The sequence below is a fragment of the Cricetulus griseus genome, chromosome 2 (genome assembly GCF_003668045.3).
Source record: "Cricetulus griseus strain 17A/GY chromosome 2, alternate assembly CriGri-PICRH-1.0, whole genome shotgun sequence".
Lineage (NCBI taxonomy): Eukaryota > Metazoa > Chordata > Mammalia > Rodentia > Cricetidae > Cricetulus > Cricetulus griseus.
In genome coordinates, this window is record NC_048595.1 from 444,047,958 (window position 1) to 444,114,559 (window position 66,602).

At 44.7% G+C, this 66,602-nt stretch overlaps 4 protein-coding genes and 1 pseudogene across 4 annotated transcripts; all 5 read left to right on the top strand.

The window, feature by feature from the left end:
* The first annotated feature begins 3,044 nt into the window (after positions 1 to 3,044).
* On the top strand, positions 3,045 to 4,016 carry LOC100768611 (olfactory receptor 12). Its single transcript, XM_027396091.1, has one exon. The coding sequence runs from the start codon at positions 3,045 to 3,047 to the stop codon at positions 4,014 to 4,016; it is 972 nt and encodes a 323-aa protein (XP_027251892.1).
* Positions 4,017 to 6,600: 2,584 nt separating this feature from the next.
* Positions 6,601 to 7,372, top strand: LOC100768905 (annotated as a pseudogene).
* A 23,478-nt stretch (positions 7,373 to 30,850) lies between these two features.
* Positions 30,851 to 31,801, top strand: LOC100769183 (olfactory receptor 12). The gene has a single exon (XM_027396092.1). It carries the CDS (start codon positions 30,851 to 30,853, stop codon positions 31,799 to 31,801), a length of 951 nt encoding a protein of 316 aa, XP_027251893.1.
* A 6,919-nt stretch (positions 31,802 to 38,720) lies between these two features.
* LOC100769467 (olfactory receptor 12) lies at positions 38,721 to 39,692 on the top strand. The gene has a single exon (XM_027396093.1). It carries the CDS (start codon positions 38,721 to 38,723, stop codon positions 39,690 to 39,692), a length of 972 nt encoding a protein of 323 aa, XP_027251894.1.
* Positions 39,693 to 47,467: 7,775 nt separating this feature from the next.
* LOC100750553 (olfactory receptor 12) lies at positions 47,468 to 48,460 on the top strand. Its single transcript, XM_027395992.1, has one exon. It carries the CDS (start codon positions 47,468 to 47,470, stop codon positions 48,458 to 48,460), a length of 993 nt encoding a protein of 330 aa, XP_027251793.1.
* Positions 48,461 to 66,602: the final 18,142 nt, after the last annotated feature.

Consider the following 66,602-nt stretch of genomic DNA (forward strand, 5'->3'; position numbering starts at 1 on the left):
AACACAGTTTACACATGACACTGTCAATGGTTGTCTGCAGGCATAGCAACATTGCTGACCATTATCTGAGATGTTAGTGGAGGCACAGGTGTGCCCTGGTGACGCACTATAGCAGGATGGGGAAGGATATACAAAGCATGTCTTAGAACTCAGGTGGGCAGTTTCTGACCTTGCCACCTGCAGGTGGAAATGTGGCTGCTGCCTCAAACTCAGAGATCTTAAGAGCAAAACTGAAGAGGGTTGTGATCTGTGACATAAGGTCATAATGCAATCCAGAGAGCATCAGATGTACACTGGGAACACAGCTAACTGCTGCTGGAAGGAAGGGGTTACTCTGGCCCCTGTGAGGAGACTTGTCTTTTCCATCTCTTTGGTTGGATCATTGCTTACTGACTCAAACTCCTCCAAGCAACAAGCTGTTAGATTTTCAAACCTGAAACATTCAGAGAGGAACAGAAAGGGGATGAGAGTCATCTATCTACCCAGGCTTCTAGTGACATCAAGGGTTCTGTATTTGCAGAGTTAGCAGACTATGTAGACCTACTTGCCATCTAGAGTGTGGTGAGCTGGCCATCTCCCCTAGGGAGGGTTCCCTATGCCATTCTTCCCACACTAACAAAGTGAGTTAGAGGGAGCAACAAGGGAATGAATGGGCTGTGACCAGGAGGTCACATTGCCCCATAGGAATGACTGCTCTAGTGAGGGACACAGGATACGGGTGGTCCTGAGTTGCCTCTGCTGTGATTCTGGTAGTTCCTTCAAGGTTTCCAGAGGACTGCAGGCTTCCTGCCAGCCCATAGAGCAGCGGTTCTCTACCTATGGGGTTGTGACCCCTTTGGGCTCACATAGCAGATATTTACATTATGATTCATAACTGTAGCAAAATTGCAGTTGTGAAGTAGCAATGAAAATAATGTCATGGCTGGAGGTCACCACATCATGAGGAACTGTGTTAAAGGGCCACAGCGTTAGGAAGTTGAGAACCACTGCCATAAAGAGTGAATGTCAAAGCAGAGATTGGCTGTAGCCGCTCTTCTGCCTCTGGAGCCCAGGGCATTAGAGTCCCAGCTGCCAGTGGCCGGAACCTCCTTAATTGGCCACTGGAGGCCAAGAGTCACAACAATAGGTACAGAGCATCCTATCCAGCAGAGTGACCCCAAGGGCAGGCCCTCCACACCCTGTTAGCGGTGACAGGAGAGCAGCTGAAGTGAGGAAACCCTGCCTTTTCTCTTACAAGACCCAGAACCTACCACAACCATCTCCCACACAGCCAGTCTCTTACAGGGACCCGGGTGCCCAGCTCTGCTCATGTGGCCCACCTCACTCCATGGCTCAGGTGTCCACAGCTGATATGAAGAAGGTCTAGAACCAACTGACGCCTGCCTCTCCGTACCCATCACAGACCAGGCTCATCAGCATGGGGCACTGGGCACATGGGTGTTAGCCGTGCGACCCTGGGGGTACACCTGACTCTTACCTAAGAAAGGTAAGTTCATTGTGTCACCTGTCAGGAGTGGGGACCATCCATGTGGATGTAGAGTGTACTCTCAGGGCCTGCCTCATTAAAGTGACTCATGCAGCTCATCCCTGGCTTTGGCACACATTAGGGCGTGTAGTTTAGGGGACTTATTAAACAGCAGCTCTACTTGTACAAGGGTTTCAATCCAGTCATCTCACAGAACACTGTGATGGTGCTGCCTCATGAGGGACAAGGCAAGGGGAGCGCAGGCTGGCCCTTCACACAGTGCCTGCCAGTTCTCCCACAACAGAACTGAGTTCGCAGCCCGTGCCTTGCACAAACATCCTTGGATAATATTTTCCTTCAGTAACCTGGGAAGATGAAGTTTGCCCTTGTTGCAACTGGAAACAAAAGACCAACTTTCATTTACATATCACACGTATCGCCATGGAGAGATCTCTGTGGCCAGTACTGTGACCACTTACTGGTGTGTCAAGAGTGTGAGCACAAAGCCATCCCATGCCCACCTTTGAGCTCACAGTGAGAAAAATCACCCATGTAGGGCAAGATGGGCTGGGATGTGTACTCCAGCCTCCACATCACTCCACATGTGTGAGGGGGAACTGGGAGGGAGGAGTGTAGAGAGCACAGCAAATGAACTCACTCAGACCAGACAAGTCCCCAAGCCTCCAGTATAATGGGGTACAGATACCCTCTTCTCTCTATCCAAAATACTCAGTTTGGCACCTCCCTGCACTGATTTATTGGCCAATAGCATGGCCATCATAACCATTCACTTTGAGGACACCCCTAATCTGTAGATGCTATGATCACTATGAATTAGAAAAGGTGACTATGAATGGCCCGGAGGCCGGACACCAGCTCTTGCTGGTTTTAAGTGGCAAAGGACATGACTTTACAAACCTCCAAAGATGGAGTGGAGCAGGGAGTAGAACTGGCAGTGAGATCCAGTGGGAGACTCCAAGCATGCCCCAAATATATCTGGAGCCCACTTCAGCTGTTTCCCAGGACATGGGTCTCAGCTGCCCCTTCACCAATATCCAACATCTAGTTGTTATCTGGAGACCCTCACATTCTCTAGCAAGCAGAGGATGTGTGCACTGATTGTTATTGTGGACCAGACTTGGAAGTACAGCTGTTGAGCATCCTGCAGGGTATACAGAGGCAAGCCTCAGCATGGCGAGGGCTGTTTCCTACAGTTTCCTACAGTTAACCTCCACTGCTGTAACCAGTGGAGGAGGACAAGTGACTAAGAGGCAGGCCTGGGGACCTTGAAAGGCTGTCTATACTCAGTCACTCAGCTCTGGAAGTCTCTCTATGTCCTCAAAGCATTGTCCAGTTTTCCTGCAGAGGGAGGGCTCAGTAAACCCCTGAGAACCGAGTAAGTCAGAGGAAATGTTCCCCTTTCAGGCCGCTCAAGACCATCTGGTAGATCACAGTAGCTGGCGGACTTTTGGACGTTGGAGAATGGGTTACTGCAGTCTGTGGAACATCCACTGTGCCCAGTGAGATCTGCTCCCTCTCACTGCCTCCATCTACCGAGTCTCTGCACCTGTCCCCACTCATGGCCACACCCATCCACAGAAATGGAAGTCTCTCAGCAGTGTCCTTGCAGGGATTTGTGCTGGTGGGATTTGGGGGAGGTGCAGAGACCCAGGCCCTGCTCTTCGCTGTCTTCCTGGCCCTGTACGTGGTGACTGTCCTGGGCAACCTCACCATGATCGTGGTCATCACCCTGGATGCCCGCCTGCACTCCCCCATGTACTTCTTCCTTAAGAACCTGTCCTTTGTCGACCTCTGCTATTCCTCTGTCATTGCCCCTAAAGCCATGGCCATATTCCTTTCCTCCTCTAAGGTCATCAGCTTTGCGGGATGTGCCACTCAGTTCTTCTTTTTTTCCCTTCTGGTTACTACCGAAGGCTTCCTCTTAGCAGTAATGGCTTATGACCGTTTCATGGCCATCTGCAGTCCCCTGAGGTACCCTGTGACCATGTGCCCCATGACCTGTGCCCGTCTGGTTCTGGGTACCTACTGTGGAGGCTGCCTGAACTCCATTGTACAGACCAGCCTCACATTCCAGCTGCCCTTCTGCAGCTCCAACCGTATTGACCACTTCTACTGTGACGTGCCCCCGCTGCTCCAGCTGGCCTGTGCTAACACAACCCTCAATGAGCTTGTCATGTTTGGCATCTGTGGGCTCATCATTGTGTCTACCACTCTCGTGGTCCTCATCTCCTATGGCTACATCACAGCAACCATTCTCCGAATGCGCTCAGGGTCAGGGCGGCACAAAGTCTTCTCAACCTGTGGTTCACACATGACAGCTGTGTCCTTGTTTTACGGAACTGTATTTGTCATGTATGCACAGCCAGGAGCAGTAGCCTCCATGGAGCAGGGGAAAGTAGTCTCTGTCTTCTACACCCTGGTCATCCCCATGCTCAACCCCCTCATCTACAGTCTGCGCAACAAAGATGTGAAGGATGCCCTGAGGAGGTTGGGACAGAGACACAGCCTTATGAAGGAGGGTGGGCAGTGAGGGGCTGTCCTAGGGCTGGAGGGAAGATTTCCAATGAAACACTGTGTGGTCTTTTCCTTTCATCCACTCTGCAATGGTTCTTGACAGCACGTTACAGACCAGGTACTGGCTAAGCGGGAAGCAGAGCGCCACTCTGCTGAGAAGCAGAGCAAGTTCCAAGCCACTTTCTACTTTCCAAGCAATGAACATGATTTACTTGTGTTGGGATTGAAAGAGTTTTTTTTTTCTTTTCTATGAGAGAAGATAGATATTTGGACTTATGCAAAAAACTGGATAAATGGGTAAGGCCAAATCCCTCTTCCTGATCCCACAGATGCAGTGCTGGCATGTCTGGGTGACCCCTTGTGAGCATGTACACATGCGTGCAAAGCTTCTGCTCCCCTTTAGTTTCTTTCGGCTCTCTCCACACCACTGAGATGAAAAATGTCTAAAATAGCTCCAGTGGCTGGAGAGGTGGCTCAACAGTTAAGAGTGCTTGGTGTTCTTGCAGAAGACCAGAGTTCACTTCTCAGCACCCATATCAAGAGGCTCAAGCCAGACGTTGGTGGCTCACACCTTTAATCCCAGCACTCACGAGGCAGAGGCAGGTGGATCTCTGTGAGTTCGAGGCCAGCCTGGCCTACAGAGTGAGTACCAGGATAGGCTTCAAAGCCACAGAGAGACCCTGTTTCAAAAAAACCAAAAAAAAATGGCCTATAACTCTATCTCCATGGACCCCACCCCAGCTTTTTGCCTCCATGGGCAACTGCATACACTTGCCCATATTAACAGACAAACACACATACACATAAATAAAAATATTATAAGTCACATCACATAATTTTAAATGTGTTGCCAAGTGTTCTTCATAATGAGTTCCATGGTCCCAGTGAACCATGTCTAGCATAGAGTCTCTCTCACAAAGAGCCATAGTGTAAAGTTAATGCAGTAGTGTGAATATATACATATTATATATGTACATATATGCATATATTAAAAATGAATGCATTTAAACCCACACTGCACAATCCCATAATATCCTCCATACAACCCCAGGCATTCTGCCCCAACTCCAATGCTTGACTAGATTTTGACCACAGTTCCCATTGCCTTCTGAAAGCAGTCTGTAAGAAAAGTCCACCTATGTGTCTTTGTTCTTGATTTCTGTTGCTCATCATTATCTTCCTAAGATAAATGCACGTGTTTGTGTACAGTGAAAGTTGCATGGTTGGTGTTGCTGTGTGTGATTGCAGCTTGAGGACATCATGTGCTCTGCTTCTCGGGAAATGGGTATGGTTTGTCGTTACTGTCTGCCAAGGTGTGCTGCCATGGTCTTGTCTTTCTCCTGCATGAGAGGATTTCTGTTGGAGATTGTTGTAAGTGCAGTTGCTTAGTAATAGGGTACGCAAAAATTAGTCTTTTGTAAAAGCTACTAATTTTAATTTGCTTGGACTCTCCAAGTCCTTAGTTTGTATGTCTCTGTTGGCTAACAATTGGGAACTTCTCATTCATGTATCTAGTGACCACTTGGTTGTTTTGTTTGTAACTTCACTGTTCAGATGTTTTTACCATGTCCACTCCACATATAAGATTGTTTGGTTTTACAATATCATTTCCACTTTGGGGCTATACTTCACCATGTGTCTTTTGCTCCACACAAGTTCTTATACTCAGTGTTTTGAGTTCAGTCATTTGTTTCTGTGTCATGTTCAGAGAGCCTTACTCTAATCACTTTAGGTCTTTCATCCTTCGGGATTGAGCTGATACCCACTATGAGTCTCTGAAACTCTTTTATCATTTGTTTATTTATTCACTCATATAAATTTATTTTTCATGTTTGACTTGATATAATGTCAACTTCTATTTTTCTCAATATGACTACTGACCTCCTAGAAAATAAAGCATGGTTTTCACCAGCAACCCCGCAGTGCCGATCCTCTGCAATCCAGTGCTCATGCTTGCACGCTCTGCTCAACTCCAGCATCCCACTGAATTTCCTGCTCCTGCAGTATCTACTTGTATGTGTGCCTTGACTCCGTTATTCCCACTGAGCACTTTGCCTGTCCTAAAGTCATGTTACGATACAGTGCTAACATATAATATTATATACACATTATATATAATAATGTAATGAAATATAAGTAAAATCTAAAACCCAGAAAAGGTAAGTTCATTCTCCAAAACTTATCATTAATAACTAGGCAACATTTAGGAGTGAATCTTACAATTTAATTCTCTAAACAACTTAGGAAGAAGGGAAAAGTCCAGTGTTGTGGATGTGGATGAGTGATGCCTGAGTAAAGAGAACCCACCATGTCCACGGGGGAGAAAGGTCAGCATTCAACCCAACTTATAACCTCAATAAATCACATTTGACCTTGTTGTTTTTTAAAGAAAAACCTGAACAAATTAATCTACAACATGATAATCCACCTCAAAAAGTAATCCCAGGGACTTTTGGAAATGAGAGCAAAAAAGAGGAATTTGTCTTGCAAAAAATCAAAATGTGTTCAGAAGGTATATCAAATGCTGGTATTCTGGTATGTCCATAGAAATATTACAAAGATGTCTCAAATAGCTGAGGTCAAGAACCCTTTGAGGGAAAATGGCAGCTTCAGGAGAGAGCAGGGTTTCGGGCGGCAGAGGCAGCACAGAGGAGGCATTTCTGACCTTCACATTTGCAGCGAGGTGAAGCAAATAGAGAAGAGAAATCCAGTTCTAACGTCCGAAACTCAGATCGAAAGATTGACTCGTTCTGGTTCTTCTGACTTTAGTCTGAACCCATTTGGGGTTCTTCAGATAGATCCTGAAGTGACAGTGAAGAAATAAAAGAGAGGTTTTGCCAGTTGTCTATATTGGTGCGTCCTGACAAGAATCGAGACGATATTTACAGGGCACAGGAGGCTTTTGAAGCTGTGGACAAAGCTTACAAGTTGCTACCAGACCAGGAACAAAAGAAGAGGGCCCTGGATGTAATTCAGGCGGGAAACGAATACATGGGACACACTGTTAAAGGGCGGGGCGGAGGGAGGGGGGACAACTAAAGAAGGAAGGCAAGCCTACAAATGTAGAGGAAGATGATCCCGAACTGTTCAAACAGGCGGTCTACAAACAGACCATGAAACTGTTTGCTGAGCTGGGAATTAAAAGGAAAGAGAGAGAAGAAAAAGGAATGCATGAAAGGAAGCGACAAAGAGAAGAGGCTATCGAAGCTCAAGAAAAAGCCAAGCGAGAAGGAGAAGGTGGTAGCAGAGGAAAGCCGGGATGGGTGAGTGGACAGTTGGCAAAATTTCCAGGCAAATACAAAGGGGAAGAAGGAGAAGAAGAATCGGACCTTCCTTCAGCCACTAAAAGTAAAGACAGAACAGCGAGAGTGACCCTGGGGGCCACAGCCACAGCCTTCCGCGGCTGCCTCCTTCCGCTTCAAGGACTCATTCTTTCTCCATCTCCACCCGACATAGAGTAGCGTTTGCTTTTTAGTCGATTTTTTTCAATACAATTTAATATCAATCAAAGTAATGTGTACATGAGGGGAGGGGCTTGTCTAACCTTCCCCTCTCCTCGCCCACGGAGCCACCAGGATCGGAAGGTGCCACTGACTCGTGCTGCCTTCTCTTCCCACAGCTGTAACTTAATGCTTTCTATTTCACTGAATTGTGGTGGCTCGAAGGTCATGTATAGTTTGTGGAAATCCTCCAATTAAATGTCTTGCCGTGGTGTTGCCGTGACTCCAGCCCAGCCTTGGCCACTGTGTTTGCTTTTGGGTGTGCTGTCCTTGAAGCCCTAGATCCAGTAGGAGAGGCCTTGTGGACTCATAGGGCAGCCACTTGATGTCCTGATGGCTGTCCTGTGGTGTTTGGCATGAGCCCTTTGACCAATCAGACCAATCAGCTACCAGTCCCTTAAACCTGTTCACTCTCCAAAGAGTTAGCCATCTTCCAGCCAGTCCCACTGTGTCCTCACTTGTCTGCATTCATTAGTGGTAATATTCTTTTACGTTTAATAAATTTTATACCCCCCCCAAAATAACCCCTTGAAATGCTAATGGAAATTGTCAGTAAGGAGGAATTGAACTTTTAGTAACTAGCATTGATTAGGTACACTCATCAAAATGAGGAGGGCTGTGAAGGTAGAACTCAAATCCTCATCATTTTGAGAGAAATCTGACCAGATTAGTGGATAAGAAAGGAAGATTTGGTATGACATAGTTGCTCATGGGAACAGTCAAACTAAAAAAAAAAATATTTAACAACAAAAGCCCAGCCTTGTGTCCTCGTGGGCAGTATAATAGGCAGGCTAGCCTCCCCAGCAGCCTGATAAGGAAGTGAATCCAGAAGGGGAAATCGGGATAGAACCTTCACAACCCTGCAGCTGGTCCTCACCACTTTATCACTCACAGTGTCTTCCTAAGTGTTGTTTATAACTGAGAGTCAGGAAACAGCCTTCTCACCCTGCATCAGAAGAGTCTTCAAATGAAGGGATGCCTTTGTGTGATATCAAAAGCAGTCGATGGGGATGAACACATAGGGACCTTGTGGTGACCGAGGTCTGAAATTGGACATGGAGCTACAGAGTTGCAGCACCCGTGAGGGAGAAGGGTGAGGGTGCATGGCTCACATTGCTAGGTGAAAGCAGACCGCTTCTCTCCTAGGGAGTCAGCTTCCTCAGGAACCCATATCACAAGGAATGAAAGGTTATATTCCCACTGATCTCAAATCAAGTTATTGGCAACACTATGAAGTCCTTGAAATCTCCAAAAAATCCCCTCCTTGTCGTCTCCCAGCATATAGTAGCTCCCAGTGATCTGTGGTTTCTTGTCTTGGGACTTCCTTACCCCATCTCCGCCCACTCTTTACGTGTATTGCTTCCTTCTGGGAATTTTTCTGCATCCTGATTGGTTCTTACAGGGGAGCCAGACATATTGGAATATGGCCTCTTACTGCCTCATGCCAAGTAACGTAGCTGCAAAGATCTTGTCTCTCAGGATGGCACATTCTGTTTTCAGGTAGCCATGGATTTTAGGACACTGCTCAGTGAGTTCAGCCGTGTTCTATGCGCTGGAAGGAAGTTGTATTCTGCGGTTGCTGGGTGTAGTGTGCTATCTAGGTCAATTACGTACAGTGGCTGTCACTCTTTGTTTAATTCTAACTTTGAATTGCTAGTTTTTGCCTGTTTATCAGTTACTGAGAGAACTGTGGTGAATTTTAAATTATGATTATAGGTAAGCACTTTCTCTTAAATTTCCTTATTGTGCTTTATTTTATTTTCCATCTCTTTTGTGTATGGTGTGTGTGTGTGTGTGTGTGTGTGTGTGTGTGTGTGTGTGTTGTGTATATGTGTGTGGTGTGTATGTGTGTGTGTGTGTCTCTCTCTCTCTGTGTGTGTATGTGTGTGTGTGGTGTGTATATGTGTGTGTGTATGTGTGTATGTGTGTGTGTGTGTGTGTGGTGTGTGTGTATGTGTGTGTATGTGTGTGTGTATGTGTGTGTGTATGTGGTGTGTATATGTGTGTGTGTGTGTGTGTTGTGTATATGTGTGTGGTGTGTATGTGTGTGTGTGTGTCTCTCTCTCTGTGTGTGTATGTGTGTGTGTGGTGTGTATATGTGTGTGTGTGTATGTGTGTATGTGTGTGTGTGTGTGTGTGTGTGGTGTGTGTGTGTGTATGTGTGTGTGTATGTGTGTGTGTGTGTGTGGTGTGTATATGTGTGTGTGGTGTGTGTGTGTGTGGTGTGTATATGTGTGTGTGTGTGTGTGTGTATGTGTGTATGTGTGTGTGTGTGTGTGTGTATGTGTGTGTGTATGTGTGTGTGTGTGTGTGGTGTGTATATGTGTGTGTGTGTGTAGTGTGTATATGTGTGTGTGGTGTGTGTGTGTATGTGTGTGTGTATGTGTGTGTGTGTATGTGTGTGTGGTGTGTGTGTGTGTGTATATGTGTGTGGTGTGTATATGTGTGTGTATGTGTGTATGTGTGTGTGTATGTGTGTGTGTGTATGTGTGTGTGGTGTGTGTGTGTGTATGTGTGTGGTGTGTATATGTGTGTGTATGTGTGTATGTGTGTGTGTATATGTGTGTGTGTGTGTGTGTGTGGTGTGTGTGTGTGTATGTGTGTGTGTGTGTATGTGTGTGTGTGTGTGTGTGTGTGTGTATGTGTGTGTGTGTATGTGTGTGTGTGTATGTGTGTGTGTGTATGTGTGTGTGTATGTGTGTGTGTGTATGTGTGTGTGTGTGTGTGTGTGTGTGTGTATGTGTGTGTGTGTATGTGTGTGTGTGTGTGTGTGTGTGTGTGTGTGTGTGTGTGTGTGTGTGTGTGTGTGTGTGTATGTGTGTGTGTGTGTATGTGTGTGTGTGTGTGTGTGTGTGTGTGTGTGTGTGTATGTGTGTGTGTGTGTGTGTGTGTGTGTGTGTGTGTGTGTGTGTGTGTGTGTGTATGTGTGTGTGTGTGTGTGTGTGTGTGTGTGTGTGTGTGTGTGTGTATGTGTGTGTGTGTGTGTGTGTGTGTGTGTGTGTGTATGTGTGTGTGTGTGTGTGTGTGTGTGTGTGTGTGTGTGTGTGTGTGTGTGTGTGTGTGTGTGTGTGTGTGTGTGTATGTGTGTGTGTGTGTGTGTGTGTGTGTGTGTGTGTGTGTATGTGTGTGTGTGTGTGTGTATGTGTGTGTGTATGTGTGTGTATGTGTGTGTGTGTATGTGTGTATGTGTATGTGTGTGTGTGTGTGTGTTGTATGAATGCATGCATGTGAACATTTATGTATCCACACTATCACTTTCCACATTATTTCTTCGAGCCATGATCTTTCACTTCACCTGAAGCCCATTCATTAGTCTAGGCTGATTGGCCAGGAATCTCCCAGTAGTCCCCTGTCTCTGTCCTCCAGCTCTGAGGACATGATACACCAACTAATCTAAATGATTATTTAGAAAGAATCATTTTATATATCAATCCTCCCATTCCCTATCCCTTCCATCCTCTCATGACCCCTACCAACCCCCCAACCCATCCCCCACCTACTCCCCAAGGACCGTAAGGCCTTCCATGGGGGATCATCAAAGTCTATCATATCATTTGGGGTAGGGCCTAGGCCCTCCTCTGTGGATCTGGACTGAAATAGTATCCCTCCATAGGGAATGGGCTCCCGAAGTCTATTTATACGCTAGGGTTAAATACTGGCTCCACTGTCAGAGGTCCCATAGACTGCCCAGGCCTCCTAACTGGCACCCACATTTAGAGGGTTTGGTCCAATGCTGGTTCCCCAGCTTTGAGACTGGGGTCTGTGTGCTCTCACAAGGTCGGGTCAGCTAGTTCTGTAGGTTTCTCCAGCACTGTCTTGACTTCTTTGCTCATCCCTCCTCCCTCTCTACAACTGGATTCCAGGAGTATGGCTCAATGCTTAGCTGTGAGTGCCTGCTTCTGTTTCCATCAGCTACTGGATGAAGGCTCTAGGATGGCAATTAAGGTAATCATGAATCTCATTATACAGGAAGGGCATCAACGGCGCCTCTCCACTTCTGCCTAGATTCTTAGTTGGGGTCATCCCTGTGGATCCCTAAGCATTTCCCTAGTGCCAGATTTCTCTTTAAACCTATACTGGCTCCCTCTATTCTGGTATCTCTTTTCTTGCCCTCCTCTATTCCTCCCCTGTCTCAGTTTTCCTGATCCCTCTTGTTCTCCTCCCCCTCCTCCCCTTCTCTTTTTCCTACCTCTCTCCCTTCTCCACCACCCCATGCTCCCAGTTTGCTCAGAAGATCTTGTCCCTTTCCCCTTCTTCAGGAGACCATGTCTTTTTCCCTTAGGGTCCTCCTTGTTTCCTAGTTTCTCTGCAGGTGTGGATTGTAGGCTGATAATCCTTTGCTCTATGTCTAATATCCCTATATGAATGAGAACATACCATGTTTGTCTTTTTGTCACTGGGTTACCTCACTCAGGATGGTTTCTTCCAGTTCCATCCATTTGCCTGTGAATTTCAAGATTTCATTTTCTTTTGTCGCTGAGTAGTACTCCATTGTGTAAATGTACCACATTTTCTCTATCCATTCTTCAGTTGAGGGGCATCTAGGTTGCTTCCAGGTTCTGTCTATTACAAAAAATGCTTCTATGAACATAGTTGAACAGATGTCCTTGTTGCATGAATGTGCATCTTTTGGGTATATGCCTAAGAGTGGAATTGCTGGATCTTGTGGTAGACTGATTCCCATTTTCCTGAGAAACCGCCATACTGATGTCCAAAGTGGCTGCACAAGTTTGCACTCCCACCAGCAGTGGAGAAGTGTTCCCCTTTCTCCACATCCTCTCCAGCATAAACTGTCATTGGTGTTTTTATTTTAGCCATTCTGACAGGAGTAAGATGGTATTTCAGAGTTGTTTTGATTTGCATTTCCCTGATGGCTAAGGATGCTGAACAATTTCTTAAGTGTCTTTCAGCCATTTTAGATTCCTCTATTGAGAATTCTCTAGTTTTGAATCCCACTTTTTAACTGAAATGTTTGGTGTTTTGGTGACTAGCTTATTGAGTTCTTTGTATATTTTGGAAATTAGGCCTCTATCAGATGTGGGATCAGTGAAGATCTTTCCCATTCTGTGAGTTGCTATTTTGTCTTGTTAACTCTGTGCTTGGCCTTACAGAAGCTTCTCAGTTTCAGGAGGTCCCATTTATTAATTGTTGACCTCAGTATCTGTGCTAGAGGAGTTATGTTCATGAAGCGATCTCCTGTACCAAATCGTTCAACAGTACCTCCCACTTTCTCTTCTAAGAGGATCGCTGTGGCTGGATTTATGTTGAGGTCTTTGATCCATTTGGACTTAATTTTTGTGCATGGTGATAGATAAGGATCTATCTGCAGTCTTCTACTTTCCAGCATCCAGTTATGCCAGCACCATTTGTTGAAAATGCTTTCTTTTTTCCATTGTATAGTTTTAGCTTCTTTGTCAAAAATCAGGTGTTCATAAGTATGTGGGTTAATATCAGAGTCTTCAACTTGATTCCATTGGTCTACCTGACTGTTTTTGTGCTCACACCAAGCTGTTTTCATCACTGTAGCTCTACAGTAGAGCTTGAAGTCAGGGATGGTGATGCCTCTGGAACTTCCTTTATTGTACACGGTTGTTTTGGCTATCCTGAGTTTTTTTGTTTTTCTATATAAAGTTTAGTATTGTTCTTTGAATGTCTGTGAAGAATTGTGTCAGTATTTTGATGGGGATTGCATTGAATCTGTAGATTGCTTTTGGAAAGATTGCCATTTTTACTATGTTGATCCCACCTATCCAAGAGCATGGGAGATCTTTCCATTTTCTGGTATTTTCTTTAATTTCTCTCTTTAAAGACTCAAAGTTCTTGCTGTACAGGTCTTTCACTTGTTTGGTTAGTGTTACCCCAAGATTTTTTTATGTTGTTTGTTGCCATTGTGAAGGGTGATGTTTCTCTGATTTCTTTTCCAGCCCATTTATTGTCTTATATAGTAGGGCTCCTGATTTTTTTTAGTTAATCTTGTATTCTGCCACTTTGCTGAAGGTGTTTATCAGCTCGCTGGTAGAATTGTTCGGGTCACTTATGTAAACTATCATATCATCTGCAAGTAGTGAAAGTTTGACTTCTTCCTTTCTGATTTGTATCCCCTTGATCTCCTTTTGTTGCTGTAGCTAGAACTTCGAGTACAATATTGAAGAGATATGGAGAGAGTGGACAGCCTTGTCTTGTTCCTGATTTTAGAGGAATTGCATTGAATTTCTCTCCATTTAGTTTGATGTTGGCTGTTAGTTTGCTGTATATTGCCTTTATTATGTTTAGGTATGTTCCTGTTATCTCTGATCTCTTCAGGACATTTATCATGAATAGGTGTTGGATTTTGTCAAAGGCTTTTTCAGCATCTAGTGAGATGATCATGTGTTTTTTTTTTCTTTTTCAGTTTGTTTATATGATGAATTACATTGATGAATTTTGTATGTTGAACCATCCCTGCATCCCTGGAATGAAGCCTACTTGATCATGGTGGATGATTTCCCTGATGTATTCTTGGTTTGGATTTGCCAGTATTTTATTGAGTATTTCTGCATCAATGTTCATGAGGGATATTAGTCTGTAGTTCTCTTTCTCAGTTGTATCTTTGTATGGCTTGGGTACCAAAGTAATTGTAGTCTCATAAAAAGAGTTTGTCAATGACCCTTCTGCTTATATTGTGTGGAACACTTTGAGGAATATTGGTATTAGCTGTTCTTTGAATTTCTGGTAGAATTCTGCACTGAAACTATCTGGTCCTGGGCTTTTGGGGGTTGGGAGACTTTTGATGAATGCTTCTATTTCAATAGAGGTTATAGATCTATTTAAATTGCTTATCTCAAAAAAATAAATAAATTGCTTATCTGTTCTTGATTTAATTTTAGTAAGTGATATCTATCTAGAAAATTGTCCACTTCTTTTAAATTTTCGAATTTTGTGGAGTACAGGTTTTCAAAGTATGACCTGAAGGTTTTCTATATTTCCTCAGTGTCCACTGTTATGTCCCCTCTTTCATTTCTGATTTTATTGATTTGCATGTTCACTCTCTGCTGTTTGGTAAGTTTGGATAAAGGTTTGTTTATCTTGTTGATTTTCTCAAAGAACCAACTCTTTGTTTCATTGATTCTTTGTATTGTTTTCTTTGTTTCTACTTTATTGATTTCAGCCCTCAATTTGATTATTTCCTGGCATCTACTACTCCAGGGTGAGTTTTCTTCTTTTCAATCTAGAGTTCTCAGTTGTGTTGTTAATTCTCTAGTGTGACTATTCTCCAATTTCTTCATGTCGGCACTTAGTGCTATGAACTTTCCTCTTAGTACTGCTTTCAGAGTGTCCCATAAGTTTGAATATGCTGTGTCTTCACTCTCATTGAATTTTAGGAAGTCTTTAATTTCTTTTTTTTATTTCTTCCTTGACCCAGGAATGGTGTAATTGCATTTTGTTCAATTTCTATGAGTTTGTGGGGTTTATTCAATTTGTGTTGTTCTTGAATTCTAATTTTAAGCCATGGTGGTTTGATAAGATACAAGGGGCTATTCCTATTTCTGTGTATCTGTTAAGGTTTGTTATGTTGCCGAGAATGTGGTTGATTTTAGAGAAGGTTCCATGTGTCTCTGAGAAGAAGGTATATTCTTTTGTGTTTGGTTGCAATGTTCTATAAATGTCTGTTAAATCCAATTGGGCCATAGCTTCTGTTAGTTTCTTTATTTCTTGGTAAAGTTTCTGTCTGGTGGTCCTGTCTAGTGGTGACAGTGGGGTGTTGAAGTCTCCCACAATAAGTGTGTGGGGTTTAATGTGTGATTTGAGTTTTAGTAATGTTTCTTTTACAAATGTGGGTGACTTTGTATTTGGGCCATAGATGTTCAGAATTGAGACTTCATCTTGATGGACTTTTCCTGTGATGAATATGAAATAACCTTGTTCATCTCTTTTGATTGATTTTTAGTTTGAAGTCTAATTTGTTAGATATTAGGATTGCTATACCAGCTTGTTTCTTAGGTCCATTTGATTGGAGAATCTTTTCCCAACCCTTTACTCTGAGGTAACATGTGCCTTTGACATTGAGATGTGTTTCTTGTATGCCACAGAAGGATGGATTCTGTCTTTGTATTCATTCTGTTAGCCTGTACCTTTTTATAGGCAAATTAAGACCATTGATATTGAGAGATATTAATGACCATTGATTGTTAATTCTTGTTTATTTTGCATTTGTTGATGGTGGTGGTATTATGTGTTAATCCCCCCTTCTTTTCTTTTGATGTTTGGTAAAGTGGGATTATCTATTGCCTATGTTTTGTGAGTGTAGTTAACTTCCTTGGGTTAGAGTTTTCCTTCCAGTACTTTCTGTAGAGCTGGATTAGTGGATATGTATTGTTTAAATCTGATTTTGTCATGGGATATCTTGTTTTCTCCATCTATAGTGATTGAAAGTTTTGCTGGGTATAGCAGTCTGGGCTGGCATCGGTATCTCTTGGTGTTGGTAGAATATCTATCCAGGACCTTCTCAGTTTTAGAGTTTCTATTGAGAAGTCAGGTGTACTTCTGATAGGTCTGCCTTTGTATGTTACTTGGCCTTTTTCCATTACTGCTCTTAATATTATTTCTTTATTCTGTAAGTTTGGTATTTTGGTTATTATGTGGAGAGGGGACTATTTTGTGGTCTGGTCTGTTTGGTGTTCTGTGACCTTCTTGTACTCATAAGCATGTCCTTCTTTAGATTGGGGGAGTTTTCTTCTATGATTTTGTTGAAAATGTTTTCTGTAGCTGTGATCTGTATTTCTTCGCCTATTATTCTTAGGTTTGGCCTTTTCACAATGTCCCATATTTCCTGGATATTTTGTGTTAGGGATTTTAGGACTTAAGATTTTCTTTGGTCAATGACTCTATTTCTTCTAGTGAGTCTTCAACACCTGAGATCTCTCTTCCATCTCTTGTATTCTATTGGTTAGACTTACATCTGTAGTTCTTGATCGCTTACCCAGCTTTCCTATTTCCAGAATTCTGTGTTTATATTATAAGAATAAATTCTTATTCTGTGTTTTCTTTATTGTTTCTATTTCAGCTTTCAAGCCTTGAACTGTTTGAATTGTTTCCTTTACTTGTTTGGTTTTTTTTTTTTTCTTGGCTTTCCTTGCTTTCTTTAAGAAATTTGTTTATTTCTTGAATTTTTTGGTTTGTCTTTTCCTCCATTTCCTGTATTTTTGTTTGTTTTTTCTTCCATTTCTTTAAGGGATTTTCTTGTTTCCTCTTTGAGGGTCTCTAACATCTTCATAAAGTTGTTTTTAAGGTCATTCTCTTCTGCTTCATCTGCACTGGGATGTTCGGGTCTTGCTGATGTAGAGTCCCTAGATTCTGGTGGTGTCATATTGGTCTTTCTGTTGCTGAAAATGTTCTTATACTGTCGTCTTTCCAGTGGGGTCTCTCCCTCTCCTCTTATCTCCTGGTGAGTGTAGGTGGGCCAAGACTTTGATGTCAGCAACTCTGGATGGTCCAGCCTCTCCTTGTGTTCTCCTCATGCAGAGGGCATGGGGGGGACAAGACTCAAGCTCAAGCTGAGTGTATAGGAGGGTCAAGACTGTGATGCAGACAGACTCTGGATAGTCTGGGTTGCCAGGGTGGGTGCACTAAGCAGGGAAGACCCAGGAAGTTCCAAGGAGGGTTTGGGGGAGTTGGGCCTAGGCAGAACCCAGACTCACCTCAACTGGAGGGTATAGGGGGAACAAGACTGCCACACCCAAATTTTAAGTAGGTGCTGAGGTAAGGATCTAAACTCAAGCCCTCAGGTTTACCCATTGAGCATCTCTCCAGCCCAACTTTACGTATTTTAAATCCTTGTTTATATTCAAATTTAAAATTTAATGTTATCTGTTGGATTAAATATATTGATATGAAATAATTCTCTATAAATTAAATGTAGGGAGAAATCCTGTTTAGAGGTACCACTAACCACGCCCACTTGGGTGTGGTCAGAATGGCATAACAAGAGCTTAAATAGTAGGGAGACAGGCATGCCGGCCCTTTTTTTTCTCTTCTGCCTAGCTGAGCAGACTAGGAGGCATCTTGTGGGTCACTCCTGCTCTGGTGCAAACCTGGTCACTGGCTCCCTTGCATGAGTACTTAATAAACTTAATAAGTTTTCCTTAATAAACTACCTGTTATCAATCTATTTCTGACTCCACTTTGTAAACCTCATTAATTAACCTTTAAAATTTAGAAATTTATATCATTCCTCCCTCTTTTCATGTATGTTCACAATATAACCCATTTCAGCTTTTTCTTTCTATTACCTGTATTTGGTATACACCCTCTTTTTAAAACATTGATTATGACTTATATCTTGGTTTTATAAACTTTGGTTTCAATAAAGATATTTTATTTCTTGTGGTGCTGACCTGAGGGAAATTCTAATGGTTAAAGATGATGTTTCATCACAAAGAAAGATAATAAATTCAATTGACTGACAGACAAAAGTTGATAGATATGTTTGAAGGCATCATTGGAAGATGCTGATCTCCTGATTATTATACATAAATAGAGAGTGCCTATCTTGCCTTCTGTTATGTACCACTAAAAAGTGGGTAATTCTCCATCACAGCCAAGTAGGAAGCAATGTCTGTTTTCAGAATGAGAGAAGCATCCATCTTCACAGCTCTGCAGCTATAAAGGCAGGATAACTATGCATCTAATTATTTGATAAAGCCCAGTGCATGGAGGGAAATAACTATACTCATCATTGACTAGTGCAATCACAAAAGAAAATATGACACGACAGAACTCCTGAAGGAACAAGCCAGGCCTCCCAGAGTGAGGCTGTTCAGTGGCAGCCACAGTTCTGGTGACAACAACCAGATCCTAACAAAGCATCCAGAACCAACAGGTGATTGACAAGAGACAGACAGGACAGAGGAGTGTAGGCACAGCACCACGAGAGGAAGTCATCATGCCCAGATTATAAGAGATTCTAGAGAATGAGAAAGCTAGTTAACTAAAGACATTAACCTCGGAAGTAAGCCAATCAAAGAGAATGATCTCAGGGATGCTGTACTAAGAGAATACTGATTCCAGAGACATGTGAAGCCCCTTCGGATTCCACATGCAGCTAGTTATTGGATATTTGAACACTGACAGGTACTTGATAATATGGGTGACTTATTTTTATGCTGGTGTAATAGCACTATAGAGACCATTTGGCAAGTGCTTTAAAGATGCCAGATGAAATATGCATAAAGGAGTTTGTAATGTATATTGGAGTTCTGTGCCATAAAAAATACCTCAAAGAAACAACTTATATAAGGAAATATTTGTTTTGAGTCACGGCATCAGTCCATGACCATCAACTCTGTTGATGTTGGTCCATACTGACTGGAACGTCATGGAGGCAGGCAAAGTGGAGGAAAGGAATTTTAACTTCATGACGACCAGCAATGAAAGGGTGTGGGGACCAAGTACACAATCAGAGAAATGCCTCAGTGTCCCACTCCCCGGAGGTAACCACCCCACCCCACTTCATACAGGTTCTCGTCTTCCCAAACATGCTTGGGAAAATCAACAGATGAGTTCACAAAGAGTAGTTTGGATTTAAACCTTAACATTTTACCTGTTCCCCCTGGGCTTACAATCAATGCATCATGGGACATACAGTTAGTCATCTATGAGTTCCCAAACTCTTAACAATTCTAACACCATTCAAAAGTTGAGGATCGCCCTTTCCGCCGACCGACCCTCAACTAGGTGAGTGACCCCCTGCACTTACCCAACTCCTGTCCAAAGCACCATTCACCCAGATCTCCACGGGTTTGTGTCTGCTTGGAGTAGACATGCCCAGGCAGGGAGGAGCTCCCTGAATCTGGGTACAGGATACTCTTCCTTTCTTTCTGCCGACTGATCGGCACAAGGTGAGTGATCCACTGCTCTTACCCAACTCCCTTCCAAAGCCCCATCCACCCGATCTCCCCGGACCTGCTCCTGCTTGGGGTAGACCTGCCCAGGTAATGAAGAACTCCCAGAGCCTGGAAACACCCCACTCTTACTTCCTGTCCCGCCCCCACACACCTAACCCCTATGGAGGTCTAACTCCTTCAGAGTAAGGAGACTACCAGGAGAGGCAAGAACATCCAGAGCTGCGGACATTGAATCCCTGGCCCACACAGACCACTGGGTCACAAGAGGAGATAGAGAGACCCCTCCAGCACCTACTGGAAGAAGATATGGGAAGAAGACAGAATAAGAACTCGCTCAACAACAGAAAGACCAATATGACACCACCAGAATCTAGGGACTCCACTCCAGCAAGATCTGAAAAGCCCAACACAGTGCATGAAGAAGAGATGGACCTCAAAAATTATCTCAGCAAGATGATAGAGACCTTTAAAGAGGAAACAAGAAAATCCCTTAAAGAAATAGAAGAAAAAGCAAGCAAAAACTTACATGAAATGGAGGAAAAGACAGAATCTCAGCTATTGAAGACTCGCTAGAGGATATACATTCATCAACCAAAGAAAACCTCAAGTCCAACAAATCCCTAACACAAAATATCCAGGAAATATGGGACACCGTGAAAAGACCAAACCTAAGAATAATAGGTGTAGAAGAAGGTGAAGAAACACTGCTCAATGGTACAGAAAACATATTCAACAAAATCATAGAAGAAAACTTCCTCAACCTACAGAAAGATATGCCTATGAAAGTACAAGAAGCTTACAGGACACCAAACAGACAAGACCACAAAAAGAAGTCCCCCCGACACATAATAATCAAAACTCCAAATCTACAGAATAAAGAGAAAATATTAAGAGCAGCAAAGGAAAAAGGCCAAGTAACATATAAAGGCAAACCAATTAGAATCACACCTGACTTCTCAATGGAAACTCTGAAGGCCAGAAGGTCTTGGGTAGATATCCTACAAGTACTAAAGGAGTATGGATGTCAACCCAGACTACTGTACCCAGCAAAACTTTCAATCACTATAGATGGAGAAAACAAGATATTCCATGACAAAAATAGATTTAAACAATGCATATCTGTTACGATAAATCTTTCAGCCAAAAGCTGCCTGAGCCCCACCACCACATGTGAGCTTTTCGCCAGCTGCCTGCCTTAGTTAGGGCTCAAATGAATACACAGAAACTTGTATTAGGTACAATGCTGCTTGGCCAATGACTAGGATTCTCATCTGCTAGCTCAGTCTTAATTATCAGAAATCTATATATTTTATAAGATTTATCTTTTCAGACAACTTGTTGGCGTCCCTCCTGGCCGGTGGATCACATCATGCCACTGGAGCAGGTGCGGAGGGGAAAAGAGGGCCCTTCCTGTTTCTCCTTCGCTTAAATATGAGTCTCCTTGCTATGTCACTTCCTGCCAGGATCAGCACTTCTCTACTACATTTCCCAGAATCCTCTTTGACTCCTAGTTCCATCTAACTTGCTGTCTCATTGGCCAAACAGTATTTTATTTAACAATCAATAAGATAAACATACACAGTAGTACATTCCCCATCACATATCCACAAATCCAGCACTACAGAAGGTTATGAAAGGAAAACTCCAACCCAACAAACATGGCTACACTCACAAAAACACAGGCAATAGATAATCTAATTTTACCAAACACAAAAAGAAGTAGGAGGGTGAAATCCACACACAATGACACCACCAACAATAAATCCAAAACAAACAAGACCCAATGAACAATGGACATTAATATCCCTAAACGGCAATGCTCTTAACTTACCAGTAAAAAGATATAGGCTAACAGAATGGATACGAAGACAGAATCCATCCTTCTGCGGTTTACAAGAAACACACCTCAACTTCAAAAACAGGCGTTACCTCAGAGTAAAAGGATTGGAAAAGATTTTCCAATCAAATGGGCTCAAGAAACAGCTGGTGTAGCAATCCTAATATCTAACAAATTAGACTTTAAAGTAAAATCAATCAAAAGAGATGAAGAAGGGAATTTCATACTCATCACAGGAAAAGTCCATCAAGATGAAGTCTCAAACCTGAACATCTATGCCCCAAATACAAAGGCACCCACATTTGTGAAAGAAACATTACTAAAGCTCAAACCACATATAAAACCACACACACTTATAGTAGGAGACTTCAACACCCCCCTTACGGCATTAGACAGGACCACAAGACAGAAACTTAACAAAGAAACAAAGGATCTGACAGAAGTTATGACCCAGCTGGGATTAACGGATATCTATAGAGCATTCCATCCAAACTCAAAAGAATATTCCTTCTTCTCAGCACCACATGGCACCTTCTCTAAAATTTACCAGATAGTAGGCAGCAAAGCAAACCTCCATAGTTACAAAAGAATTGAAATAACCCCCTGTATCTTATCAGACCACCATGCATTAAAGCTAGAATTCAACAACAATACGAATGGCAGAAAACCTGCATACTCTTGGAAAATGAATAAAACCCAATTGCACCATTCTTGGGTTGAGGAAGAAATAAAAAAACAAATTAAAGACTTCCTAGAATCTAATGAGAATGCAGGCACAACATACCCAAACTTATGGGACACTCTGAAAGCAGTGCTAAGAGGGAATTTCATAGCACTAAGTGCCCACATGAAGAAACTGGAGAAAAGTCAAATTAGAGAATTGACAGAACAACTGAAAGCATTAGAGCAAAAAGAAGCAAACTCACCAAGGAGGAGTAGACACCAGGAAATAATCAACCTGAAGGCTGAAATCAATAAAGTAGAAATTAGGAAAACATTACAAAGAATCAATGAAACAAAGAGTTTGTTCTTTGAGAAGATCAACAAGATAGACAAACCTCTAGCCAAACTTACCAAAAGGCAGAGAGAGAGAGCATGCTAATTAGTAAAATCAGAAATGAAAAGGGGGATATAACAACAGACACTGAGGAAATCCAGAGAATCTTCAGTTCATACTTTGAAAGCCTGTACTCCACAAAATTTGAAAATCTAAATGAAATGGACAGTTTTCTGGATAAATATCACTTACCAAAATTAAACCAAGATCAGATAAACAGTTTAAATCGACCCATAACCCCTAATGAAATAGAAGCAGTCATCAAAAGCCTCCCAACCAAAAAAAGTCCAGGGCCAGATGGCTTCACTGCAGAATTCTACCAGAAATTCAAACAAGAGCTGATACCAATACTCAACTGTTCAAACAAGAGCTGATACCAATACTCAAACTGTTCCGCACAATAGAAGCAGATGGGATATTGCCAAACTCTTTCTATGAGGCTACAATCACTTTGATACCCAAGCCACACAAAGATAAGACTAAGAAAGAGAACTACAGACCAATATCCCTCATGAACATCGATGCTAAAATACTCAATAAAATATTGGCGAACCAAATCCAAGAACCTATCAGAAAAATCATCCACCATGATCAAGTAGGCTTCATCCCAGGGATGCAAGGATGGTTCAACATATGAAAATCCATCAATGTAATCCATGATATAAACAAACTGAAAAAGAAAAACCACATGATCATCTCACTAGACGTTGAAAAAGCCTTTGACAAAATCCAACATCCCTTCATGATAAAGACCTTGGAGAGAACAGGAATAACAGGAACATATCTAAACATGATAAATGCAATATACACCAAACCAACAGCCAACATCAAACTAAATGGAGAGAAACTCAAAGTGTTTCCTCTAAAATCAGGAACAAGACAAGGCTGTCCACTCTCTCCATACCTCTTCAATATTGTACTTGAAGTTCTAGCTAGAGCAATAAGACAAGAAAAGGGGATCAAAGGGATACAAATTGGAAAGGAAGAAGTCAAACTTTCACTATTTGCAGATGACATGATAGTCTACATTAGTGACCCAAAAAACTCTACCAGGAAACTCCTACAGCTGATAAACACCTTCAGCAAGGTAGCAGGACACAAAATTAACTCAAAAAAATCTGTAGCCCTACTGTATACAGATGATAAACCCCATGAGAAAGAAATCATGGAAACATCACCTTTCACAATATCCACAAGCAACATAAAATATCTGGGGGTAACACTATCCAAAAAAGTGAAAGACCTGTACAATAAGAACTTTGAGACTTTAAAGAAAGAAATTAAAGAAGATACCAGAAAATGGAAAGATCTCCCATGCTCTTGGATAGGTAGAACTAATATAGAATAAATGGCAATCCTACCAAAAGCAACCTACAGATTCAACGCAATCCCCATCAAAATCCCAATACAGTTTTTCACAGACATTGAAAGAACAATACTCAACTTTATATGGAAAAATAAAAAACCCAGGATAGCCAAAATAACTCTTTACAATAAAAGATCTTCTGGAGGCATCACCATCCCTGACTTCAAGCTCTACTATAGAGCCATAGTTCTGAAAACAGCTTGGTATTGGCACAAGAATAGACAAATAGACCAATGGAATTGAATTGAAGACCCAGATATTAACCCACGCACCTACGAACACCTTATTTTTGACAAAGGTGCTAAATCTATACAATGGAAAAAAGATAACATCTTCAACAAATGGTGCTGGCACAATTGGATTCGGACATGCAGAAGATTGCAGATAGATCCATACCTGTCACCATGCACGAAACTTAAATGCAAATGGATCAAAGATCTCTCCACAAATCCAGCCACACTGAATCTTCTAGAAGAGAAAGTGGGATTTACCCTTGAACAAATTGGCAGAGGAGACCGCTTCCTGAACATCACGCCAATAGCACAGACACTGAGGTCTGCAATTAATAAATGGGACCTCCTGAAACTGAGAAGTTTCTGTAAGGCAAAGGACACAGTAAGACAAAACGACCACGCACAGAATGGGAAAAGATCTTCACCAACCCCACATCTGACAGAGGGCTGATTTCGAAAATATACAAGGAGCTCAAGAAGCTAACCACCAAAACACCAAACAATGAAATTAAAAAGTGGGGTGCAGAACTAAACAGAGAATTTTCAACAGAGGAATCTGGAATGGCTTAAAGACACTTAAGAAAGTGCTCAAAAACCTTGGCCATCAGAGAAATGCAACTCAAAACAACTCTGAGATACCACCTCACACCTGTCAGAATGGTTAAAATCAAAAATACCAATGACAACCTATGCTGGAGAGGATGCAGAGAAGAAGGAACACTCCTCCATTGCTGGTAGGAGTATGAACTTGTAAGACCACTCTGGAAATCACTATGGCGGTTGCTCAGAAAAATGGGAATCAACCTACCTCAAGATCCAGCCATTCCTCTCTTGGGCATATACCCTAATAGTGCATGTTCATACAACAAGGACATATGTTCAACCATGTTCATAGCAGCATTGTTTGTAATAGCCAGAACCTGGAAACAACCTTGATGCCCCTCAACTGAAGAATGGATAGAGAAAATGTGGTACATTTATACAATGGAGTACTACTCAGCAGCAAAAAGCAATGGAATCTTGAAATTCACAGGCAAATGGATGCAACTAGAAGAAACAATCCTGAGTGAGGTAACCCAATCACAAAAAGACAAACATGGTATGTACTCATTCATATATGAATTTTAGACATAGAGCAAAGGATTACCAGCCTATAATCCTCTTCACCAAAGAAACTAGGAAACATGGAGGACTCTAAGGGATAAATAGACCTCAGGAATGGGAAGTGGCATGAACTCCTGAGCTAATTGAGAGCATGAGGGTAGGGGAGTGGGAGCTGCCACAATAAGAGCACAAGAAGAAGAGTAGAGGAGAGGAAATGGAGGAGCAGAAATACTGATTTGGGGGAAGAATAGAGGAAAGAGAGCAGGATGAGAGATACCATATCAGAGGGAGCCACTATAGGTCCGAGGAGAGATCTGGCAGTAGGGAGATCTCCAGAGACCTACAAGGATGACACGATCTGACAATCCAGGAAATGGAAGAGAGGATAACCTAAATGCCCTTCCCCTAAAATGAAATTGATGATTACTCTCTATGCCATCCTAGAGCCCTCATCCAGTGGCTGATGGAAGCAGAGACAGACATCCACAGAAATACACTGAGCTGAAATCTGGAATCTAGTTGAAGAGAGGGCGGAATGAAGATCGAAGGGGTCTGTACCAGGTTGGAGAAACCCACAGGAACAGTTGACCTGAACAAGGGGGAGCACATCGACCCCAGACACTATCTGGGAGGCCAGTAAAAGACTGATCCAGACCCCTGAACATGGATGTCAATAAGGAGGCCTCTGTACTCCAGGGAGCCTCTGGAAGTGGATTAGCATTTTTCCCTGGTGTAAGAAGGGACTTTGAGAGCCCATCCCATGTGACACACAGGGAAGGGCCTAGGCCCAGCACAGGAAGACTTGGTGGACTTTGCAGAGCCCCTGTTGAGGGCCCTACCCTGCCTGGGGGATGGTGGGTGGATGGGGTGGGGGTTAGGTTGGGGGTGAGGGAGGAGGTATGGGGATGAGGGGAGGGAGAGGGAGAAGGGACTTACATGTGAAACAAGCCTGTTCCCTAACTTGAATTAATAAAAAAAAATATACATATAAAAAAAGTTGAAGACCAAAACTACTCTGAGAATGAAAGTAAAATCTTAGCCATGTTTTCCATATAACAAGAATAATTTATAAATTCTGTGGTGGTTTGAATGAGAATGGTCCCCATAGGCTCTTATGTTTGAATGCTTAGTCACCAGTTACTGGGAAAGATTAGGAGGTGTGGCTTTGTTGGAGGATGTCTGTCACTGGGAGTGAGCTTTGAGGTTTCAAAAACCCAGGTTACCATACCCCTACTATGGTGATAAGGAAAACCCTCTTCAACTATAAGCAAACCCCTAATTAAATGACTACTTTTATAAGAGTTGCCTTGGTCATGGTGTCTCATCACAGCAATAGAACAGTAATGAAGATAACTCCCAAACAACAGTGACATATAATAAACATTTCCAAGTGAGATAATTGGGGCACAGAAAGGAAGGGTGGACAAAATGTAAGACCCAGATCCATCAGATGCCCCTAGCACAGTGTTCATTCCCTAGGGCGCATGGTATCAAGATGTGAGCTTCACTAACCTTGAGTAATCGCACCCCCAAGGCCTTGCATGTTGGAGTCCATACAGTTTCTCCCACTACCTACAGCCCTGATAGTAGACATCCTGTGTGCCCCAGTGTCCTGTAGTCACTGTTGCAACCTATGATCTACACATGACACTGACACTGGGCACATGTATAGCAACATTGTTGTCTGTTGTGTTACTTCTCATGACATTCCTTTATTATGCGAGTGAAAAGTATCCTTGACTTAATAACGCTTGCATTTGTATGTTCGCTAAATCTCCATCTAGTGGGTGATGCCAAGCTCTGACACTATCTCAGGCCATAGATTTGCTCTACCCATATTGCTGTTTGAGTGTTTGGATAGTTGAGTACAATAACACAGATCCCAGGAAAACTGTTCTTATGTGGCCTGTGTGAATAGGGATCTCTGTACTCTCTTGTGAAAGGAAATTCTCTCAGTGAGTTTATCATGCCTGAGCTTGTGATGAACCCATTCCTGACATGCATCCAGGACATCTTTCCTATTACCCGGATGCATAGTACTTGCCTTCTTTCTAATGGTCTCTGTGAGTCTCTCCAAACACATGTCTTCCTTGGTCCCATCTTTACACTGCCTTTCTGACCTAAATTGAAAGTTTTAAATATCTCTGCTTTGCTCTTTGCTTCCAATACTCATTGTATTCCAATACTCATTGTAAGTCTGGCTCTGAGTATCCAGCAATAACAATTCTACGGCCTAAATGCTGAGGGCCTAGAAATTTCTTCCATAGACTAATTAATCTATCACCTTTAAAGTCAGCATCTCCCAAATTCACAGGGTATGACAAAAAAGTAGACAAACTCATTCCTTCCTCCAGTTTGGTGCCCCATAGAGGTCACAGTGCGTCTGAAGCTTCATGGGCCAGGTCTTCACTGTCCACATCCCTGCTCTTAGTCTGGCTGGCTGAGCCCCCACCAACATCACCCATGCCTACTTAATTTTTCTTAGAGAATTATAGGTTTCTGCTAACCAGCTCCTTGAAATTTTTCCAATTGTTCCTGCAAACCAATTCCAAAGACTTAAGAATCACGCGGGAAGATCATCCCACTTTTTGTGGGTTCTGGGGATTCAAACTCGGATCTTCACCCTTGTGCAGTGAATGTTTTACCCAACGAGCCAACTTCTCAGAAAGGAAACTCAAACCTTCTCTCCCATGGGCACAAAGCATGCTCTGTTTCTTAAGAGAAACAGGAAATGTTTATCAGGATGGAGGTTGGCATGATAAAGCCGGGATGCTCCTTATAGGACATTAGTGACAGTTCTAGCAGAGGCCCAGTTGTGTCCTCTTGCACTCTTGACAGGATGAGGAGAACATGTAGATTGACTCCGAGAATCCAGATGGAGAGGTAGTGACCTTGTCATGCCACCAGCAGAAACATGGCTGCTGCCTTGAATCCAGGGAAGACCTTCAGAGCCAAACCAAACAATGTTGAGATCTGTGACATAAGGACATAATGGAACCCTGAGATATTCAGAGCCATGTGTGGGAACACAGCTAACTGCTGAGGGAGGGAAGGGGTTGCTCAGCCCTTCCTCTTTTCTGTCTCTCCTGTTGGCTCACTACTTCCTGACTGGCATTCCTCCAGACAGAAAGAATCAAAAAAAGGACAAAGGGTGAATGGAGGTTCTTGACCCAGGCTTCTAATGACACTGAGGGGCTTGTATTTGTAGAGCTAGAGGCAAGAAGAGCTCATTTGGGGTGGAATGAACTGACCAGCTGCCTTACAGAAGAACCCCGACATAATGCTTCTCACATCAACATGGCAAGTTGAAGGGAACACAAGAGAATGGTCTGGAGGCCACATTGCCCATAGGGTGGCTGCTCTAATGAGTTACACTGACACAGGTACTCCTGAGTCAACTCTGCTGTAATCTTGATGTACCTCCAGGGGTCCCTGAGAACTGAAGGCTTCCTGCCAACCCATAGGACAAGGATGGTGATGAGGCAGAGATTGGCCACAGCCAGTCCTCCACCTCTGGAGCCCAGGGAGTTATTCCCAGCTGTCAGTAGGCCAGCACCGTCTTAATTGGCCATTGGAGACCAAGAGCCCCAGCAGGGCTAGATACAGAGCATCCTTCCTGCTGACTGACCTCTCCACACAGTTTCCTGCTTGCTGTGACACGAGAGCAGACTTCCTTTTTAACAAAACCCAGAACCTGTCACAACCCGGAACCCTCATGGGCACCCAGGTGCCCACCTCTCATCATAGTCACCTCACTTCACAGGAATCCACAAAGGATCTGATGAAGGGACATAATCAACAGATGTCCAATCCACATGGCAATCACAGACCAGGCTCAGCAGCACGGGGGCGCTGGGAGCATGAGTGACTACGGGGGGGGTCAACCTGACTCGATTATGAAAGGTAAGTTCATTGTCTCAGCTGTGAGGAGTAAGAAACTATGTAGGCAGAGATCAGAAGGAAGGGTAGCGTAAACCATGTTTACTTGGGGCCCGCCACAGTAAGCCGGCATATCCTATCCTGATCACCCCGGTGTTGGCCCAGTTTAGAGCGTGCAGTTTTCTACCTCGTGGAACACGAGCTCTTCTAATTCTGCAGGCATGTGGGTTGAAGCTCTGCATCCAAGCAGGTCACAGGAGGCAGTGGTGCTGCTGGCTCGTGGGGAGCAGGGTTGGGGTGTGCAGTGGTTGTTCCTTCACAGTCTCTGTCACCCAGCTCTCTCCCAGCAGAGGAATGTCCTCAACCCATGCTCTTCCCCCATCCCACAGCTGTTATTAGAGAAGCAAGCTGGAGAGAGCAGGCTTGTTTAGGGGATCACAAGAAGCAAAGGACCAGCTTTCCTTTCCACATCACACTCATTACCATGGAAATCCTGGTGTCTGAGTCAAGAGTGTGAGCGCAAAACAATTCCACGCACACCTTTGAACTCACAGTGGAACATTTAGCTTTATAGCACATGGTGAACTTGGATGGGCCCCACCAGCCACCATATCACTCCTGAATGAAGGTGAACTGTGGAGGAGAGTAGAGGACACAGAAAATGGGCCCATTCTCAAAACTTTCCTAACCCACAGAATGATAGAGAATGGCCATCATACAGATCTACCCATGACCCTCAGCATAGCAACTTCCTGTCTTGGTCGTCAATCAATACAGTAGTGACCACAGTCAGTCCCACTCAGGACACTCTTAGTGTTTGAGTGCTGTGAACACTATAACAAAAGGTGGCCAGGAATGGTGTGAGAGCCTTGGACACATTTGACTCAATCTGGTTTTCAAATGGGAAAGACTACCATCTCTTAAATGCCCCAAACTTGAGCTGAAGTGCAGGGCAGAGCTGGCAGTAAGAGCAGTTTTGAGGGCACAAGGATGTTCCAAATATATCAAGGACCCATCCTGCTGGTTTTGATATGATGGAACTGGGGGATCTCCTCTCCGGGTTCTATCCGACAAGACATTGACAGGAATCCCCTGGCATATACTGATGGCCACTGAATTCCACATTCAGAAGACTTAGTCCTTCATGGGTCACACATGGCTCAGCCTTGTGTGTGCCTACTACCTCCAGGCCACCCTTGGAGGTAGTAGGACAGGGCCCTTGAAAGCCGAAAAACCGAAGTAGAAGAGGAGACACAGCTGGAAGTGAGATAAGGTTTGACGCCACGAGCACGTTCTAAACATGTGGGGGCCCTGGTCTTGGTGTTTGTCAGGACGCGGGTCTGGGCTACACCCTCATTACAATCTCTGACATCTTGACATTTGCAGGAATGTCACAGCCTCAAGGAAGCAGAGTCTGCACATTGATTGAGGATATTTCCCCAGACGTGGAGTCAGAGCTGCTGAGGTGAGGTCAGGAGTCCTGCAGACTGGAGTGGGCACAGACTGGAGTGAGTTGTTCCCCTACTCTGAGCCCAGCCTAGGGATGACAAGGTCACCTACCCCAGCTTCTGGGATGTTAGCGGGTTCTCTTGTCCATTCTATGATCAGTGATTAAGGTGGAATGGCAGGTGAGATTTGGGGATGTCTTTAAAAATGGTCCCACTCAGGAGTGTCCCTGGAGGTGGACAGCAACTCAGGCAAGTGCGGGGACACTGGAAGGTTGTCTGTACCTCAGAAACTGCTTCTGCATCCCACAGCCCAGCGCAGGCTTCTTCACAGACAGGGTTCACACAACACATCCTCGAGAATGAAGTCAGAGGAAATGTAACCGTTTAAGCCACACTGGTCTACCTGGAAGGACATCCAGGCCTCTTGGTTTGTGGGCAGCTTGTCACTGATGAGTCTCTGTACTCCCTGGGACATATGACTTTAGAGATGAGAACTGTTTCCTTTCTGCCTCCACCGCCATCTTCTCTTCAGCTGTCCCCACTCATGGCCACACCCATCCACAGGAATGGAAGTCTCTCAGCAGTGTCCTTGCAGGGATTTGTGCTGGTGGGATTTGGGGGAGGTGCAGAGACCCAGGCCCTGCTCTTCGCTGTCTTCCTGGCCCTGTACATGGTGACTGTCCTGGGCAACCTCACCATGATCGTGCTCATCACCCTGGATGCCCGCCTGCACTCCCCCATGTACTTCTTCCTCAAGAACCTGTCCTTTGTCGACCTCTGCTATTCCTCTGTCATTGGCCCCAAAGCCATGGCCAACATCTATTCTTCCAAAGTCATAGGTGTTGCTGGTTGTGCTGCACAGTTATTTTTCTTCTCCTTCCTGGGAACAACTGAGGCTTTACTCCTGGCCGTGATGGCCTATGACCGCTTCGTGGCCATCTGTAGTCCTCTGCACTACCCAGTGACCATGACCCCCACAGTCTGCGCTTGCCTTGTGCTGGCTGCCTATGGTGGAGGCTGTCTCAACTCCATTGTGGAGACCAGCCTCACTTTTCAACTTCCTTTCTGTAGTTCCAATCGCATTGACCATTTCTTCTGTGATGTGCCCCCTCTGCTCCAGCTGGCCTGTGCCAACACCTCTGTGAATGAGTTGGTGATGTTTGCTATCTGTGGTTTCATTCTAATGGGGGCAACATTAGTCATCCTTATTTCCTACGGCTACATTGCCATGACCATCCTCGGGATGCACTCAGGGTCCAGGCACAAGGTCTTCTCCACCTGTGGCTCCCACCTGACAGCTGTGTCCTTGTTTTATGGAACTGGCATTGCTATATATGGCCAGCCAGGTGGTGTGGCATCTAAGGAGCAAGGCAAGGTGATCTCCATCTTCTACACCCTGGTCATCCCCATGCTCAACCCCCTCATTTACAGTCTGCGCAACAAGGATGTGAAGGACGCCCTGCAGAGACTGGGACAGAGGTGTGCAGCTGTATGAAGAAAGGTGGCCAGTAAGGGACAGTGTCTGGGAATGGAGGGGATGGTTGTGTGGAAGACACCTCTCATCACTAGAGCAGTTTATGTGTGCTTTAAGTCTTCTTTCTCTTTCTTGCTTCTGAGCAGCTTCCTGTATGCTTTCCTCCATCAGGCATTGTTTGTCTTCTTCCATTACCTTGTATTCCAGGAAGAGCAAAGTCTCATGGGGTAGACACTGCTATATTAGGAAAATTAGCAATGAGGTCAAGGCTTCTCCTTGGAGCAGAAATAATCATGCCCTAGGAACCAGCTTGCTTTGCAAACAACAAGGGATTTCTTAGGCCATGCTGTAGAATTAGAATGGAGAAGCCCCATGATGAGCATGGCCAACCACACTATACCCTTGTCTTCTGTCTCATTTCCTGTCCCATTCAACTTAAAATTCATGTCAGTACCCCATAAATGGACTCAGGTCACTAGACCTAGCTGTCCACTCACCACAGTGTAGTTACGTTAATAAAATTGCCTCTCTTACTCTAGGCATCACTTGACTCTCTAAGAGACATATTGGGACAGGTGGCTAAGCCTAGCCCATTAGGACTTCTTGGAGCTGGGGCTTCTGCCTTAAAACACCTGTTACAGTATGAGGTTAAAAATTTTGAGCTGATTTTATGGGAACTCGCATTTTATATATCAATTTGAACTAAATCCTCTATGATGATGTAAACACCAGATAACACATATCCACAGACAGCATCTAGGAACATATGCATTTATGACAACCTTTAAGTTGGAACCTTGGTCATGACACCAACATAGCAAAGCAGATTTGCCAGTATCTGAAGGAACATTGAGCCCAAGCTCATAGCAGAATGGAATGCATTGGAATCACTTATTTCCTTGGTTCAGTTCATTTTAAAAATCTCTTGCTGTTGCTGTTCTGTAACTCAAGAAAACCTCATTGATATAGTCCCAAGCCAGACTGAAAGTAATTCTTGCATTTCTGTACTTTAAACTAGGATGGGTTTCAGGAAATGTTGAATAACTGACTTTATTTTTTTAGAATACATGGAAGATAAAAGGAGAAAAGACCAAGATAATTAGCTTGAGAGGGGAAAAATCAAAACTCTGTGTTAGCATCACACAGAAATATGCATACATCAAAAAATAGCAATTCAGAGACACATGCCAACAGTGAAACCAAACAGCATTTAAGGATCACATGAGACTACCCAAACTTCCCTTACCCACCCTAACCCTGGCACCAACAGGTAAATTGTCCCCAGGTTCCATCACCAGACCCAAACTTTCCCAGCCTGCCCAGCTCCTAGTGCGTATAGGAAAAGGGTTCTCAGACCCTACAATTGGGCTCACACTTCCCTGTCTGCCCAGTACCTGGTGCCAATGGGTGAGGCATCCCGTGGACTCTCCCCTAACTTGTGCAGTTCCCCCTAACTCCCCTGCTCGCCGATAAGCAGTCCCCAGACAGGCCCACAGTTCCACTGAACCAGCCAATTCCCAATGTTCACCTTCCAATAAAAACCAAAAACAATCCCCAAAACTAAGACAGCATGTCCCCTCCAAAAAGGACTAGTCCTATAGTAATAGACCCCTATGAGAATGGCTTCAAAGGTCTCCTGACAGAGTTCAAAAGAACAGTGATAACTACATTTCAACAAAGAAAACAGGGGCACACTCCAAAGAAACAAAAAGAAGTATGAGGGAAATAAGCAAAGCAATACAAGACATAAAAACTCAACTCAACAAAAAGGTAGAATTACTGAAAAAAAGCCGAACTGAAATGGTGGTAAAAATGTTGTTGTTGTTGTTGTTGTTATGGCTGGTTTGTTTGGTTTTTTGTTTTTGTTTTTTCTAAGAGAGAGAAAAAACATGAGATTGGGTAGGTAGGGAAGGAAGTGAGGATCTAGAAGGAATTGGGGGAGGGGAAATAATATGATCAAAATATATTGTATGAAATTTTCAGAAATAAATAAAACATAAAAATATACTTTTAAAACAACTTAAAAATAAACATTTAACCAAATAAATATTTCAAGATCCGTGGCCATAAGAACCAGTTGTCTGAAATGGGCAATACGTAAAGGGAACTTACCCATCCTTCCAGGGCCATTGAACAACGCCCTGGACAGGATACATTGTTTTATCAAAAAAGGGAATACAGTCAGGAGGGTAAAACTGAGGCAAGTGGTGTCTGCGACCCTAGGCTGTTTCTCAAGGAGCCCTAGGGGAGAATGTCCAATATGGGGAACACTGTCCCAAGTAGGAGTTTCCTTCACGTTGGCCTCATGTGTTTCCATTGCCATCACAGGAGTCAGGTGCAGCCAGTTAGGCAGGGTTCTCTCTAGGGCTGGGCTCAAGGACCCAGCATTTCATTAGGGAAAGAGTTCTCAGAAGCACAGATGCAAACATGTGACACACAGGAGCATAGATGCAACCTCACCGAGAAGTATAGAGGTGTTCACTAAACACAAGCTCAGCATGTCAGCCAGACATGTTGTATCAAGATGGTGGAGAACAACTTTTTTTTGAGAGAGAGAGATGAGAAACCCAGGCCTCCACGCGTCATGCAGAGACATACTCTATGTTTCTGAAGGGAAACAGAAAACAGTACCACTGCTGCTGACCGCTGCATAACATAGGATGCTACTCATTGCACACGAATGTCAGAAACATAGCAGAAGCACACATGATCCATATCTGTACATTCCAGGCCAGGACAGAAAGGATCATGTTGGACTGGCTGTCACTAGAGGAACAAAGAGGTAGTACCCTTGGCACCCACAAAGACCAGCTTGACAGAGGCATCAAATCCAGGCACTGATCAAGAAGTGACTCTTGAGGAGCATGGCTATCAGCAAGGACATTCTCAGGAAGACTTCAGCTTCTCAGGAGATAAGGCCAACAATTAGTAAATAGGACTTCATGAAATGAAAACAAACAAAATGCACACCAAAGGACACAGTTAATTGAATAGAGAGGCACAGAATTGAGGAAAATACCCTCAAGTTATAAATATGACAGGATTAGTATTGAGAATACAACAAAAACTAACTATACACACTCCGGTAGATGGTTCTACACCATGTCCATACAGGCAGCGCTAATTGAACTCGGTGAACTAGAGCCAGTGCATGGGCACACATGAAATTGAGAACGGGAAGCGATGGGAGACACAGTGGAGCAGTTGGAGTGTGGATTTGATCAAGACACATTATATTCATGTATGAAATTCTCAATCAATAAAAAAGAAGGAAATACCTTCCAACAAAATCAAATAACCTAATTAATAAATGAAACACAAATGGCCAACAAACATATAGGAAATGTTCAATTTCACTAGCCATCAGAGATGCAATTGCGACCACAGGGAAGGGGTTAGAGATGGCTCGGTGGTTAAAAGCACTTGGCACTCTTGTAGAGGAGCCAGCACCCACATGGCACAATTAGTGCTCGTGAGGATGTGGACCTAAGGGGACCCATATACACAGCTGGTGGGAATGTAAACTAGTCCAGTCACTATGGAAGTCAGTATGGAGGGCTCACAAAAAACCAACAGCAAATCTTCCACATGATCCAGCTGTGGCCTTCCTGGGTATTTGCCTGAAGGACTCTAAGTAGAAACATCACAGACACACCTTCACGGCACTGTTTTCCACAGCACCAGTCATAACAGCCGAGTCATGTAACCAACCTAGGTCCAGCAGCAGAGGAACGGATGAGGAAAATGTGCTGTGCATACACAATGGGATTTTGCCAACTCTAGGAAGAATCAAGCTATTCCATCCGCTCTAAAATGGAAACAACTAGAGATAATCACATTAAGTAACATAAGACAAGCGCCACGCTTGTTCTGATGTCTGGATCCTAGATTTTGTACAGATGCATAAAACCATGCATGTACATATGTCACCAAGGTGGAAGGAAAACTGTCTGGGGAAACAAGAAGCAGCCATAGGGAGGGCGCTAAGTGAAGGGTGGGTGGAGGGGTGTGACGGGGAGCTGTTCAACACGTGTGTGCACTTGAAAATCAAGTTATTGGGAAGATGTGAGTACGATGCATTGCCAGGATGAGTGTCAAGTGTGGGACTAGAGAGTGCTGTGATCCAGTTGTATGAAGATGCCAACCAAGGCCAGGGGCGTGCAGACACCTGGGGGACATGTGGCCAACAGCTGAGGGAAACAGAGGGGTCACAGCAATCCAAGAGAAGCACATTCCCGTAGTGCGGATAACTGTTCCTACTGCTGGCTTGGGTTTTGAGCTCCCTTAAGCTGGAACTGTATGTGCTTTAAGGAGGTGAATTCTTTAAACAGATGGGGGCAGCAGGGGAGGGGCTGTGGTTCAGGGCCAGACTGCGTCACCTTGATGACTATATTAATGAGGGGCTCTGGTCCTTCCGAGCTGACTCTGCCATGCTTCTGATGGTCCTGGGATCTCTGAGGACCAAAACTTCCTGTCAATCAACCAGGACAGGATGCAGTGAGGACCCATGCACCTGTGGATCCCAGGGGTGGGGGTGGAGTTCCAGCCATCACAGAGGACAGTGTCTTCCTAATTGGACACCAGAGGCCAAGAGTCCCAGCCCTGCCAGATGCAGAGAATCCTCCCAAGCAGAGTGAAGCCAACATACACTGCTCATCTGAGAGAGACCTGACAGGAACCAAGGTATAGGAGGCAGTGGCCCTCCCTCCTCACAGGAGCTGGGTCTGAGACAGCAAGAACATGCATATCAGACCCTTACAGGGACCCAGGTGCCGCTGATGTCCACACTCATTCGCTGCACTGCCAAGACAGCAATAAAAAAAACTTTAAGGACACACAGCAACCACTGATGCCAATTTTCAGCAAAACCAGGCTTGCCAGCCAGGGGACCCTGGGAGATAGGTGTTGGCTATGTGGACTTGTTGCCGACTGGACTTTCACCTAGAAATGGTAAGTGTGTCACCTATCAGGACTGCGAGTGTAGAAGACTCCATGGGCCTCAAAGCAGCAGGCTAGCATTCAGCAGAAAGAGATAGCTTGCCTCAGCAGCAGAAATTCTCCTGTCCTGAACAGCCCTATGGTCTTGGCCCAGTTTGGGGCCAGTAGTACTGGAACCTCCTCCACCCTAAGCTTAGCTCATTAAACAAAAGCTCTGCTTCTGTAATCAGATGGAATAAAGCTCTGTGTCCAGCCAGCTCACCCAAGACTAGAGATGGGCATCAGTTGCTGCTGTCTGTTCTTTTTTTTTTTTTTTTTTTGGGACGGGGTTTCTCTGTGTAGCCTTGGCTGTCCAGGAGCTCACTCTGTAGACCAGGCTGACCTCAAACTGACAGAGATCCACCTGCCTCTGACTCTTGAGCGCTAGGATTAAAGGTACGTGTCATCATTGTCCAGCTGCTGCCTGTTCTTAAAGCTATTATGGCTTTCCTGGTGGTGCAGTGAGGTAAGTGTGGACACAGGTGGGCACCTGGTCCCTGGGAGGGACTGGTATGCACATTCTAGTTGGCTCAGGAGGGCTAGGGCCAAGGAGAGCACACTCTGTCCCTTCACTTCACTGTCACCCAGCTGTTCTTTCCACTGATTCTGTGGGCACCCTGCATCCTTGGCAAACTGAGAGAGACTTGTATTTGCTCCAGCAGGAAGCAAAGGTGCAGATATGGCGTGGGCAATTCCGTCACAGAGGATACCCATGTGGTCAGTACCAAGCCCCCTGGTAGGCTTGTTAAAGAGTGAGCACAAAGCCCCGTGTGTACATTTGAGCTGGCACTGGGGAAGCTGACTAAATAGCAGATGGTGGACTCAAACATGCCACTCCAAGATTCATGTCCCCGCTGTATATGGTATATGGAGGATGGCAGTGGTGGGTTTTGTAATAACTGAACCCATCACATTTAGAGACTTTCTTGAGAGCCTAGGATGATGTAAGTTAGACACCTGCCCCATCTAGCCAAGCTCTTACCATCAGCAGCCTCCTGCATCCATCTCAGGGACCTTCAGAGTAGCGACCCAATGGCCAGTCCCAAACAGGATGCTCCTGTCCTACTGCTCTGGTCCCTGGGATGATGAGAAAGTAACCACAGATAGGCATAAGGCACTAGGCAGAGGCTTTTCAAATTAGAAAGAGAAAAATATCTTAAATCTCCAAAGCTTCAGTGAAGCAGGAGGCAGAGTTGACAGTAAGATCAGGTGAACTGATCCCAAATACACGTGAGTGCCAGTCCCACTGTTTCTCAGATTTTGGGCCCCTACTGCCCATCACACGGATGTTGATTGGCAGAAATCCTTCACATCCTCAAGCAAGCAGAGTGTCTTCATGTTGATTGTGACCATGGACCAGGCTTTGAGTCAGAGCTGCCTAGATAAGGTCATGTCCTGCCGGGGACACAGACACAACCTAAGAGTGAGAGCCATTTTCCTACCCTGAGTCAGGCCTGAAGAAGATCGGATCACTCAACCCAGTTTTTGGGAGGTCAGCAGATCCTCATGTCCATTCTATTCAGTGAGTAAGATGGAAGGTTAGAGTGGGTTTCAGGGGTGGCTCTACAAATGGTGCCACTCAGGGTTGTTCCTGGAGATGGAGAGCAAGTAACTCAGTGGCAGCTGTAGGGATGCTGAAGGCTGTCTGCACCTGAGAATCACTCCGTTCAAGAAGTCTGTCTGCCTCCCCAGAATCATTGCTCAGCTTCCTGCACAGACACGGTTCAGCACATCTTCATGAATTAAAAAAGTCAGAGAAAATGTCCCCTTTCGGGTCACCCTAGCTCAACTGGAAGGAGATCAGAGGACCTAGTGAGCTTTTGCAAAGTGGACATCATGGCACCAACAGGTTCCTACAATCTGTGGAACATCTGAGGCCACCTGCGGAACACCCAACGGCCCCAGTGAGATCTGCTCCATCTCGCTGCCTGCAACGCCATCTTCTCTTCAGCTGTCCCCACTCATGGCCACACCCGTCCACAGGAATGGAAGTCTCTCAGCAGTGTCCTTGCAGGGATTTGTGCTGGTGGGATTTGGGGGAGGTGCAGAGACCCAGGCCCTGCTCTTCGCTGTCTTCCTGGCCCTGTACGTGGTGACTGTCCTGGGCAACCTCACCATGATCGTGCTCATCACCCTGGATGCCCGCCTGCACTCCCCCATGTACTTCTTCCTCAAGAACCTGTCCTTTGTTGACCTCTGCTATTCCTCTGTCATTGCCCCTAATGCCCTGGTCAACTTCCTTTCCTCCTCCAAAGTCATCAGCTTTGAGGGATGTGCCACACAGCTCTTCTTTTTCTCCTTGTTGGCTACCACTGAGGCTTTCCTCTTAGCGGTGATGGCCTATGACCGTTTCATGGCCATCTGCAGTCCTCTGCAGTACCCTGTGACCATGTGCCCCATGACCTGTGCCCTCTTGGTTCTGGGTACCTTCTGTGGAGGCTGCCTGAACTCCATTGTACAGACCAGCCTCACATTCCAGCTGCCCTTCTGCAGCTCCAACCGTATTGACCACTTCTACTGTGACGTGCCCCCGCTGCTCCAGCTGGCCTGTGGCAGCACAGCTCTCAATGAGCTCTTTCTCTTTGGTCTCTGTGGGTTCATCATTGTGAGCACCAGCTTAGCTGTCTTGGTTTCCTACGGCTACATCACCGTGACCATCCTCAGGATGCACTCAGGATCTGGGAGGCACAAGGTCTTCTCCACCTGTGGCTCTCATATGACAGCTGTATCCTTGTTTTATGGAACTGTGTTTGTCATGTATGCACAGCCAGGAGCAGTGGCCTCCATGGCACAGGGCAAGGTGATCTCCGTCTTCTACACCCTGGTCATCCCCATGCTCAACCCCCTCATCTACAGTTTGCGCAACAAGGATGTGAAGGACGCCCTGCAGAGACTGGGACAGAGACACAGCCTTGTGAAGAAGGGAGGCAAGTAGGGACCATGCCAGCACAGTGGAAAGAAACTCACCTTGGAAGATACTGGGGGGTCTTTATTTTGCTTTTTTCTTCATTATCCTGTTTCTTTTGCTTTTCTGGTTTACCACATTCTGGCTTTATTCCTTTCCCCCATCCTTTAATCCATTTACCCTTTCGTCCATGAACACACCCATCTGTCCACTATCTGTCCACCCACCTTTCGTGAGTGCATAGTTATCCAAGCACTTACCAAATGTGAATGAGGCCTTTTGTTCGCCATAATAAAGCAAATGGTTCCTACTTGGAAGAAGCCTGAATCCCTTTCACTTTGGTTTAACAGAAGGCAGAGTTAAGACAAGAGTCCCTGAGGCAAGCGTAAGAACCTTTGCCAGCATCCCCCAGTGAACTACATGACAGCACGTTTCTCCGTGGCTCTTTCCTTCTCATTCAGCACTTAATCTGATGTCAGTGTGGTGAGAACTTCCCTTGGAGCATCTCAGACCGTGACCCTTAGAAGCTGCATGTTGACCCATCCTTACACTGACCTAGTAGAAGGACAGGATAAAGAGAGAGCAGACTTCCTGCTCAGTTTGCCTCTGGTGCTGCCTCCTCCATCTCCTTCAGCTCCTGTCCTTCTTGTGTGACGCTGTATGGCTGGATGCATGAGCAGCCCATACTGCACTGGCTCTAACATAACCCTCAACCTCCAGCACTGTGAAGACACAGTTAGAGTCAAAATTCAGGGAACCTTTAAAACCTGGCCTGGCAGTTTGTGACTTTATCAAGGGGTCCTTGCTCACCACAGGTGTCTCTAAGCTGGGATAAAGTCTCAGTGGCTGCGGCAATGTGAGGAGCGGAGGAAGGACGTCATTTTCTTGTTGCAGATTCTAGAATTCTGCTGAATTAAGGTTCTTTCTGTCACTGGCCAAGGGCCTGAGCCTGAGCCCTCAATGGGCCTCTCTGTCCTATTCCCCATCTTGATCCCTCCAGTTCTTGGCTTCTGGCTGTGTGCCTTCTGGGATCTCCTTTCTCACATCTCTCTGTTACCCCTGTCTCACCAGCCAGCAGTCCTCCAGACATGGGCTGGCCTGTGTCCCTCACCTGTGTGTCCCATCCCAGCGCTCATTCCCCAGATGGTCCTGTCCAGGACACCTGCAGAGACTGACCTCCAAGCAGGGCTGAAGGCTTCTTCCCTTTTCCCCTCTTAGAACGCCTTGCTGGTACCCACCTACTTCTGTGGTGATCTAGTCTCAAGCCTCCAGACTCCAATCTCATTCCCTGGTTTCATATTCACCTGGCATCAATGTCTTCCTTTGTTTGGACAGTTCTGGAGCATTCTGCTCTGTGAGTGGCGTGCATCTCATGTTTAATGACATTCTCTCCTTCTTGTCTTCTCGACTTACATTCCTTTGTTCTCTCATGTGTTTTCCCCACACACACACACTGACCCAGTTGGTTTTGACTGTGGGGAGGGTGTGACCCATACTCCCTACTCTTCGTGTCTTCTCCAGGCGTCACCAGTTTTAATGACCACTTGTTATTTCCATCATTGTCCCGACTTCTTTGTGGAAGTCTCTTTCCTCCAGTCTCCTGACCCTTACCATTTGCTGTCTCTAATGACAGCAGCATCTAACCTCATCTTTCCTGATGGAGATGGAGATTTTTCAGATACTTTGTGCTGCTCCTTAGCACTATTTCCACCTGGGAACTTCTTCCAGCTCTCCCTGTATCTAAGCCAAGTATGAGAAACTTCCTTGGTATCTATTTCTCTGGAAAAAGCCCTTCCCTGCCTTCATTATTATATCTATACTGGAGAGTAAAGGCTAAGAAATACCCAATGGTCTTGTGTCTGTCTTTGTGTGTAATGTCTCTTTTCAGCAGCTGCCTTCAAATCCCCCTTTTATATTTTGATTTTGATAATGTATCTTATGTAGACATTGTTAGTTTTAGCCCCTGAAGGATCTCCGCAGCTGTGTCCTTTCCAGCTCCCCCTGTAGGAAGCTTGGTGTCAGTTTTCTTCCCTTCCTCTTTCTGGTCTCCTCCCATGACGTCATCCCTACTGTGTGCATCAGTTCACCTGCTCTTTAATAGTAGGACTCCCTTCTGCTCTACACTTTTTGACGCTACTGTTACAAAAAGCAGAATACTAGCAAATATCTAAGATAGAAACAGCAAGCCACATTGAAATGATTGAAATCTCCTGTCAACTTACTGGAATTCTAGATGATCTGAGTTATATACTTAACACACCCATCAGAATGGACACGGATGGATAAGCAGGGACTTTTCTGGAAGTTTGTCATGAAGTGTCACTTTGGAGATTTTTGGCCATTTCAGTGAGCGGTGACAAAAGGATCACTATGATGTCTTTGATCGCCAAGAACATTCTACTGCTGTTCCTGAATTGTTCCTCTGCCTTTCTGTTCTTATAGAAATTGGCGTACGCAGGACTTGGTGAAGAATCAAAACACAGAAGAGCCAAGGATCGGCATAGATGGCCCTGTATCCCCGCAGGTGGCCACTGTGATGGCCACTTCCTTCTTTTAAAGAAGTTCTTTTTATAAATGATAATGGAAGGAGGTCTGTAAGGTGCCTTGGTCAGGGTTATGAATGAGAGAGCAGGAAAATACAGTTACACACTGGCAGAAGTGTTCGCTAGTGGCTTTATAGCGCTCGTTTTATCTCTCAGGAAAGAATATAATCTCTGTGCCATGGTCTTGGCAGTGGTCTGGTCAGTTACATCACAAATATTAACTCCAGCCAGTGTCAGTGTGAGCCAGATCGTGGGGAAGGGAAATATTAACTCCAGCCAGTGTCAGTGTGAGCCAGATCATGGGGAAGGGAAATATTAACTAACTCCAGCCAGTGTCAGTGTGAGCCAGATCGTGGGGAAGGGAAATATTAACTCCAGCCAGTGTCAGTGTGAGCCAGATCGTGGGGAAGGGAAATATTAACTCCAGCCAGTGTCAGTGTGAGCCAGATCGTGGGGAAGGGAAATTGCTTTATCCCTTTCAAACACTCACTAGTTCTCCCTATTTTGCTACCCTGCTTCACCCCACCCGAGACTTTTACTCTTTAATCATAATTGTTCATGATGGTTAAAGGTTTTGTTTGCTGAGCCTTCTTCAGGCTGAACAAATAGACCTTGTCTATCCATCTCTGCCCACCTATATAGGAGGGGGATGGCTCAAGGACTAGAGGAACATTGTTCAATGGGAACCTAGAAGAAAACCTGTCATTGCTAGAAAAAAAAATAATCATGGAACAGTCTGCTGTGTGGTCTGATGGATTCCCAAATGGGACATCTTCCCACCACACAGTCCCTGAAAACTGAGAAGCTAATGACCTGTGATATTAGTTTCTGAGAATATGGCAAGACACAAAAGAATAGTCCACGAAGTAGTAAGGTATTGTTTGAATTGATTTTTACTCTTTGACTTTTTGAGGGGACCACCACCCGGCTCCCAAGTAAATTACACATGTAGGCTTATTCTTAGTTATGAATAACTGGGCTTAGCTTGGCTTGTTTCTTGCCAGCTTTACTTAACTTAACCTGTCTACCTTTTCCTTCTGGGCTTTTATCTTTCTCTTATGTCTGTAAATCTTACTCTTCCTCTGTGGATTGCCGGGTAGCTGGGGGGCTGGTGGCTGCTCCTGACATTCTCCTCTCCTTCTTCTCTTGCTCTGCCTCTCCTTCTATTTATACTCTCTGTCTGCCAGCCCTGCCTACCCTTGCTCTTGATTTGCTATTGGCTGTTCAGCTCTTTATTAGGACCACCAGGTGTTTTAGACAGGCACAGTAACCCAGCTTCACAGAGTTAAACAAATGCAGCATAAACAAAAGTCATACACCTAAAAATAATATTCTACCATAGTAATGTAATAGTTTGAGTTCAGAGTCATTGGTCACACATGACCACATGAGCAGACTGGTGGACAACACAGTGGTCCTCCTGTCCTCCTGTGTGGACTTGGAGATGAACAGACTAAGTAGGGTGAAATCACATCATCCCCAGGGGATATGTCAGACCTTTTATTTTACGTTGATGCTTTCTTGTATTTCTCTATATTTAGATCTTAGGGTACTTTAATTTCTGTTTATATGGTCTTTGTGCATATTTACAGTTTTGGATGCTGATTTAAGCTACCATGCTCTAACTTCTGTCTTACCATCATGACTGCCCCTTACCTTTCTATACCAAACCTTCTTTACTTCATTTCTACTTCAGTGACCTCTCCATGACCTCTCATTCCTCCAAACCAGGTGCTTTCCTACTCAATTCACATTTCACCCCCTCTCTCTTCATCCATTCCTTCTTTTCCTACCTAAATTCTGATGCTCTTAGCTCTAAAAACTATCTGTAAACTACACCTTCCCCAGGCACCACCCTGACACCACTGTTTCTGAACCTTGAGAGGAAGCCAACTATAATACAAAGAGTCTCCTAAAACTAGAGTCAGGACTGCTGATAAATTAATAGGGCAACTACTGTGTGCCTCCCAAGTCGCTGCAGAAATTTAATCCATAGTGAAAAGCCTATAGAAAGCCTCACACAAAACAACAAAGAACTAGAACTATTGGGAGTATGAAAACCAGAGGATGAGGATGCGATGTAAAATGATATCTTCTGGATTTGACCTGACTGCTGTACTCATGAGCTAATAAAGGGGTGTGACTACCTGTACAGGCTTGGGCCACTCAACATTGACCATGGATGAGGAGGAGCTTATGAGCCCCTGCCTTCTCCTAGGAGCTAGTGGCTGTTAATGATTGCTGGGGAAAGGAGGTCATATCAATCCGCTGTAGCCACGGGGACATTGCCCTTGATCAAGTAAATAAACCCAACCCACCCATGCTCATGGAAGCAAGCCTAGTGAAAGTCAGTGGAACACACACCAACGCAAGGCAATGGAGGGAGCGTGCATGTTGGGTAGAATGGATCCAGAGCAAGTGGTGGGGGGTGGTGAGAGAGGGTTATGGAGGAACTCAGTGAAAGCATCAAGCCCAGGCCCTGAGCAGGCACTGTCTCCCACGATGAGCTGTCAAGGACAATATCAAGGGAAGAATGAGTGAGTATTGTCATCCAACCTCATAAAGACAGCAGATGGAGTCTGCAGGGATGAAGGTATGGGTGGGAGACATGGTTAACCACCAAGGAAGCAAAAGAGCACCAACCAAAGCGAAGAGCTGTCTCTTTGGTTGGATCATTACATACTGGCTTGAATTTTTAATCTTTAAGTAGCATGTGTGTTCAAGTAAAACAACAACCACAAAGGAACAGAAAGAGAATTAAGACCATCTACCTAGGCTCCTGATAGTAGTGCTGAAGGGTCAATGGACTGAGAAGACTAAACAGTCCTATACAAGCCTCCCTACACCCTTTCCTCCTATCAGTGTAGCCAAGGGATGTTGGATGAGGAAATGCTGTAACCAGGAGGTCATGATGCCCTTCTTAGGTAATGAGGGAAACTGGACTAGGATAGATCCCTTTGAGTTATCTGCCATACTCCTGATGGAGCTTCCCCAGGTCCCCGAGGACCCCAGGCTTCCTGCCAACTCACCAGGAGAGGGTGGCTATAAGGCATGGATTGTCCGGAGCCAGTGTTATATACCTCTGGAGGCTGGTAGTTTGAGTCTCAGATTCCACAGAGGACAGTGTCTCCTTAATTGGCCAATGGAGACAGCAAGTCCCAGCTCTACCATGTAGACTATCCTCCCCAATAGAGTGAACCCAACTATAGACACCCACACTCTGCCCCAGTAGCAGGTGTTGGAGAGGAAAAAAGCCAGGAAACCCAATGTTACACTTCATAAGACACAGAACCTGCCACAACCAGGACTTGCATGTACAGACACTCATGAAGCTCTGGGTCTACACATCTGCCAATACCCACTGCATCCCATTGTTAGGCCATAGCTAACCTAAAGAAGGAAAAGGTGTCTATTTTCAGCACAGACCAGCCTCAATAGCATGGGGACCTGAGGAACTTGGCTGATGGTATCTGACGTTGTGTTAGTCCTGAGTCTCACCCGGATGAGGTAAGGTCAGCCTGTTACATGTGAAGGATGCTGGCAGTAGGAGACACTGTACATTGTGGGCATCACGGGTGGGTGCTCAGCAATAATTGTGGAGTCGGCTGTCTAGACAAAGGTGTCCTGTGGTTGTCAACTTTCACATTAGTCCAGGTCAGGGCTAGTGGTTCTGGGAGGCTCCACACGGCGTTACTGTCTTGAACACCAGCCCCAATTCTGCAGCCATGTGGGATGAAGCTCCACACCCATCACAGGACACAGTAGTACTATAGGCTTAGGAGGGGCAGGGCTGAGATGAGCACAGTAATTCTGATCTCCAGCAGCAGACCACCCACGGCCACCTTCTCTTTCCACATATGGCTCTAGGTGTGTACACCCTTGGCTAGCTGGGAAGAGTATGCTTGTGCTTGATCCAACAGGAAACACAAGATCTGGCGTGGCATGGACACATACATCTCACTGGACACAAAGGAAACCCGTGTGGTAAGTTCTTAAATCCCTGTCAGGTGTGTCCAGTGTGAGCACAAAGCTTCCTGCATGCCTTTGATCTTGTACGAGAAAGTTAGTTATGTAGTATGTGGTGGGCTCAGATGGGGCCCTCCAGATTCCGTGTCCTCACTGAATGTAGCGTATGGTAGACGGTACAATGGCTGAATCCCTGCAGCTGAGGGATGGCCCTGATCTCCCAGGATGGTGTAGAACAGACATTCCATTCCTCTCTAGCCAGGCTCCCATCTCCGGCAGCCTCTCACATTTCCCCCCAGGGACAAACAGCAGCAATCGTAGCTAGCCCTACAAGACGTTTGTATGTATTCCAGACTGTGGACATAATGAGGAGAGACAGTGACTGTGAATGGCCCAAAGACACTGAGCAGAGGCCAACCTCATCTGGTTTTAAATAGCAAAGAGTAAGACCTTGTGAACCCCAAAACTGAGGTTGGAGCAGGGACACAGCTGGCAGGCAATGAGGTGAGGTTAGAGGCCGTGAGCATGTCCCAAATATGTCTGCCCCAGTCCTGGTGTTTCCTAGGACAGGGGGCTACCCCCTCTTCATAAGCTCCAACATCTAGGAACCCCACACATCAATCTGGCAGTCTGCACATTGATTGCCACTGTGTGCCAGCGTTCAAGCCCCAGTGGCTGAGGTGAGATCACAGTCCTGTGATGGACACAATGGCACAGCCTGAGTCTGGGAAGGGCAGTTTCCTATTCTGATGCTATCCTACAAAGGAAAGAATCACACAGCCCAATTTGTTGGAGGACAGAAGGACCTTGTGAACAATTTTTAATCAGTAAGATGAATAACTAGGAGCTGATAAGTGGGACTCAGTAGACAGTCATATCAATGGCACTTCTCAGGAGTGTCCCTTGGTAGTTTGAAGACAGGAGCCAGGGGCAGGCATAGGGTTACTGAGAGGCTGTCTGTACGCTTGAGAGTCACTAAGGTCTGGAAGCTTCTTTGTATCCTCAGAGCAGCTCAGGCTTCTACAGAGGGAAGGCTCAGTACAACCTCATGAAATAAGTGAATCTGAGGAAATAATGCCAACTTCCAGGCCACATCTGCTCATCTGGACAGAGATCAGAGCAGCTACTGAACTTTTGCACAAAGGACAGCATGTCACCAGCAAGTTCCTGCAGCCTATGGAACATCCAACTACTCTGGTGAGGTCTATCTCCCAGTGCTCCCTCTCTCTGCACTGGTGAGGTCTCCAGTGCTCCCTCTCTCTGCCTCCTCTGCTCTCTCTTCAGCTGTCCCCACTCATGGCCACACCCATCCACAGAAATGGAAGTCTCTCAGCAGTGTCCTTGCAGGGCTTTGTGCTGGTGGGATTTGGGGGAGGTGCAGAGACCCAGGCCCTGCTCTTTGCTGCCTTCCTGGCCCTGTACGTGGTGACTGTCCTGGGCAACCTCACCATGATCGTGGTCATCACCCTGGATGCCCGCCTGCACTCCCCCATGTACTTCTTCCTCAGGAACCTGTCCTTCATCGACCTCTGCCTCTCTTCTGTTATTGTGCCCAATGCCCTCGCCAACGTCTTCTCCTCTTCCAAGGTCATCAGCTTTGCAGCGTGTGCCACTCAGTTCTTCTTATTCTCCTTGTTGGCTACCACTGAGGCTATCCTCTTAGCTGTGATGGCCTATGACCGTTTCATGGCCATTTGTAGTCCTTTAAGATACCCTGTGACCATGTGCCCTATGACCTGTGCCCGTCTGGTTCTGGGTACCTACTGTGTGGGCTGTCTGAATTCCATTGTGCAGACCAGCCTCACATTCCAGCTGCCCTTCTGCAGCTCCAACCACATCGATTTCTTCTTCTGTGACGTGCCCCCACTGCTCCAGCTTGTCTGTGCAGACACAACTCTCAATGAGCTTGTCATGTTTGGCATCTGTGGGTTCATCATTGTGGGTGCTGTGCTTGCTGTCATTGTCTCCTATGGCTACATCACCGTGACCATCCTCAGGATGCACTCAGGGTCAGGGCGGCACAAGGTCTTCTCCACCTGTGGCTCCCACCTGACAGCCGTGTCCTTGTTTTATGGAACTGGCTTTGCTATATATGGCCAGCCAGGAGGCGTGGCATCCATGGACCAGGGCAAGGTAGTCTCCACCTTCTACACTCTGGTCATCCCCATGTTCAACCCCCTCATCTACAGTTTTCGCAACAAGGATGTAAAGGATGCCCTGAGGAGGCTGGGTCAGAGACACAGTCTGGTGAAGAAGAGTGCCTGGTGTCGTCATCAGGAACTATGCTAGGGTTATAGATGGAAAGTATCCTTGGGAGACAGTGTCTTATTTCAGTTTTCTGTCTACCTTTCCTGTTTTCTTTGTCTTCTTATTTCCTACTTTCTATCTTCCTGGCTTCTCTTCTTCATTCATTCATATATTCATCCACCTATGTATCCGACAACACACCCATCTGTTCACTATCTACCCTGTCTTTCTTGACAAGCACAGGGTTCAGCAAATCTCACAAGTCCCCATAACTTTGGGCTCTGACACAATGACACAAATATCTAAACAGCAGGACTCAGGCCATTTTGTCTTTCCTCTCTCATGCAAGCTCACTGCAGGGTTTTATCATAGCCCAGGGGTTCTTTTTTCTAAGCTGAGTTTCTCTACTTTCTGATTTATATTGATGCCAAACTGTGTTATAGAAAAAGAACCGTCTCTGGTTTTAACCATCTGCCCCTAAAATGACCTCCACCATGGAAGCACAGGCTAATAGTCAGTTTCTAGAAAGAGATGTCTGGCTGTGCAGAGCTCTGCCTTGCCCCTGTGTTTGCTTGTGTATATAAAGGAATAGGGAAGAAAAAAGAAAATATTCAAAAGAATCATGAGACCTTTCCAAGGCTCCCTGTTTCTCGCCTGCATGGCACTGGCCCATCCCACACTGCCATCTCCTGGGCACTGGGTGTCCCCACCAATCAGGTGACTAATTTTCCTCAGCTGTGCTGGAGAAGCCACACACAGAAACCACATCAGATTCCTTGACTCTGGTTGTTAAAGGCATTATCAGATGCATGAAGCAGCTAAGCTCCTAGTCTCAGGTAATAAGAACCTACGGAGTCTAAGCTCAACATTTGTGAGAAGGAAATAAGGAACTCATGGGAAGACAGTATCAAAGAGAGTGATGAATTTCCTGTAAACGTCATAAATAGAAATGATTTAAAAGAATAATCTTAAAAAAGAAAGACAGTAAACAGTGTGCACCATTATTTAATGTTCTAACCCAGAAGACAAAGTCCTGCAGCTGTTTCCCCTTTGAATGCCAGGGCCATACACACAGAGTGTGCCTTTCTATAGATGTGGTCTCTCCCAGAGGAGGTGCATTAACTTTATCCCACAGACGGTACCAATAAGAAAGTGAATACAGAGGGCGCTCCTTCCTGAGCTGCACTACAGAGGATAAGAAGGAAACAAATGAAACTGTCATGGTCCCCTCTACAAAGCACCATCCAGTTAGGACCCAGAAGTAGTAGCAAGTGTGGGAGTCTAGGAAGGGAAAGTTTGCGGCTGCAATTGTAAAGCTACGAGGTGAGACCTGAAGGCAACTGGTCCGGCTCACTACATGTGAGACTGAGCTTTGCCTGAGGCAATTCGCACAGGGCTAGAGGTCGGCCCGTGGGAGTCCTGGTGGCCGCAGGAGGAAGACAAGAGTTTTCCATCTCAATAAGACTTAGATCTGAAGTGTAGTGGTTAATGCACTCAGTCCCTCCAGGTCATTCGTCATGACAGTGCCTCAGATAGCTAGTTCTCCTGCTTTATCGAAGGCAACACAGGGGCTTAGGACATCCAAGGATTAGTCCTTCAATTGATGTCCTCCAAACTGTGATTGTGGCATTTGACTCAAGAAGAGAAGATGGAAACCTCTGCAGAGGTCTCTGTTTCCAGCACTGCTCGTATACAGTAGATACTAGGAAGACCTCCAGCTAGAAGGGACGGTGAAACAATGAAAGTGACAAAAGCCAGAGCAGACAAGCAGCTGTCATGAAAACTCACCAACAACACCTCGGAAGCTCCCAGGTGCCATTGGGATGAATGAGCAGTCTCTAAGGAGGAGCAGTCTAAGGAGCACTGTATTCCAAGGAGGACCCAGAGTTACCCCCTGAAGATGTCAGGGACAGCACGAGATGTGGCGGATGCTGTCAGCCTTGCTGCACAAGTCCTTCAAAGGACTCCACTCAGCTGTGGCCAGTTCAGGGTGAGCTCTGGTGAGGCACAGCTGAGGTCTATTTAATAAGGCAAAATAAGCAGGGCTTAGGGTACATGCTTTTAATCCCAGTGCTTATGAGGCAGAGGCAGGCAGATCTCTGTGAGTTCAAGGCCAGCCTGGTCTATATAGTGCATTCCAAGACAGCCAGAGCTGCATAATGAGACCCTGTCTCCAAAAAAAATAGAGAGAGGAAGGGAGGGAGGGAGGGAGGAAGGGAAGAAGGAAGGAAGGAAGGCAAAATTCACACTCAGAGTGGAGTGTTTATATTGAATGTAGGGGTTAAAAGTGTGTATCTAAATTCAGGAGTTAAGAGGCACTTTGTGCTTAATTGCAGCTATGTGTGATTTGTGGCCTTTGAAGGTATGGTGCTCCAAGGCCATAACCCACAAGTGAGCGCAAAAATTAAATCTGTCAACTGGTTATTTCTCTAAAGTGTGCTTGTTTCTCTAAAAACTTTCCTTTTGCAAATGGGACTGTAAACCAGCTCATGAGGCACACTGCTCAGGTTTGGAGATGAGAATGGCATGCTGATAAAGCTAAAATAAAAATAAAATAAAATCATGAAGATGTAAGATATGCATTCGGCTGGAAGCAGGGTTCATCAGTCCTATCAGTAGTCTTGTTTGGCATGCCTCTCAGGAAAGGGCCTCCAGGCCGTGTGCAGTCCATTTCTGCACATTGTTCTTGCTGGACTCAGAAGAGCCAGTTGGATTCAGGACCCACCTTATCTAATATGATTTCACCTGCAAGCAAAGTAGAGCCCTCTTCTGGATTTCCAGATGGGTGTAAGGTGGGGGTGGGAGAGGTTCTACCTGCCTGCTGTGTTCTTCTCTGAGGAAACACCGCTGTGACCACTAAGTGCATATCATGTGTACATTAAGGAGATCCGTAATTAGGCTTTACTCCATTTTAATTCATCTGACAGTTTTCCTGTTTTGTCCATTTTGGAGAGTGATGTGGTAAAACATTAGCTGTGGTCTGCAGGCACTTTTCTTCTTTAATCATAAGCTTTATTGATATGTAGTTTTCATTTTTTTCTTGTGTGGATACATAAGAGATTTCATCAGCTATACATCCTTATGTGTGCATAATATATTTTGATCACAATCACCCCCATTGCCCTTTCTTCTTCCTCCCACTCTTGATAGCCTTTCCCTTCCTATCCCCACCTCTATGTCTATGTCCTTTTTTAAGGGGGCGCATGAGTAAGAGGTTGTTTGCAGGAGTGTGGACAAGTTGCTAGAGGCTATACCACTTGAGACCATCTCTGCCCTTTCCTCCAGCAGTCATTAACGGCCTATAATCTGTGAATATGAATATTTAGAAGGCAATTTGACAGACATGTCATGTGCAGTGGACAGTGGTTATTGCAGAGACCTCATAGCTGTTCCAAGTACTAAGAATAAGCTACTGTTGAATGCTCGGCCCCAAATGGGAGCCTCTATTAGCCTCTAAATCTCAAGGAACCTTATAGAAAAAGGGAAGACCTATAAGATCCAGAAGATGGGTGGTTATGTGGGATGTTGTCACCCGTGCACGGCATGGCCATGCACTCTTGAGTCTCAGTAGCTGTGACCTCGAGGTCAAAGGACATGTACAAGAGTGGGTTTGACTAGGTTTTATGGTATCAGATGTGAAGTCCTTCCTGTAGAGTGGGTCCAACATCCAAGCAGAATATGGTTGGTTTCTCACATAACATCCACGTGGGCTCATCTTGCCCGGCAGGTCAGTGAGCATGTGGTGCCCACTGCTGAGTAAAACCATGGATGGCAATTTCTAAGCAGCCTGTAAAGCACTTTCTGCCACTGTTATTTCCAGGCAACAGGGAAGAAGCTTCCAGCTCAGCTCCAGCTTGGTTTCTCTGCATCCTGCAACCAAAGCATGTGACATCTCCAGCCATCTATGTTGTGTATTTAAATCATTCTTGGCTATCAACAAAATAATTTTTCACCTATTCACTTTGAGCAAAACCTTTTACTATGAAACATATCTTTATAGATGAAGATCTTCCCTTAAGCTCTACTTAAACAGCTATGCCAGAGTTTTCATGGCTTAACGACTTCAGGCATTTTACTTTCATGTTTTCTAAATATTCATATGAAAGTCATGCTTCTTCTACACCCTGATTTGGCTTTCTCAAAACTCTGGGTCATTGTGTGTTTTTATAATTATTATTATTAATTCACGTTAGGGAACAGGCTTGTTTCACATGTATGTCCCCTCTCCCTATCACTCTCCCTCCGCTCAACCCATCCCTCCTCCCCCACCTCCAACCTACCCCCCACCCCATCCACCCACCACTCCCCAGGCAGGGTAGGGCCCCCAACAGGGGCTCCGCAAAGTCCACCAAATCTTCCTGTGCTGGGCCTAGGCCTCCCCATGTGTCCAGAGACAGAGCACATCCCTTCACGTGGGATGGGCTCTCAAAGTCCCACACACACACCAGGGGAAAATGCCAGTCCACCTCCAGAGGCTCCCCCATTGGCATCCCATTGTGTGGTTTTTGTTGGTTTGTGTTTGCTTCTGAGACGGGGTCTCACTAGTAGCTCAATCTGGCTTTGAACATGTGTCCCTTCTAAAGCAGCCTCCAGAGTTCTGTGACTACAGGCCACCATGCACAGCCTTATACTTTGCATCATCCCACGCTTTAACTCTATTTGATTATGAGGCCAAATTAAAGTGACTCCCAATGGGTAAAGTAGAGACAATTTTAGCAGGAATAAAGCCACAACTCTAAGGTGAGTGAAAAAAGCATAGACTTGCTTGCTGTTGAGTTCTTGCTGACACAAAAAGTACTGACCACTAGAGGGCACTAAGAGCCAACTTGCCATTTTGAAATGGCCTCTAAAGAACTAGATCAGTGATTTTCAATCTATGGGTCATATGGCATGTCGGATATCCTGCATATGAGATATTTACATTACAATTCATAGCAGTAGCAAAATTACAGTTGTGGGGTAGCAATGAAATAATTTTATGGTTGGGGGTCACCACAACATGGGGAACTATATTAAAGGGTCCCATATGAATGTACATACGAGGACATGGTAGCCAGTGATTAAAACCCAAAGACAAGACAAGGGTGGTTTCTCAGAGACAGTAGTTATCTGCTTAGCCAACAATGACTTCATAGAAACACTATAACTGTCACCATTTTAGAAGTCTCGTAGAATTAATGAAGCTGGGTGATGCTGTCAGTGGCTGTTTCCATACAAAAGAAGACAGCCAGGTACAATTTTCCTGAGAGAAGAACCCTGTGCCTCCCACAAGACTGTCAGGTCATGAATGCCCATATGGTGACAATAACATCTGGATTCCAATCAGACCTCTAGGTTCAACTGACAGGGGACATACAGGGTACAGGAGAATAACACAGTGTTAATGGAATGACACTATCAAGTTCAATATGCGGGAAATTTTACACATCTATTTTTAAAATCCTTCTTCATAAACAATAGCAACAAAAAGTGATAGGATGGCACTCTTCCTTCCCGTTCTGCCGACTCATCACAGATCAGGTGAGCGACCCCCTGCTTTTACCCAACTTCTGTCCTAAGTGCCATTCACCCAGATCCCTCCAGGCTTGTCCCCGCTTGACACAGACACACCCAGGCAGGGAGGAGCTCCCTGAATCTGGGTACAGGCCACTCTTCCTTCTGTTCCTGGCAACCGATCCGCCAGGAGAGTGAGGAGACTACGAGAAGAGGCAAGACCATCAAGAGCTTCGGACATTGTATTCCTGGCCCACACACACTACAGAGTAACAAGAGGAGATAGAGAGATCCTACCTGCACTCACTGGAAGAAGATATGGGAAGAAGACAGAATAAGAACTCGCTCAACAACAGAAAGACCAATATGACACCACCAGAATCTAGGGACTCCACTCCAGCAAGACCTGAAAAGCCCAACACAGTGCATGAAGAAGAGATGGACCTCAAAAATTATCTCAGCAAGATGATAGAGACCTTCAAAGAGGAAACAAGAAAATCCCTTAAAGAAATAGAAGAAAAAGCAAGCAAAAAATTACACAAAATGGAGGAAAAGACAAACCAAAAAATTCAAGAAATAAACAAATCTCTTAAAGAAGCTAAAGAAACCCAAGATAAAATGACCAAACAAGTGAAGGAAGCTCTTGAAACAGTTCAAAGCATGAAAGCTAATTAGAAACAATAAAGAAAACACAGAATGAGGCGATGCTGGAAATGGAAAGACTGGATAAACAACGATCAGGATCTAAAGACGTGATTATAACTAATAGAATCCAAGAGACAGAAGACAGAATCTCAGCTATTGAAGACTCACTAGAGGATATACATTCATCAACCAAAGAAAACCTCAAGTCCAACAAATCCCTAACACAAAATATCCAGGAAATATGGGACACCGTGAAAAGACCAAACCTAAGAATAATAGGTTTAGAAGAAGGTGAAGAAACACTGCTCAATGGTACAGAAAACATATTCAACAAAATCATAGAAGAAAACTTCCTCAACCTACAGAAAGATATGCCTATGAAAGTACAAGAAGCTTACAGGACACCAAACAGACTAGACCACAAAAAGAAGTCCCCCCGACACATAATAATCAAAACTCCAAATCTACAGAATAAAGAGAAAATATTAAGAGCAGCAAAGGAAAAAGGCCAAGTAACATATAAAGGCAAACCAATTAGAATCACACCTGACTTCTCAATGGAAACTCTGAAAGCCAGAAGTTCTAGGATAGATATCCTACAAGCACTAAGGGAGCATGGATGTCAACCCAGACTACTGTACCCAGCAAAACTTTCAGTCACTATAGATGGAGAAAACAAGATATTCCATGACAAAAGCAGATTTAAACAATACATATCCACAAATCCAGCACTACAGAAGGTTATGAAAGGAAAACTCCAACCCAACAAACATGGCTACACTCACAAAAACACAGGCAATAGATAATCTAATTTTGCCAAACACAAAAAGAAGCAGGAGGGCAAAATCCACACACAATGACACCACCAACAATAAATCCAAAACAAACAAGAACCAACGAACAATGGACATTAATATCCCTAAATGTCAATGGTCTTAACTTACCCATAAAAAGATATAGGCTAACAGAATGGATATGAAGACAGAATCCATCCTTCTGCTGTTTACAAGAAACACACCTCAACTTCAAAGACAGGCGATACCTCAGAGTAAAAGGATGGGAAAAGATTTTCCAATCAAATGGCCTCAAGAAACAAGCCGGTGTAGCAATCCTAATATCTAACAAATTGGACTTTAAACTAAAATCAATCAAAAGAGATGAAGAAGGGCATTTCATACTCATCACAGGAAAAGTCCATCAAGATGAAGTCTCAATCCTGAACATCTATGCTCCAAATACGAAGGCACCCACATTTGTGAAAGAAACATTACTAAAGCTCAAACCACACATAAAACCACACACACTTATAGTAGGAGACTTCAACACCCCCCCTTACGCCACTAGACAGGACCACCAGACAGAAACTTAACAAAGAAACAAAGGATCTGACAGAAGTTATGATCCAACTGGGGTTTACGGATATGAATAGAGCTTTCCATCCAAACTCAAAACTTCTCAGCGCCACATGGAACCTTCTCTAAAATTGACCACATAGTAGGCAACAAAGCAAACCTCCATAGTTACAAAAGAATTGAAATAACCCCCTGTATCTTATCAGACCACCATGCCTTAAAGTTAGAATTCAGCAACAATACAAATGGCAGAAAACCTGCAAACTTTTGGAAAATGAATAACACCCAATTGCACCATTCCTGGGTTGACGAAGAAATAAAAAACAAATTAAAGACTTCCTAGAATCTAATGAGAATGCAGACACAACATACCCAAACTTATGGGACACTCTGAAAGCAGTGCTAAGAGGAAAGTTCATAGCACTAAGTGCCCACATGAAGAAACTGGAGAAAAGTCACACTAGAGAACTGACAGAACAACTGAAAGCATTAGAGCAAAAAGAAGCAAACACACCAAGGAGGAGTAGATGCCAGGAAATAATCAACCTGAGAGCTGATAAAGTAGAAACTAGGAAAACATTACAAAGAATCAATGAAACAAAGAGTTTGTTCTTTGAGAAGATCAACAAGATAGACAAACCTCTAGCCAAACTAACCAAAAGGCAGAGAGAGAGCATGCTAATTAACAAAATCAGAAACGAAAAGGGGGATATAACAACGGACACTGTGGAAATCCAGAGAATCTTTAGGTCATACTTTGAAAATCTGTACTCCACAAAATTTGAAAATCTAAAGGAAATGGACAGTTTCCTGGATAAATATCACTTACCAAAATTAAATCAAGATCAGATAAACAGTTTAAATCAACCCATAACCCCTAATGAAATAGAAGCAGTCATCAAAAGCCTCCCAACCAAAAAAAGCCCAGGACCAGATGGCTTCACTGCAGAATTCTACCAGAAATTCAAACAAGAGCTGATACCAGTACTCCTCAAACTGTTCCACACAATAGAAGCAGATGGGATATTGCCAAACTCTTTCTACGAGGCTACAATCACTTTGATACCCAAGCCACACAAAGATAAGACTAAGAAAGAGAACTACAGACCGATATCCCTCATGAACATCCATGCTAAAATACTCAATAAAATATTGGCTAATCGAATCCAAGAACATATCAGAAAAATCATCCACCACGATCAAGTAGGCTTCATCCCAGGGATGCAAGGATGGTTCAACATACGAAAAACCATTAATGTAATCCACCATATAAACAAACTGAAAAAGAAAAACCACATGATCATCTCACTAGATGCTGAAAAAGCCTTTGACAAAATCCAACATCCCTTCATGATAAAGATCTTGGAGAGAACAGGAATAACAGGAACATATCTAAACATGATAAACGCAATATACACCAAACCAATAGCCAACATCAAACTAAATGGAGAGAAACTCGAAGCTTTTCCTCTAAAATCAGGAACAAGACAAGGCTGTCCACTCTCTCCATACCTCTTCAATATTGTACTTGAAGTTCTAGCTAGAGTAATAAGACAAGAACAGGGAATCAAAGGGATACAAATTGGAAAGGAAGAAGTCAAACTTTCACTATTTGCAGATGACATGATAGTCTACATAAGTGACCCGAGAAACTCTACCAGGAAACTCCTACAGCTGATAAACACCTTCAGCAAGGTAGCAGGATACAAAATTAACTCAAAAAAATCTGTAGCCCTACTGTATACAGATGATAAACTCAATGAGAAAGAAATCATGGAAACATCACCTTTCACAATATCCACAAGCAACATAAAATATCTGGGGGTAACACTAACCAAAAAAGTGAAAGACCTGTACAATAAGAACTTTGAGACTTTAAAGAAAGAAATTAAAGAAGATACCAGAAAGTGGAAAGATCTCCCATGCTCTTGGATAGGCAGAATTAACATAGTAAAAATGGCAATCCTACCAAAAGCAATCTACAGATTCAACGCAATCCCCATCAAAATCCCAACACAGTTTTTCACAGACATTGAAAGAACAATACTCAACTTTATATGGAAAAATAAAAAATCCAGGATAGCCAAAACAACTCTTTACAATAAAAGATCTTCTGGAGGCATCACCATCCCTGACTTCAAGCTCTACTATAGAGCCATAGTTCTGAAAACAGCTTGGTATTGGCACAAGAATAGACAAGTAGACCAATGGAATCGAATTGAAGACCCAGATATTAACCCACGCACCTACAAACACCTTATTTTTGACAATGGTGCTAAATCTATACAATGGAAAAAAGATAGCATCTTCAACAAATGGTGCTGGCACAATTGGATTTGGACATGCAGAAAATTGCAGATTGATCCATACCTGTCACCATGCACGAAACTTAAGTGCAAATGGATCAAAGATCTCTCCATAAATCCAGCCACACTGAATCTTCTAGAAGAGAAAGTGGGAATAACCCTTGAACAAATTGGCACAGGAGAACGATTCCTGAACATCACGCCAGAAGCACAGACACTGAGGTCTGCAATCAATAAATGGGACCTCCTGAAACTGAGAAGCTTCTGTAAGGCAAAGGACACAGTCAGTAAGACAAAACGACCACCCACAGAATGGGAAAAGATCTTCACCAGCCCCACATCTGACAGAGGACTGATTTCCAAAATATACAAGGAGCTCAAGAAGCTAGCCACCAAAACACCATACAATGAAATTAAAAAGTGGGGTGCAGAACTAAACAGAGATTTTTCAACAGAGGAATCTGAAATGGCTGAAAGACACTTAAGAAAGTGCTCAAAATCCTTGGCCATCAGAGAAATGCAACTCAAAACAACTCTGAGATACCACCTCACACCTGTCAGAATGGCTAAAATCAAAAATACCAATGACAACCTATGCTGGAGAGGTAGCAGAGAAGAAGGAACACTCCTCCATTGCTGGTGGGAGTGTGAACTTGTAAGACTACTCTGGAAATCACTATGGCGGTTGCTCAGAAAAATGGGAATCAATCTACCTCAAGATCCAGCCATTCCTTTCTTGGGTATATACCCAAATACTGCATGTCCATACAACAAGGACATATGTTCAACCATGTTCATAGCAGCATTGTTTGTAATAGCCAGAACCTGAAAGCAACCTAGATGCCCCTCAACTGAAGAATGGAAAGAGAAAATGTGGTACAATGGAGTACTACTCGGCAGAAAAATGCAATGGAATCTTGAAATTCACAGGCAAATGGATGGAACTAGAAGAAACCATCCTGAGTGAGGTAATCCAATCACAAAAAGACAAACATGGTATGTACTCACTCATATATGATTTTTAGACATAGAGCAAAGGTTTACCAGCCTATAATCCTCTTCCCCAAAGAAACTAGAAATCATGAATGACTCTAAGGGATAAATGGACCCCAGGAATGGGAAGTGGCATGAACTCCCGAGCTAATTGAGAGCATGAGGGTAGGGGAGTGGGTGCTGCCACAATAAGAGCACAAGAAGAAGAGGAGAGGAGAAGAAATGGAGGAGCAGATATATTGAGTTGGGGGAAGAATAGAGGAGAGAGAGCAGGATGAGAGATACCATATCAGAGGGAGCCACTATAGGTCCGAGAAGAGATCTGGAACTAGGAAGATCTCCAGAGACCTACAAGGACAGTCCGGGCAGTGGAGGAGAGAATGGCCTAGAAGCCCTTCCCCTAGAATGAGATTGATGACTACTCTCTATGCTATCCTAGAGTCCTCATCCAGTGGCTGATGGAAGCAGAGACAGACATCCACAGAAATACACTGAGCTGAAATCTGGAACTTAGTTGAAGAGAGGGAGGAATGAAGAACGAAGGGGTCTGTACCAGGTTGGAGAAACCCACAGAAACAGTTGGCCTGAAAAAGGGAAAGCATATCGACCCCAGACGCTCTTTGGGAGGCCAGTACGGGACTGATCCAGCCCCCTGATCATGTATGCCAATGGGGAGGCCCCTGCACTCCGGGGAGCCTCCGGAGGTGGACTGGCGTTTTGCGTTGGTGTGTGTGTGGGGGGACTTCGAGAGCCCATCCCACTTGAAGGGATGCGCTCTGTCTCTGAACACATGGGGAGGGGCCTAGGCCCAGCACAGGAAGATTTGGTGGACTTGGTGGAGCCCAGGTTGGAGGCCCTACCCTGCCTGGGGAGTGGCGGGTGGATGGGGTCGGGGGTAGGCTGGAGGTGGGGGAGAAGGAATGCGGGTGAGGGGAGGGAGAGGGAGAGGGTAATTGCATGTGAAACAAGCCTGTTCCCTAACTTGAATTAATAATAATAATAATAATAATAATAATAATAATAATAATAATAATAGAAAAAAAGTGATAGGATGACCCTGCATATGTGGAAGGCATCAGAAATTTGTAATAACTTAAAAAAATTTATTTGAATAGTGGCACAAAAATAACATAATATAATAACATAATAACAAAATATAATGGGTTTGTTTCACGTGTGGATGCTGAAGGGTACTTGATGACATTGGGGATTTATTTTCCTTCAGGGAATGCATATGCTACTATGTGTTTTTCTAAAAACAAATGCCTTACATTTTAGAGATGTTTAGAAAATACATGTGAAAGAAATTATGTTTCAGACTTGTTTCAAAATAATGCAAGACTCTGGGTGCTGGAGAAGGAAAGACTCCATTATAGTCGCCCAAGCTGACTGAGCTGGTTACTATTGCAGTTAAGTGAGTGGGATTTAAAGCTCTGATTTTGTGTATATTTTAAATTACCATAACCATAGCTGTCAAAATGTCTCATTTCTTTTCTGTGGAGGCGGGACCTCGCTATGTAGCCCAGGCTGGCGTCACCTGTCTTCTAAGGGCTGGGATCTTGAGCGCCCCTGGTGGCTCACATCTGCACACTTTGATGCTGGATGCTCTCCATTCTTTTCCTCCCACACCTAAGCTGCTCTCTAACCAGCCAATTCTCTATTCTCCCAATTTTCTCTATCTCTCACCACCGCCTCTTCTCTGTGGGTTCACAGCTTTGCTTTGATGGAGCTGTGAACTGGGAGTCACAGAGAAGGATCTGAGCCACTCATTTATTTATTTCTTTTTTGGCCAAATTGAAAAATAACGTAAGGTATTAAAATGCTAGGAAATTGAATATAAAATGCACCTTATAAGTTAGTTTACAATATGGGTATTTTAGTTTGTTCTGGTGCTGTGATGGCAAAATACTGATCAAAGTCAACCTTGGCAGGGTGTCTTTGTTTGCTTTCAGTTGCTGTGATAAAGATCGTAACCAAAGACTACTTGGGGAGGAAAGGGTTTATTTGGCTTACATATCCTGAATCACAGTCTATTGGAGGAAGCCAAGGCAGGAACTCAAGGCAAGAACCTGGAAGCAAAAACTGAAGCAGATGCGGTAAAGGCACACTGCTTTATTGGTTTTCTCTCCATAACTTGTTCAACCTGCTTTTTTACACACCACAGGACCATCTTCCTGGGATCCCTCACTGGGATGGACTATCCCACATTTCATCAATCAAGAAAAAGCCCCACAGAAAAGATATTCACCAACCCCACATCTGACAGAGGGATGATTTCCAAAATATACAAACAACTCAAGAACCTAGTCACCAAAATACCAATCAACTCAATTAAAAAGTGGGGTACAGAACTAAATAGAGAATTCTCAGTAGAGGAATCTAAAATGGCTGAAAGACACTTAAGAAAGTGCTCAACATCCTTAGCCATCAGGGAAATGCAAATCAAAACAATTCTGAGATACCATCTTACTCCCGTCAGAATGGCTAAAATAAAAAACACCAATGACAGTTTGTACTGGAGAGGATGTGGAGAAAGGGTAACACTCCTCAAATTGCTGATGGGATTGCAAACTTGTACAACCACTTTGGAAATCAGTATGGCAGTTTCTCAGAAAAGTGGGAAACTACCTCAAGATCCAGCAATTCCACTCCTAGGCATATACCCAAAGGATTCACATTCATACCACAAGAACATCTGTTCAACTATGTTCATAGAAGCATTATTTGTAATATTCAGAACCTGGAAGCAACCTAGATGCCCCTCAACTGAAGAATGGATAGAGAAAATGTGGTACATTTATACAATGGAGTACTACTCAGCAGGAAAAATAAAACAATAAAATCTTGAAATTCTCAGGCAAACGGATTGAACTAGAAGAAACCATCCTGAGTGAGGTAACCCAGACCCAGAAAGAAAAACATGGTATGTACTCACTCATAAGTGGATATTAGCAAAGAGCAAAGGATAACCAGCCTACAATTCACAACCCCAGAGAAACTAGAAAGCAAGGAGGACATCAGCAACTGGAGAAGGGGAAAGAGACAGGATCTCCTGAGAAAATTGGGAGCACAGGGGGAGCAGGGTGGGGAGGGAGGAGGAAGAGCAAGGGAAGGGGGGGAGGAGAAAGAACATGTGGAACCAGGAAGATCAAGGCAAAAGAAGAATAGAGAGAGGGGGAGAGCAAGAAAAGAGAAACATGAATAGAGGGCGCCATTATAGGTTTAAAGAGAAATCTGGCACTAGGGAAATGTCCAGGGATCCACAAGGATGACCCCAACTAAGATTCTAAACAATAGTGAAGAGGCTTCCTTAAATGCCCTTCCCCTATAATGAGATCGATGACTACATTAAATGCCATCCTGGAGCCTTCACCCAATAGCTGATGGAAGCAGAAGCAGAGATTCACAGCTAAGCACTGAGCTGAACTCCTGGAACTCAGTTGTAGAGAGCGAGGAGTGATGAGAAAAGGGGTCAAGACCACGCTGGGAAACCCCCAGAAACAGCTGACCTGACAAGTGGGAGCTCACGGACACCAGTCTGACAGCTGGGGAACCAGCATAAGACCAAACCAGGCCCCCTGAATGTGGGTGTCAGTTGGGAGGCCTGGAGAGTCTATGGGGCCTCTGGCAGTGGAACCAGTATTTATCCCTAGTACACGAATGGGCTTTGGGAGCCCGTTCCCTATAGAGGGACACTCTCTCAGCCTAGACACACGGGGGAGGGCCTAAGTCCTGCCCCAAATGATGTGACAGACTTTGATCATCCCCCACGGGAGGCCTCACCTTCCCTGGGGAGTGGATGGGGCATTGGTTGGGGGATGGGAGGACAGAAGGGAGAGGGGACTGGGATCAGTATGTAAAATAAGATTGTTTTTAATTTAAAGAAAAAAGAAAAAGCCCCACAGGCCAACCTGTTTTGGAGCATTTTCTCAATTAAGATTTCCTCTTCTCAAATGAATTGCACTTGTGTCAAGTTGACATAAACCAAACCAAACCACCAGGACAAGAGTCCTAGGTCTGGAGAGGTTGTAACAGATTCCTAAAGAAACAGTGGGAACAGATCCCAACTCAGAAGCAAACATGGTGAGCAAACATGGACTGTGGTATGACAAGGACCCACTAGTCACTTGGGTCTCAACCTTCCAAATGCTGTGACCCTCATGTTGTTTGTGGTGATCCCAAAGATAAAATTATTTTGGTGCTACTTCATAACAGCAATTTTGCAACTGTTAAGAATGGTAATGTAGAGCCGGGAGTTGGTAGCGGAGTTGGTGGTGCACGCCTTTAATCCCAGTACTTGGGAGGCAGAGACAGGCGGATCTCTGTGAGTTGAAGGCCAGCCTGATCTACAAAGCAAGTTCCAGGACAACCTCCAAAGTAATACAGAGAAACCCTGTCTCGAAAAACCAAAAAAAGAATTGTAATGTAAATATCTGATATGCAGGATTTCTGATATGTTATCCTTGCAAAAGGGCCATTTAACCCCAAAGGGGATGTGACCCAAAGGTTGAGAACCACTAGTCTAGGATTGCCTTCAGGATGGCTGCCCCAGCTCGAGCAGGCTGCTTAAATGTCGTCTTCCTTCACTAAACTAGAATTAAAACTCTATGACCCAGGAACGCACTTGGGAATTTCTCAAAGACGGTGGCCTAATGGACTAATAGGGCCACAGTAGAAAGAAAAGTATGTATCCTTGTAGGAGGTGCTGTTTGGAAACATAGCCCAGGCCTGAAGGTTGGACAGAATAAATTACATCTGTCTGTATTGTATTCCAAGACATTGACTTAATTTGGTCCAGAAAGTTGTTAGCAAAAATACGGTTAGGATGGGGTAGCTCAGACCTGACTCAGAAGAAGACACCAAGAGGTAAACGTTCAACTCCCTCCCAGAAAGGGCTTGGAAGGAGTTTGATGATCAGTGTTGCAGGCCAGGGAGAGCAGCAGAGACAAGGGCTATGCCATGAGACTACCTGGGGATGACTGTTCTGATGAGATACACCGGGCATAGAGTCCCTCTGAATTATTTCTGCTGAGGTCTTCAGGCTTCCTGCCAACCCACCGGAGAGAGTAGCCATGAGGTGTGATAGCTAAAGAAACTCCACTGTACGCTAGGCATCCTTCTCCTTAGCCACTAGCTGTTTGTCTCTGATGCAAATCCCTGGAAATTAAGTTCCAAATAACCCTGACTCGGAGACCTTCACCCAAAAATATACAGTCATGACCATCTACTTGTTGTGATATGAATAACTGCTTTTTTGGCTCTAGTAACTTGCTTGCATAGATACACAAAAACTGGTTTGGGTCACAATGTCACAGAACAGACCAGTTTTTACTGGCTCGCTGTGGTAGTTTGAATGTAAGCGGCCCTCATAATTTCATAGGGAGTGGCACTATTGTGAGGTGTGGCTTTGTTGGAGTGGGTATGGCCTTGTTACAGGAAGTGTGTCACTGTGGGGTGAGCTTTGAGGATTCCCCTGCTCAGGGCACCATCCAGTGTTTCATTTGACTTCCTGTTGCCTCCAAGATGTAGGGCTCTCAGCTCCAGCACCACATGTGCCTGCCCACCATGAAGATAATGGACTGAACCTCTGAAACTGTAAGCCAGCCTCAATTAACTGTTTTCTTTATAAGAGTTGCAGTGGCCATGGTGTCTCTTCACAGCCATAGAAACCCAAACTAAGACACTTGCATAGATATTAAACGTCTTCTTGAGGTTATCCCCTTTAAAAATCCTTCCCTCACTTCCCCTTCTCACAGCAAGATCGTTCATCCTGCTAGCAACCAATAAATAAATCTTTTAATTGTAATTGGATTGAGTCTGTGGTCTTTTCCCAGGAGTCACAAACTCCATGACTGAGGCAGAGATGGGCCACAGGCACACCGCAGCTCCAAAGCCCAGGAAATTAGAATCCCAGCTGCCAGAGGCCAGTGTCTCCCTAATTGGCCACTGGAGGCTACAAGTCCCTTCTCTACCAGGTGCAGAGAATCCTCTCAAGCAGAGTGACCCCAAGGGCAGGCACCTCCACATACTGTCCAGCTAATGGGGACAAGACAGGAGGCAGGACCTACACTATCTCCAGAAGGACCTGCAGCTAGTGTAGCCAGAATCTGGATACCTAAAGTCTCGCGGGGACCCTGGTGCCCACCTGTGCCCATGCTCACTCTACTCCACTACCCAGAGCCATGACTGATCGGAAGAGACTAGAGCAACTGCTGTGCACTTCTCCATGTTTAACAGAGACCAGGCTCATTAGTACTGGAGTACTGAGAGCGTGGATGTTGGCTGTGTGATCTTGGGTAGACCTGACTCTCACCTAGGAAAGGTAAGCTCAGTGTGTCGCCTGTGAGGAGCAGGGTAAAGAGCAGGATGGTGGTGTGAGTGCACAGTGTGCACTCTGGACCTGCCTCAGTAAGCCGGTATGTCCTGTTCTGATCACCCCTGGTCTTTGCACAGGTCAGTGTACAGTGGGGCAGGGGCTCTACCTTTGTTCAGTTCTGCAGACAGGTAGGCTGAAGCTCTGCGTCTAACCAGACTGCAGGGGGCAGTGATGCTGCCGGCTCCAAAGGGGCAGAGCCAAGGGGTGCAGAAGGTGTCTCTTCACAGACAGTGGCAGTCAGCTCGCTCACAACGGATCGGCATCTTCATCCTTTGGCTAGCTGCCATTTTCACTGACAGTGAGGATACTCTCCATCCTTGGCAAGCTGGAGAGGCCATGCTTGTCCTTCCTCTAGCAGGAAGCAAGGAGCAGCTTGACATTAACATTTCCTGACAGTTCCCACTCTCTGTGAAGGAAAGTGTGATCCCACAGTGGGAGGGGTGTGGGAATAGCTAAGAATGTGAATGCAAAGCCAGTACTTGTAAACCTTTGAATTAGCAGTGGGATAGTGCATGGCTGTCTCAACTAGGCTCCTCCAGCACCCCTACACACACACACACACACACACACACACTGGGAGAAAATAGTAGGTACATTATTTGGCTCACCCAGCCCAGATCCCTGAGCCACCTGAGGACAATGGAGCTTCTTGCATCCCATCTGGAAACAAACAGAAAAAAATGGCAGCCAGCTTCACATAGGACACTCCTGTGTTGCCAGCACCATGATCACTATGAATAAAAGAAAGTGATCGTGAGTGCCCCAACAACAATGGTCAGAGGCCAGTCTTATCTATTTTTCAATAGCAAAGAGTAAAACCTTAGAAACCTCCAAAGCTGAGGCAGAGCAGAGAGAAGAGCTGCCAGGGAGTTGGGGTTGGAAGCCATAACCATGTCCCAAATATGTCTGGATCCCAGTCTTGGTTTCTCAGTACATGCATGGTTCTGGGCTACAACCTCACCACCATCTCCAACATCTAGACATTAACATGAACTCCCAATATTCAATCAGGTGGTCTC

Excerpts from the sequence above, each read along its gene's own strand:
- LOC100769467 (XM_027396093.1), top strand. The coding sequence starts at position 38,721 with ATGGCCACACCCGTCCACAGGAATGGAAGTCTCTCAGCAGTGTCCTTG.
- LOC100769183 (XM_027396092.1), top strand. The coding sequence starts at position 30,851 with ATGGCCACACCCATCCACAGGAATGGAAGTCTCTCAGCAGTGTCCTTG.
- LOC100768611 (XM_027396091.1), top strand. The coding sequence starts at position 3,045 with ATGGCCACACCCATCCACAGAAATGGAAGTCTCTCAGCAGTGTCCTTG.
- LOC100750553 (XM_027395992.1), top strand. The coding sequence starts at position 47,468 with ATGGCCACACCCATCCACAGAAATGGAAGTCTCTCAGCAGTGTCCTTG.